We start from the raw sequence: 55,450 nt of genomic DNA on the forward strand, positions 1-55,450 counted from the left end.
AATAGAATAGTAGTACAAAATAATTTTACAAAAAATAATTATCAATACGAAAATCATACATATTTGGTCCAAAATACCCCTCAGCCCTTTAAACACCGTCTTACTAAAAAAGTAAAAAGACTATTTGGGCTCAATTCTATCTAATAGTAATAATATAATAATGATAATGACAAGGAAAGACCATCACCAATGTTTGTTTCATTTCGAAAAGAAAAAAAAATGTTTGTTTCATCTTGCAAAGTTCTTGAAGGAGATGACTAGAGATGGACCAACATACCATCCTGCACAAGTGTTCGAAGTTTCATCCAATGACATTACATAAACAATTGAAATCATTGTTTTGCATAAGTGTGGAAAAAAGACCAGAGAAAGTTATTTAGTATTATTCTGTACAAAATGACTCTTGAGTCCTCACATATCAACCAGAACTTTAATCATTTCACGAAGCTCTAAATAAAACAAAGCAATTGTTGTGCCCCAACTAGCATAAGTTACTCTGCATAATTGCATTTTTGCATATCCAAAAATTAGGGCACACACGGGCTCGGGGCACCTCCAGAACTATTATATAGATGATGAGATATAGATGTACTTCAACATATGTTTCCTACAACATTCAAGCTAAACTACCAAAACAATTATGCTCACAAGAACAACTCAAATTCCTCTATGTTACAGCCGGAATGAAAAGTAGCCCTCAACAGCTAATTTTACCTGCTTATATCTGCCAACGGGACCCAACTCGTAGAATTTCCCAAGATTCTTTTGTGCTTACACAACGTCAAAGCTCCCATTCATCTTCTGCCAACAAGTGGGCTGTGTGCAGCTGATGTTGCTTTACGGTGTGATGTCTGCCAGTGGTGGTTATTGATACATTCATTTCTTTAAACATTTCAATCTTAGAATTGACAAGACTGCAAATTACATCCAAACATGCCCATCACTCGACTTCTTTTGTTTCTTCTTTTTTCTCTTCTCTTCTTTTATTACAGCGCTTGCTTCACGACTTGAATGCCGGGATCTTATTTCTTGTAACTTTCTTTTTGCATCTTGAAATAGTGCATCAGACTTCAATGCCATCAATTGCTGGGTATTCATGAAAAAAAAAAAAAAAAAAGTCAGCTTCAAGTTTCTTCCGACTAACAAACATTTATAATTACAATTCGTGTTGGAATCGACTTCAAATGAGTAGATTAGACACCCTGTCCAACATGTTTTCTTGGACAAGCACTCAACAGGCCTTTCAAGTAATTCAAATTTCTAACAATTATGCAATAGTTATCCAATTGAGTACTTTTCCTTCAAATTGAGTTATGTGATAAGAACTCTTATGTTACGTGAAGAGACAATTTATTAAAAAGAAAAATAAAAATAAAATTAAGGCCTCGGCTATTATCAAAGTGTTTTACAGTACATAGTAGTACCAGATTCTTATGCAATTATACATGATTTGACAACAGCCATTAGCCATTTTAACAGTAGGGACACCCAAAATAAAAGAAAAAAGGTCAAAATATCCTCAGATTTTGGACAGAAAGTAAACACAGTTGACACAATATTCTACATAGAAACATGCACACCTTGAGATGATCCATAGCAGCAAGGTTGAAACCAAGGGTATCCTTGCATTCCTGAAAATTTTCAGGCATCACATTGTCAGCAAAATGGGATTAAGGCAATGACAGATTATAATAAAATTGTCAGCAAAAGCAGCCGTAAATTTCCTTTTTTATTTTTAATTACGAAAAAGAATATTATACAAGTGAAGCTCTACTAATCACTGAGACTTGCGAAGAAGCCAAGCAGGAATTGAAGGCTACTTCAATTCATTTGAACTTAAATGGCATGAATAGACATCTGAACTAGTGTAACAATGATACTTTTTTTTCCCTAGTTGGTAACAATGAGACTTGTGGAGAGAATTGACATAAAAACACAAACAATGTATATCTTCTTGGGACAAAACAAACAATGTTTTCGTGAAGCCCAATCACTTTAAAAAACTAAACTCCAGCTTCTTTTCTACAATGTACCACCGGAAGCCTGTGACATTTGCAAATGATAGGACTACTGTATTTATAAAGTGATACTACAATATTTGAAAATATAAACAACAATATATGTAATAGCGATTCCATATTTGAAACGTTGATATATTAATTACATAAATGTATATCATCTATGGAAACTATTTCACGAATTTCTTCTGACATCATAAAAATTATACAATATTCAACCATATAACTATATATATTTCTATGAATCAAATTTTGCAATACTATTACTTTTTGTATAATATTTGCATCAAGGATTGTTCAGATTGGCAAGACAAACCAACCATTTGATTGTGCTCTTTTTGATTCAAGAGGCCGCCTAAGTTTGAATATCAGGAACCCAATTACATGAGGTGAAATAAGTAACCATTCACATCACTACTCATAAAGAAAAAATAGTAACAATAGCCGACTGTGAGAACCGTTTTCTGCCATTGCCAACAGCCTATAGAACTAAAATTCTCACCTTACACATTTACAACCAAATAATTTAAATTTCTTTACGAAATTTTCATTATATAATTTTGAAGAACTAAGGAGGCTTCCTTGCCCTTTTACACTCTACCCATGAAACTGATCAGAGGATTACCTTGACTCTTGCATGAAGAATGTCTTTGAGAATTGTCAAGACAGGTCTGGCGGCTACTGTAGTAACAAGCTGGTTATGATGTATCTGCAATAAGACTGTAGCTACCCTACAGACAAGCTCAACCTGCAGGTACAAGTAAGCAACAGTTAATGAATCACACGTTAACTTCCAATGCAAGAACAAAAGACGCGAATAAGGAATTACTTAGTATATAGCCATTAACTTGGTTTAAACTATAGACAAAATAGTATACTCCAGATTTATATTGTGATCAATTAAATTTACAGATTGCAATAATTCAAGTAGGTTTCTCATTTGTTGTAATTTTGATAACACCAGCATCGATTTCCATCAAAAGACAAATAGCATGGTAGAAAATTTCAGAGGGGAGGTCCAAAATTATTTGTATCCAGTGCGTACAGTTGCACAAACTGAGACCCGCCAAAAAAAAAAAAAAAAAACTTCTTGTAAAAACTACATTGAAAATCACTTTAATTACCGAAAAAGAAAAATCACTTTTTTTCTGAAAGACTAATGTAGTTCCTCACTGGGGCTAGGAAACTAAATAATGGATAAATGGAACTTTTTATGCCAAAAGGAAATATGACATGAAGGACAAATTGGAGACGTAGGGGGGATTGGTAAATGGAAGAGCCCATCTAATATACTGAAAAATCCACTAAGGTTGAAAGGGGTAGTCTGTAAACAGCTACTAGATAACCATCATAACCATCTTTTATATGGACAGCTACAAAACAACATATGCATAAAGTCATAGGAAAAGTTTTTAAAAGTTCATGATATTTTGAAAAATAAACAATTTTTCTACATTGACTTTCACATGGGACATGAATTTTGGGACCTCTAAAAATGAAAAAATGGACAAGATCTTGGGGATGGAGGGAGTACAATTTTTGGTCGTAGTCGCAAGGCTAGTATTTTGTCACTCTTTTTTTGTACTCATTTTTTTCAATTTTTGTGTGTCTAACAAGAACTCCTACATATGAAGCATGATAAAAAAAAGATCCAATTTGGGACAACGGAAGAATCCTCAAGCCAGTAGGAACTTGCTACATGCATTAGTCAGTATATAATAACCGTACCGTGTTTCTGACATGTATTAGTTGTTATATATGCATTTGGATTAACATCAATTTCATCATGGGTTGTTCTATCCTTGAAGGACTAGCCCATAGCACGAGACTCCTGCCGTTGCGGGATCTAGGGTGGCACAACAGTGGTCAGAGGTTCGAAATGGATACAGCCTCTCTGCACGGAGGTAAGGCTGTGTCTATCTAACCCTCTATAGCTCCTGCAATGGCGGGAATCTCATGCACTGGGCTAACGCTTTAAAAACTTATCCTTCATTGAGTAAGTTTATTTCTTAAATAAGTACAAATGCATGCATATATTTCTTTATTTCTTAATTAAGTACAAATGCATGCATATATTTCTGTGTACACCAACACTTTCGCATATCATCATGTTCACATATTCAAACCTTATCAGGATTTAAGGACCAATCCTTCAAGTAAGACAAAAGCTTCAAAGCATCTGAAAATGGTAAAGCCTGCAAGCAAAACACACTTGTTCAGAAAGCCACCCTTCCAATGAACATAACCCAAAATGTGAAAAAGGGAATTGCTAGCCCTCTTAATCATTACAATAGAATATTATCTAACCATCAAAACGAAGAGGCTCAATATTCAAGCCCAAATAACTAGGTCAATTTACCATGAGCGCCAGAGGTCCCAAGTTACACACCTACTGGCTCTAAGGCAACAAGAAGTGGAATGCAATATTTAATTATAGACTATCAATATCCATTTTGATCGGTCACTTAAAGAAGGGATGAGTTATTTCTGAGTCCCCAACAAGCAGAAGCAATGAATATGTGTAAAATAACATGGGCAATGTTGATCTTTTTGGTAAAGATTCAAAAGAAGATGGAATCAGTGGCAAGGATCAAATGTAATTCTAGTGCAAGGGTACAATTCTTAATCCCTAATACATATACACCAAACTTGTTCAGATGAAACAGGTCAAGATGAAATGATAGTTTAAATTTGATTTGTTGCAATCTTCCAAAGTCAAATTTAGACTGTAAAGAGTCCAAAGCATGACTTGCTGCTTCATGAAGTAAGGACTAAATGACAACCAAACTGACAAGATTTAAAACCTAGGAACCACAGGAACTAAGTAATTAAAAATTTTCAAATCTTGCAAATGAATGGTGGCTTGCTATTAGCAAGTTCTGTTCCAAGGGAATGTAAAAATTTCAGGAAGTCAAATTTAAGAAAGGTGTTGTTTGATGAAATGGAAAACTATGTGATGAAACTTTAGAGCTGAACTGTAAGTGCTGAATTCTAAACATTGAATTTGCAACTTTTGATTCCTTTTATTACTACAGCACCACTCACCAGTAACGTCTGCTCAAGATCATTGGTGTGAACATTTGAAAGTGCACGAAGAACGTAATCAGATGGAGACAGCCCAAGCATGATAATATTTGGCCGAAAGTCTGCTACTCTTCCCCCTGTTTTCTCCTCCTGAAATCACAAAACACAGTCACAATTCTAAAATCAAATCCAGGATCTTAAGAAACTGATTAAACATTAAAGTTCCCATTATTTGCTTCCTATTTCAGAGTTTAAATCATCATAATCCCTACAAGTATGGCCGATGCATTTTTTTATTTTCAAGTACTTCAGTAATCATAAGTTCTTTTTTTTTTTTTCCTTACCCAGCAAGATATAACAAGAATATCTAGATCGTAGATTGTTTCAAGATCCTGAAATCAAAAAAGTCACATTTTTTTTTTTCAAGTACTACCTTGTGATTCTATGTTGTTTCATATCAATTGTACCTTTTCATAGAAGTTAATAAGGTAGAACATTTGAGACAACAAAAATATTAAGGTTGTTATAATCATAGGTACTCTAAACAGAGTAGAAGTATATGAAGATCAAATATTCAATATAACAGGATGGAAATAATTAGCACTGAAACAAAGAGACAAGAAATAGCATATTGCAAATAAACATAGATATCATCAATGTCAAATCTGAAAACAAAATCCAAAAATATATATTTTTGGTATGAATCCCTTAACCCCCAAAAACCAACTAACAATTTTCTCAATTCATTTTACTTGTAGTGTATCGAGTGAATAGGAAAAGCTGTCTACCCATATACAAACAAATGTGACCAAACTCATCACAAATGTTATCAATCAATACTCATAAAAGCTTTTTACTAATAGCTTCACTATTTATGTCATCACCACACCCATTCATATTTGGCTATACTCCCCTCCATCAGTATGCCAAGCTGCATGTATTATAATTCAGTCCTCCTCTCCTCCCCCTCTCAATATCTTTCTCAATGTTCTCTCTGATGGCATATCATAGAGGTGTCAGGAATCGCGAGTAAAACAAGCATAAGCTGACAATAGTGCAAAAGGGGGTGAAATTAGTTATTTACATCATCAGCAATCTACTCTGGCTACATTAACACAAGAACTTTTGCTTCTTATTGCAAAAAACCAATTCTTTCTCTAGAAATATAACAATGTGTAACATTACAACATACACTATGAGCATGAAGACAAGGCCAACCTTAGAAATGATAATTGCAGGAAGATGATAACGAGAAGTTTCATCCATACTCTTGAATGAAGAAGTGAAGGAAAAGTATTCATTTTCTTCACACAAGGAAGGGGGATGCACCTCAAGCCATGAAGTAAAAACGTAAAAGTTTTTGACTCTTAAAAATAATAAACTAATAAATGATACAATAGTAAAAGCATCAGAAAAGGAAGGAAAAAAAAAAAAAAAAAAAAAAAAAAAAAAAAAAAAAAAAAAAAACAAAAAAACATGTCTGTGTGAGTTTAGGAATAAAAAAAATAAAATGATTCTCAGCAATGTTAAACCATGGAAGTTGAAAAAACAAGCCCTTTTGTTCTAGAATGTGCCTTTTAACACAATTTGTCTTTTTGCTTTACTTTTTCGTTATTTTTCCTTCTTGAACAAGCATCAAATAAATTAAGGGAACATTCCCAACAATTTGAGGTCCATGAATAACCTAAACTATGTTCCTTGCACTAGTAAAGTAAAGAGGACCACCTAGATTGGAATTAGTGCCCAATTGTGTAAAGAAATTTTTTGGAGCAAATTTTACAAAATGATGCAAAAGTAAATAATCATCAAACCACAGAAAAACTGCAGCAGCTTTACAACTTATAAATCATGCTAGCTATCCAGTTTGACCTTGCAGATTGTAAGAGTAGGAAACTGTTCGATGAAAAAGAAAATAGACATAAAGCAATACACAATCATTATGAAATACACAGAGAACGATACACAATACGATTCTGCAACCTTCCAGCTAATTGAACAACAAAAAATATATATATATATATCTTTTTGATTGACGAAAACTAAACATTTACATATTTTCATATGTTAAGTGTTATCCCCCCTCTCATGGAATGAGGTCTTCTTCGCCCTCCACCTAAGCTGCGCAGGAAAGGCCCAAAGCCAATCCCAGGGAACAGTAAAGCTTCATATAGGGTACATGAATAAGGGATCTAAGAGCAACGATCCCTACTATGATCGTTACATGTATGATACTCAATATAGTTGGAATAATCACATTAATAGTTGCATTGACAGTTATCTTCACTCTCAAATTTATTCTATAAGAATTCAGCAGCCAGCTTGCACATCCTATGCAAGGACAGGTCGTATCATTAGAATGAGAAGAGGTTTATTGACAACTAGCTAACAGGTCAGTTTTACGCATTTGCAATGATTAAGGAAGAGAACATCTTATAACTGGTGTGTAAATTTGAATAATATAAGACAATGAATGCTGTTTTCCACTTGACATCTTTTCCCAAAAAAATATGTGAATTAAAATGTGGTCAGCTACTTACCAGAGGAACAAATATGTTTCAACTTTTCACCAAATGCCTCAAGATTCAAACTATTTCATTTTAAGAAGAATTGTCTAACAAACAGCATTTAATTATCTTTTATGACTTCACCTCCCGAACAAAATTTGTCCACTGGTTTTTCTGCTCCTAACGTGACCTGGTAACAATAGAGGATCCTGTTACATGAATCCTCATATAGGAAAAGCAGTCAAAAATCAAGCATACACAAAAAATAAAAAATCTTAGAACGTAGATGCATTTAATCAAGAAATTCTATAACATGAGTGTTGGGGCTTGAGGGCATTTAGTCTCTACCATCCTGTTATGACAATCATATATTAAGTAGTACGCGAAGCCTCACTACCAATAATTTTATGAGCATTTTATGGTCACATACACGTAACACATCAAATTAATTAACAAGTAACAAAAACAATTGGGAACATATCTTGTACCTCATGTTCAGCAATACGCTTTAATTCTGCCTCAGCCATGTCTAATGCTTCAATAATTGAGTCAGTTGCTGTGAGGGTTTCTTGAGTTTTCTTCCCTGCTAAAGCCACAGCTCCCTCCTCCGGAAGTTCTTCTTTAGGTGCATACCTGTTTTCAAATGCATTGTCAAGGTCAGACTCAAACATCTCTTCCAACCTTTTCTCTTTCTCTTCCTGCAAATTTAAATAGCACACATTAATTGTTGAAAAGAATAATGGAATAGCTCCAAATCTCAACTAAATCATGGAAACTAATTATCACAAGTTAATTATAACATATTTTTGCCCAAGCGAAACAATAGCATAATAGCAGACACAAGGAAATTAAGGAATCAATACCTCAATGAAAAATGGTTCTTCAGTACGATCCCAACGACGGATTGATCGATCATGAGATCCCGTGACAACAAAATCACCACGGTTGCTGACTGAAAGACACCAAACTTCAGCGTGATGCCCCTCAAGAGTTAAAAGCAACTCAAATTTATCCGCATCCCAGTATTTTACAAGGCGGTCTTTTCCAACACTAAACATGTAATGGGTATTGCGTACAAATTGCACCGCCATAACACTGTGATGGAGAGAGAGAGAGAGAATTATTGCAATTACTTTTCACCAAGAATCCACTATGAAGAATGCAGGTTTATATATATGTGATAATTTTAGTTTTCACAATGAACCACCTGTCAGCATGAGCAAAAATGGATTTATGGCAGTCACCAAAATCTAAACCCCATATCTTCAAGTTTTTGTCTGCCGAGCCACTAACAATCAAATCTCCGTCTGAGGAAATATCCATGCACAGCACAGGTAACTTGTGACCATATAATGAGAGGAAAAATTTGAGTGAATCCATAAAGAAGACCTGAAAGAGTTCATAAAATTGCATACAATAATTAGTGGCAGATGCAAAATAGTATCTTTGGCTTTCAAAAGCATACTTGTACCCATATGCAACAACACCAACTCATATTCATGATTACATTGGACGCAATATTAAAAGGAAATTAATACATTAATGAAAAGAAGAAAAAAATACATTTAAGGAAAAACATAAGAGGGGAAATGAATTATGCTCCATCCCCGATAATTTAATTCACCATTCCTAGAACTGTCTTTATAATAAAAGTCACAAGTTAATGAAGGAATGATGCAGGAAAGAAAGCAGAAGGTGATGAGAAGACAAAGAAATGTGATGTGAAAAAGAGAAAGAGTGGAGAAGGGGATGACAACACATAACGAAAAGGGTTGAGAAAGTCACAAGTTAATGAAGGAGTGATGCAGGAAAGAAAGCAGACGGTGATGAGAAGACAAAGAAATGTGATGTGAAAAGAGAAAGAGTGGAGAAGGGGATGACAACACACAACGAAAAGGGTTGAGAAGAGCAACCACAAAGGAGAGAGCTCTCTGAAACTCACAATAATCCTCAAATGAAGTCTGAAAAAAATTCTGTTACTTTTATAGGCAACAAACTAAAACCCTAAAAAGTTAAGGAAAACAAAATACCAAAACTTTAAAAATGAAAATACCAAAAAAGTCTTTGTAAATATCCATATGCCTATGCCTATTGTAGGCCCATCCTGACTTCCGTTAAGGAGATTTAGGAGCATCCAAGAAATCAGCTAATTCAAGTGCAGACACTTTGAAGATATATCAAACAAATATTTGGAAGTGTCAATGTCCGACACTTGTCAAACGTGGATAAACTGATAAAGCTCCTTATTAGAAGTGTTTGTGCTTCTTAGATGGGGGGATGGTAGAGGTACACCAGGAAAATAGAAGATGCTCTATCTTGTTGTCTGGTTCAGTAAGAAAGAAATGCAAATTAAAAGACTGTACTGAGTTATTTGTATTGTTTAAAAATAAAAATAAAAATAAAAAAGTAAATATAACTTTTTGAGGGGAAAAATACTGTTCACTTTTGGGCAGAAGCAAAATCCATTAGGATGAGATGGAGTCCCTCCCTCCTCCCTTTGTTTCCCTCTCCCCTCCGTTAAACAGCTCTTACTTACTTCCCTTTTCCCTCCCCCTTTCCTATCCTCCATTCTTCCCCTAACCATACACATTGTAGACCAACGTTAAAACAAGATACAGATCCATTAGGCATATAGAACAGGCAAGGAGCCATGGTGTGCCATGTAATCTGCAACGTGGCACAACAGAGGTAAGGTCACGTAGTGACAATTAAAGTACGATGAGGTAGTTCTCATAATAAGAATTGTTCTCTTTTAACCCATAGACAAATGATGAAGGCTCATATCATTAAAATACACATTGTCCGCTCCAATTGGAAGCTTAATCATATCAGACTACTGATCTAACTATATACTTTTTATAACTTAATCTATTGATGCATTATTTACTTTTCCTATTATTCATATCCTAAATGATATCTTTAAAGAAATCTCTGGAGAAGTAATTCTTGATGTTTTTGTCTTTTTTTAGATTAATTTTTTTTTTTATAAGTGTCTTTTTTAGAATTTAAGGAAATAACTAGAAGCAACTTTTGGATCACTCAACTTATTGTTTCGACACCAACAAGGGTTGTAACCCGGTGTTATCTCCTCTACCTCCCAAAGTAGAAGGTTGAGGGTCCAAGTTCCTATAGGGGGTATAGTAGGAGGATGTGTTATTTGCCAGGGGCAAAAAAAAAATTGTTTAGACATAATTGTTCAACTTCGGAACATCTGTTATAAAGCCTCAATTGATAGGGTCTGGGAACTCTGGACCAAACTCAACGTTGCTGCCATCTTGAAATAGATGGGCTACTTTATTTAAATATCTTTATCTATTATTATGTGTCAGGTTGATATTGTAGACCCAATATGAGAAGAAATGAAAGAAATTAGAAATTTCTGCAATCAATAAATTTAACCATACAGCTTAAGCATATCAAAATTTACATCATAAGATTCTTTTTTTTTTTTTGATAAGTAAAATTTACATCATAAGATTCAATCCACAAATCAATATAGTAGAGGAATTTATATACTAAAAATATAATACAATTGATATTAGACAAATAAAAACACTTTATTTCACTCCTTTTTAAGAAGTCCAATTTGACAAATGAAAGAATACCTCATTTTGTTTCTTAGCAATAATTTTGAATCCAAAAATACATTCAATGGATAAAGAGTACAACGAATCTTCCTATTAGATAAGGTTACAAGAAGTCAATCTGACCTTCACTGTGCAATCCAACAGGGCAACAACAATATACTTGGCATCAGGACTAACAGCAATTACTAGTACATCATCATTCATTTTAATATTCCTCACATGAGATACTGTTAGTTGCTTAGAATCCTGGGAAAAAAAAAAAAAGAAAAAAAAAACACAATCAACTTAATATTACTAACAAAACAAAATGAAGGTCTCTGTGTTTAGCAGTTACAGGCACGTGTTTTGGCTTTGAACTGCCAGCACATAGTATATTAATGAAAGCTAATATATACACACACACACACATATATATATATAGAGAGAGAGAAAAGGATTAAGGTTAATATGCAAAGTTAAGGAAGAACCGCATTTGCAACTTCTAGAATGTCATTACGTAAGCAGATCATAAATCAATAATGAGCATTTTACTGGGGGAAAAAAAATCAATAATGAGCACTCTTTGGCTTGAAAAAGTATGCAAACTTCATAAAACAGCAACAAGTAGACAACTGAAGATGCAACATTAAAGTTACATGTATCTACCTACTCTGAAGCTGACTATGAATATACTCCCAACTATGTCGAAATGACACAACCACTAGCAACTAACATGCAAGGAATTATTTTTTAGTTTACGCATTATCAACTTAATAATTTCAGGAAACAGAGGTAGAAGACAACAACGTCCAGATGAACCCGCATCTTCACGATCCAGTATCTTTAACCATATGATGGATAAGAAGAATAAGTGTCATAGTGTCATATGCAAGTAGACGTTGTTCATGAAAAGGATTTTCAAATTGGTAATATTTATCAAGCAATATTTGATGTGGGATAGTACACCAGTACTTAGAAGGATTCCCCATCCACCATGAATTGTACTCTTCATCAACCTATAATACCCTTCACATTTCATCAAAGAAAAATAAATAATGAATGGCAAAATCCTAAAAGTCTTAAAACTCACAACACACACACACACACACAGATGAATCAATGATTAGAGAGTCCACGTGTAATTACAACTCTCTATGAAATGTAGATTCTTCCTCTCCAGAGCCCCGACCAGTCTTAACTGGAAAGCTTTCAGACCCGTGTGAGCAAATTATACCAGCAACTTGCTGTGCCGTGTCAACCTGCTTTTTTTAAAAAAGTTAAAATGGTAGGGGCATTCAAACAAACACAAAGGAGTACAAGTTCTCAAACGAACAGCAAATTCTTCAAAAAAAAAAAAAGAAAGAAGAAGCCATCATCATTCCACATTATGTCGCATGAAAAGAATAGTTTCATAGTATGATATGCTCATAAAATTTATCCATATGACGAGAGAGAGAGAGTTTAAAGAACACACTCGACCAGGTTTCTGCACAGTCTGATACTCCCAGAACTTAACATCATGATCTGTACTCCCAGTGACAAAACCATTTTCATCTGGAGTTGCCACAATAGACTGAACAGCACCACCATGAGCTTCTACTACTTCCATGCAAGTACCACTTTGAACATCAACAATTTCTAGAGACCCACCTTTTGTACCAACGATAGCATACTTGTTCCCAGGAACAAATAAACTACACAATCCATATCCTGAATCAATAGTTCGAAGGCAGGAACCAGTACTTGGATTCCATATTTTTACAGCATTGTGACTAGTTGACATTAGAAGAGTGTTATCTGAGCTAAGTGTAACACTTCTGACATCTGCACGATGTCCCTGGAGCTCAATAGCAACGGTTTTTGTGGTTGAACTGCTTTCAATAGAATAAATTTCCAATAAATTATTGTTCAAAGACAATGCTAAAGTTGCCAGCGAGTTCTTAGGATTGATCGGACAGAAAGAAATAGAGGATATCTTCTTGCTAGCTCTTACAGTCTGAAGAAGCTTAAAAACATCAGGTACTGTAACAACAGGAATATTGGCTTCTTCTCCAGCTCCTTGATTTGCATCTCCATTTTCAGTTACCTCAACTGCTCCTTTAGTGGATTTCTTCTCCTTCTTCCTATTAATTCTCCTTTTTGCTTTACGCTTGGATTCAGCCTCATCCAACATACAGAATATCTCTACCATCTTACCTGCAACTTGACAAGCCAACAGATTTCCAGACTTACTGAACCTCACAGTTGCAACTCTATCCTTGCTCTGTCGCTGAATTTCACCAAACTGCTTCAAGACTTCCCATTTGCTTTGAGTGGATGAATCCCCACCATTCACATTAATAACTTCTGTTCCATTTATATTAGACAGAGACTGTCCATCTACCAAGTCATGCTTTACCATGTAAAACCGAAGCTCCGGATCTGCCGACCCAGTGACCAAATATCTTTCCTCGGGGTCAGCATCTATTGACCAAATTTCACTATGATGACCACCAATAATCTGAACACAATGTTGAGTCTCAAGATCCCAAACCCTCAAAAACTTGTCCTTGGAGGAGCTAACAAGTTTTTTACCAGCATCCAAGAAGACAAGATCTGTAACCTAATACAAGAAAAATGAGAAGAATCACAACATTGCAGATGGAGGTTAAAAATAGCAGCAAGAATAGCCAGTTCTTATTAAGATTCAAAGGTTTTACTGAAATACTCATAAATATAAACCTGGTCACGGTGCCCACGAAGCCGAAAAAGTCCAGTCTCACCGACCACATCCCATAATATAATATCATTATCTTTGCTTCCAGATGCAAGCAAGGATCCAAGCTTGTTGTACCGAAGGGCAACTGTGGCCCCTTTATGTCCATTCAATGTGGTTTCACATGTTCCTTTATCACAATCCCAAATTCTTATACTACCATCAGCATACCCACTTGCTATCTGCAACCAAAACCATTTGTCACCTACTCATCAATTAACAAAATCATAAAAATAAGAAAATAAAAAACAACAGCCTCTGCATCAAACACTCAATTCAAATACAAAACAAAACAAAAAACACACACACACAAATGCACCCGATTCTTATTGCCTGATCTATTTACTTCATTTGGTTGCTGAGAAACTCAGGAAAGTTAAAACTCACCCAAAAAGAAAAAAGCAAAAACAAATTTAGAACTTTCACTAACACCTCCATCTCAACTGATACAAAATCTAAGGGCATTGGGCGCCCAGATTTAGAATGGGCCAAATTCACAAGTTAATTAGCATTCTGATGTAAATTTTCATCAACTTGAGTGGAGTCACTTGAGAATAGGTAACTTCACCATATTTCCTATGGCCGATTGAGAATTTCTTCAAACAAAAGAATCCAATATTTTCATCGTCGTCTTTTAGGAGCATACTATTGCCTAAGATATATGCATTCAAGATTATGAACTTACATATTAACACTATTACTCTTATTTTTAAAAATAAAAAAATAAAAAACAACCGTATTACCTTTTTAGACATATACCCCGTATATGTGTGTCCATCAAAAAATAAAAATAAAATAAAATAAAGGTTGAGTTCATAAAGAACTTTTTCCCTGTAGGTTAATGTGTAAAGAAATGACTCAAAACTAGTCAAAGTCCATTAACAAGGGGGAAAGACGAGGATATTCAAAATTATCTCCATTGGTAAACAATAAGCAAAACCCATTCTAAACTCTAGTTGAGTTTGGGCATAGATGACATACAAAGAAGTAACCACGATCAATGCCATACTTTTACTGTTTCTGTAGTTTCCCAATGTTGAATTGGTTTTTAGGTTACATAACAATTCTGCAATATTCTTCTTTTTTCTGTAGCAGATGATTTCTTTTTAATTCTGGATTTTATTACAATTTTAATCAAAATTATAAAAAACTTAACAGCAGACCAAAATTCAAATTTTGCAATTATATCCCTTGAAATCTGATTTCAATCATTTCTGTTACAGCTACCTCCTGAACATCCATTAATAATGGCCTTCACCACCTAACCAGATCATAATTTTTCAGTGATTATCTACCATTCAACAATCTCTTCATACCCATGATCTAAGTTTTTTCTTTATGAGTTTCTACCTATTTTCCATCTTAAAAATAGTAACTTAGTCCAAGGCCTATCCTCGTATCTGTATTTTCTCCAACAAATACTATGTAAAATGTGAATGAATTCATTGGATTGAAAGGAACATCCAAACATTTCCTCAAATCCTTGTGTTTCTTCTGTATTCTCAGCAATTAAACCGAGTGCCAACTCAGTCCTGAGCCAAAAACTTTGGTTCTTTCCTTTCCTCCAATTTCTAAGATAACAAATGGAAGGTATCCCTAATATCGTGTGTATGTTTAATTAAGTGAGAACACGCGCGCGCATACACACAACACACGTGTATATATATATACATAATGAAAGAATAGAGAGGGAAAGGGGGTGTACCAGAGAGGAAGGAGAGGAAGCAATGGAGGTGACCGCAAGAGATGGACCGCGAGACGAAGGAGAAGGTGCTAGGGTTTTGGTACAAGCGCCTTGCCGGACGTTCCAAAGGCCGACCTTTTCGAGAGCTGGTGCGAGGAGGTGCTTGCCGGAGCTGTCGTAGGTAATGTTTGAATCAACGGAGGCGATAACTCCAAACGCCGCCGCCGGCTCGTATCGGAGGTACGACTTCACCATTGCTACACTCGCTCTTTCCGGCGGAGCTTTTGCCGCGGTTCAAGTATAAGGAATTCGGAATACTAGGGTTTAAGGGTTAAAGTGGGGTTTGACCCTTTCTTATTTTTCTCGCGCAATTTGGGTTTTGCAGGTTTTGCTTCTCTTGTACGTGGTACTACTAAATTTTGTTTATAGTTTTGTGTACAGTATTATTATTCTCTTACTGTTACAATTTGTGCAAGCCAACGTAGACTAGACCGTACTTGGGGTTGAGCTGGGTAGCCTAGTAAGAGTCACATGTGTGGGGTTTTAGGTTCAACTTACCCAACTTTTTTTGGGTCCTCTTTCTCCTCCTCCTCATTAGGTATAAAAAATCAAAAAATAAAATATGCTTGTATTTAAAAAATATATATCTAGTTGTGCTTAGCAAAAAATTATACGTACCTTGATAATAAAAAATGAAATGTTGTAATCAGACGAGAGTATTTAGCAATCACTACTTCAAATATCAAATAATTTTTCGTACTCAAAACATCCGTCATGACTTTCTCTTCTATTAATAAAGAGATGTGATTGGACTATTTTTATTGTTTTATATATATATATTTTTTTCCCAAAAAAACGTGTGGTTTTTAGAGTGAGAAACTAGGGAGAGAGACCAAAAAAATAGTATAAACTATTAGTTCGCCACAATGCTCACCAGCCTCACTCTCTACCTCGAGCTTGCGCCAATCCCTTTGGCTCGTTAAAGAAAGAACTCCTCCAACACAAAAAATATCTCATACCAAATGGCCTTTACCATTTTTGCAATAAAAATTGACTTTGGATTCAAACTTAAAACTTAATTTGTGTTGACATTGAGTTGAGGTGTCTCAACCCAAGTTAAATTTCTACTTTTTATATATTTATACTTTTGAATGTATTACATATATTTTTTAAATCATGATCCAATTTTTTAAAATCTTAATTTAATATATATTAGTAACCATTTGGAAAATTAATATCCTGATTTTTTTAATATTTTTTCAGAAATTCACATTCAATTTTGTAAATTTCTTTTTAAATGAATGTGTGTTATCTAAACGAAACCAACCCAACATCAAGCCGATTTTTGACCCGAGCTTTTTAACTCGGGCTTAATGGCAAGTTAGAAAATGTGAATGTTGGGCTAGAGACTAGAATGGAGAACTTGGCCGGGCCTATGATCGCTTTGTCCGCTGATATGGTCAGGCCTTCATCCTAGTTGAGTCGGTTAAAGTCAACCAAAATGCACTTTTGGACTCAAACTTGGGCTGAACATGTCTGAGTCATTGACGCACTATTAAAGTCTATGAGCTGGACCCATTTAGCCCCCTCTCTTGAAACAAATGCCCATTACGCATGCTAATTGCTAAGAAGTCAACCTCAAGTCACATAATTCTTCTAACCTACTGAGTCCTATCTTCTCGCTTGCTCTCACGAGCTATGCATGCTCTTGCTTTTGATCTCACTATATGTAACTTAGATTTTACCCTTTTTTTCGCTCCCGCTCTCTTGCATTCAACCACACATCACTCTATGTGACTTAGATTAGAACCATACTAGTACATTCTCACCAATCACCAATAGTCAACATTGGACTCAAAATGTTGGTGTAGGGCCCACTACAATGGTCCACATTAGTTGTCCACTCTCCACAAATTTAAAATTTTTCATTCAATTAATATTATCTTAACATAGACACAATAAGTTAGGATTGTGAAAAGCTTCAATCAAAAGGGCATAAACAAATTTATGAAAGTCCACACCATAAATTTTAGTAATCTCATACTCTCAGCTAACTAAATGAGAATATCAACTATATCAAATAAATGAAATAAAAAAGGACTTCAAATAACAAAAGTCCCTGGTGGAAGTATTACCATTTACCAACTTCTCAATTAGCTAAAGAAAAGGCCAAAACAAAATGGACTGCCATATATACAGAGACACATTATTTGAACATTGAAATTGAATATGTTTTAATCATGAACGGCCTGCAACAGCACAAAGCACTGATACCCCCCCCCCCCCCCCCCCAACGTTAGTTACCATTTATGGTTGGTGACAACTGTAAACACCAAATCTTCAAGCATGGGAGATGAGACAGGGCAGATCTATACGTGGCTCCATTTTTCTTCATTCCAATTATTTATATATATATATATATATATATATATCTCTCTGTGTGTGCGCGCGCGTGTGTGACATAACCATTTCAATCGGTTTGTTTGGACTTCTTAAAAAAATTTGGAAATATTACAATAAACTCTTTTATAGGGATGGCTTTTTCTTCCAATTTTGTGGGTTTTCGCCCGTTCTTAATTGGGCGAATTTGATAGCACTTTAAATAGGTTTGTAATGAATATGGTAAAATAATTTAAAACCCGAACCGAGTTTGGAACCCGGGGGTGGGGGGACCAACCTTTAAAATTACACTTCCAATAAAGTAACAAGTGTTTTAAAAATATTAAATATTTATATTATATATATAATATAATTTATTAGCCCAATTTGAGCACATTAAGCTAGTTTTTTTTTTTTTTTTTTTTTTTTTTACATAATAAAATTGGCATAACCCGGTCCACCCCGCAATTAAACGGAATATACGGGACGGAGTTGGCATTTTGTCTAACAGAGTAGGGGTGGAGATGATAGTATCATTTACAAAGCCATCTCAAAATAGGGGCGAAGTTTACATGACTGATTTTTTAACGTGACAGAGTAGGGTGTAGCCAAACCCATTCAACCTTGCCCCATTGTCATCCTTATTCCTATTTGTATTCATAAAATTGGACAGAATATCATCATTTACTAGTTTTAGTGTACAAAGTTTCTAGAATGTACGACTAAAAATGACAAAATGTTTTGTATATAACTTAATAATTTACCATGTTATTTTGATCATTAATCAAATTTTGTCACTTGTTTACAGAACTGAAATTTACATGTAAATATAAAAATAGCTCATGACAAAATATTTTGTATATAATTTAATATTTTATGTCGTTATTGATCATTAATTAATTTTGTTCACTTGTTCACCAAACTAGAGTGTACACGTAAATATAAAAATAGCATATATTGGTGGGATCTTGTCGATGTTGGCCAATGACAAAAAAACCGAAGCTATTAATTAAACTATAGTCTAAATGAGCTTGCTAGACATAAAACTATATTCTAATTTGGGAAAACGACAATTGAGTATGACATCGAAACACATTAATCTTTAAAAGAACCTTGCATGCGTGGGTCATTAAGATAATAAAGTCAGTCATAAAAAAAATAAGCATATAATTATAAATTTAGTTAGTGAGATTAATAGACAGATCACTATTCACTATATTGTTATATAGGGATAGTGTGTGTATATTTTAGAGAGGGAGGGAAACTAATAAAAATGGAGTGGCGGTGGAATGGTCGGCTGCCGGAATGAGACAACATGGCCAAGTTGGGAAGGGATCTGGAAACTTCGATAGGGACAAGATTCCTAGTCCAATGTGTTGGATAGATTAGCTTAAATAAAGAGTCATTTACCGACTTTCGTATCTTTCCAATCGTGCATCTCTCTCAATCACAATTATTAAGTTGAAAATTGGAGTAATGTGTACTGTGAAAAATACAAAATGCCAACAAGCGTCGGTACTTGATTCGTTGAATCGGGTGAATTCCACAGTTCACACAAAAATTACGCAATGTATAATCAACTAGACAAATATCTGTTTCCTGTCGTGACCGCAATGCTATTGAGACCGAAGTCTTTAACAGAATGTACGTGGATCACCGTCTCTTTTGCCAATTTTGACCTAAATTAGGAATGGCAATTTTTTTCAACCCGTGAATATTCGTCTTGCCCTCGTCCCTAATGGGATGGATTTGGTATTCTCTTAAATAAGTTTGTGACGAATATGGTAAAATAATTAAAAATCCGAAACGGGTTTGAGGCGGAGGCGGAGGCGGAGGCGGATTTAGTGATGAACCCGTTCCGACTCTGTCCTGATTATATATCTACCTTTTAATTTTTTTTTTAATATATTTAATAATTTTGAGACTCTTATCACTTTGCTGGAAGTATCCGTTAATATATTAATATTTATTATTTAGTAATTTAAAAGTTTGATTAACTTATTTATCAACCCAATTTGAATACATTGGGCTAACTTTTTTTTTACTACATAATAAAAGTGGCATAACGCGACTCGCCTCCTGCTGCGCCCAGCAATTAAATGACGTGCATGGGGCGGAGTTGGCACTTTGTCTATCGAAATAGGAGTGAAGATGGTATAACAATTATAAACCCATTCCGGAGTAGGGGTGGAGTTGGTCTAACAGATTTTCTAATAGGATGGAGGAGGGTTTAGCCAAACCTGTTTCAACTCTACCCCATTGCCATCCCTAACCTAAATATTTTTATATCCTTTACGAATATATAACTAGATGATGAGTAAAACCAAAACAGAAGCCGGCTTTATTTATGGCCTATGATGTAACACAGTAAAACACAAAAGTTAAGGATGCCTTTATAGTAACGTTTTCATTTTTTATTTTTGCAGTCTTAAGAAAGCAGAAACATAATTTTGTTTTACTGAATGACAAAAAGCAAAAGTGACGTTTATTAACATTTGTTGTTATCATAATTTTAAAAACAAAAAACAATAACAATGTTTAATAATAAATATTTGTTACAACGTACATAACATTTTTTTATTATTTTATTTTATTCTTCATTTTTTTTCATTAGTACCAAAAAACATTAAATATGTATGCAATTCAATTAATTAACACATATTAAAAATACCAAATACAAGATAATAAGATATAATATTCAATTTTTTTTCCCTAATTGCTACTCACACGCACTTGCCTCCATTGAACCCCTGACCTCCCATTGGGAAGTAGGGGCTTGGTACCGCTAGGCCACAAGCCTGTTAATTAAAGTATTCAATTTAAAATCACAAATCCTAATAATATCCAATACATAAGTACAAAATAAGATATATTAGGACAAAAATACTCACACCAATTATGTATATAAGTTCATGCATATACATCATTTATACATTTATTATATAATATATTTAACATATAGTATATTATAATAAATAAATAAAAATATTAAATAATATATCTATAATATAATATAGATATGGTTGTTGCATAATAATTTAATAATATTATATAAAATAAATAATAAATATAAAAAAATAATAAATTTGTCCCCAAAAATAATTTATAGTATTATTTAATATATTATATTTCAAATATATATATTTTTTAATAAAAAAATTACACTATATTATATATTAAAAATATAAATTTTATTAGTATTTAATATATAGCATTAGTATATAACATGAATAACACATATTTTATTTGAAATGAATAATGTATATGTAGTAATTATAGTAAAAATGTTTTTCTTCAATAGTGTCGAAAGCATGAAAAACGTTTTTTTAATATTTCTTCATTTCTTCACGAAAACAAAAAATGTTTTCTCTTATAAAAAAATAAAAATATATTATTAAACAAGATTTTTATTTTTATTTTTATTTTGTCTTTTTATTGGCCGCCAAAAAAAAAAACATTTTTTAATATATATATATATATATATATTCACAGACACAGACACAAAAATATATTATTAAACATGGTTTATATTTTTATTTTTATTTTGTCATTTTATTGGCCGCCAAAAAAAAGAAAATAATAAAAAAAGCGTTTTTTAATATATATATATATATATATATATATATATTCACCGACACAGACACACAGACACAAAACACATTGATGATTCATCACAAAGCTGAATCAAAATCATAAGATGGTGAAAGAAAGTGGGAGAGCTGTGGCATGGTGAAAGAAGGTGGGTGAGGTGCGGTATCCATTCACCTGTCTTGTCATGGGGTACCGACCAAACCAATACTACAACCATGTGCATTTTGAAGTTGGTGGCAGCGTAAGAAAGAACAATACTTGCTGTAATAACAATAATTGACATAATTGATAGTAAAAATAATAAATAATAAATAATAAAAAAATTGATTCAAGAAGACAGTCTGAGCCGTGAATATGAGAGGAGCAAGCAATATTCTGGTTTTTGTAAGATTACAATCAAGGCGGAGTCAGGGCTTTGGTTCTGGAAAGGTATGTTAACACTAATAAAATAAATTTTTTTCAAACATGCGTAAAATATAATAATGTAACAACAGTGGAAGAAAAAATAAATAAGAAGAGAAAAAAGAAAAAGAAGATTAATTGCACATAAATTATGCATGAGTGGAAGAAAAAATAAATTTTTAAGAAGAAAAATGAAAAAAAAATATATATATGAGAGAATTTTAAAGGAAAAAATAGACTTTAATTGTAAAAAGAGAATATAAAATTTTTTGAAGACGATAAAAATAAATTTGAAGAATAATAAGGAAAAGGAACAAAGAATTAAAGACATTTTTAGAAATAGATAATTTTATGGGAGATAAATTTATAAATTTTATGGGGGTGTTTTATAAATATTTATAAATTATACGCAAAACATAAAATAAAATTTAATGAATTCAGGGTCAAAGGAGCTATTTTATTAATTTTAGGGGGACATTTTATCAAATTTTACAAATTTATGTAAAAACAAAAATAAAAAATTCTATTGGGACAGCATGGGCAGAGCCCTCTGGGCACATGCTGCCTCCGCCCATGATTACCATTGAAATATACGTGGAAGTCATGAAGTTTATTTTTATTTTATTATTATTATTTTTACCCTTTTTCGAATGACAAAGCAATTTACACATATTTTTTTGTTCACATTTGAACTCAAACCCATCTCGTTCTCTTTAAAGTTAGGTTGATCGGAAACCGTGAAGTTGATCGGTAAGTTAAACAACATAAGATTAAAAATTTGAAATAGAAAATCTCCCCTGCATGCATTAATAAATTTAATTATGCATTTCTTAAATAGTGTGTCATTTAATACTTAATACGCATCCAAATAAATTAGGAAAGAAAAAAATTCACACCAGAATCAAAATTTTAGTATCATATTTTGGTTAGTCATTTAGTAGAATTGAATTATGTTTTTAATTCTATTGAGTTCACATCATACGCTCTTGTTCATAACTTCTTACTAACTAGTCAAAGCAGTTATGAATTATAACATACATGTCATTTGATGAATAAAATCAAAATGAAAAGATTGGGATCGAATTATAGTCACAAATAAATGTCAGACTTACAAATCTATTTTACTGTAATCTAATTAACTTCAAATTATCAAATTTGGACTCAATTAAGCTACATTCTGACTTTCAAAACAAAATCACCGAAATTGAGTCTAAAGTTTACGTATGATCATTTGCTCACGTTAACCGCTGAATTAAATGAAAAGGGCTATAGCCTAGCTAATACAAGTTTTCATTTTCCAAATGGGAGATCGGGTGTTCGAACCACTGAAGGCATTGTTTGAAAGCTACATATTTACCTTTCTAAAAAAAAAAAAAAAAAAAAAAAAAAAAACTGAATTAAAATGAGTGACTACTATTATTTCATACAAAACTGGATGCCAATTTCTTTAAAGATAAAATGTTTTCACTCCCAAAACTGTAAAACATAAATTAATTTCTTTCTTTAAGAACATAAAAATTTGATTACCTATCTATGTCATACATACATATATATATATATATATATATATATCATTCCTCCTATTATTAATCTTTAATTGATGGAAATAGGAGGAATGATCCGGCCACCTACGAAATGCAAAAATAATCCATTTTGAATACACGAGTTTGTGGTATAGTACTTATTCCTATTCTGAACTTTAAAATTTTGGCTTAACCAAATATATCCTAGCAAAAATATTCTATACAACTTTAGAATATATCCTATTATTGCCACCCAAATGTACATTCAGGTCGTTAGATTACGTAATCAACTGCTCTTTTTTATCGTGTTGGTAGTCGCATCACGTACAACAAGCATTGAGCTGGTGGTTCCAAAATGTTAATTATGTGTGTGGCATAGCATAATGGTGGACCAAAAGATGCTCACAGGTCTCTCCGTGTGTTCAGCGTGTGTGGCCAGAGGCGGCTGAGACCGAGGCGCCTAAGGAAAGTGACACGGGAGGAGGACAGTGGGACATCCTTAAAAACAAATCTCTATAATTTGTTTCAAAACCTGAAATCTGAGGCTCACAGAAGTGCTATCTATGGGTTTATACTGAGATTGTTATCCTCGACTCTCTATCTCATTATCGATATGGACCCTCTGCAGTACACAACACATGCAGAATTCTGTCTTTTCATTATTACTTTTTAGTTTACATGTTTTTTACTTCTAATTTCATAACGGTGATTAGAAGTCATTAAGGTTAAAATTTTGAAACAAATGATAAAAAAAAAAATTTGGCTACTTAATTTAACTCAAACTTTATTATCTTCTCTACATTGAATAGTCCATGCACAGGGATAAGGTAAGGTGGAGATCACTCCTCCATGCCGTCACGGATCTTAAAAAAAAAATGTATAGGAGAGAAAGCAATATTGAACAATAAGAATATATATATTGGGATATTATCTTAAATTGAGTGGAGAAATTTATAAAATTTAAATATATATATGTGTGTGGTGTGTGTGTAATTATATATATATATATATAATTTAAAAATAAGGATAGGTCAGTCAAACATCGAAAGGATCATAAATCATGTGAGCTAAGCTTCGAAAATTAGATGATAAAAACCCAACCTAAAAAAAAATTAAATTAAATCTTACTTTTTGTAAGATCATATTTCTCAATTATCACGTAGTCTCTATTCTTGGTATATTCAGTTCAAGTTCACATACATTTTTGACTTGTAAACTCAGACACTTTATGCACCCAAACTTAAAGAACAATTTTCTCTTTTAATATTGGTGTGAAAACTACTTAACCCATTGGGCAGTTAAGTTAAAATGTACTTAGAAAATGATTATGCTAATAATGTCATCTAATACATTTTAAAAGAATAATTTTGTTATTATCAACTAGTACAAGTAGTAACTACTTACTTTTTTCATCTTTCTTCATAAAATATACGTATAGGTATTTTAAATATTACTTATATATCAACCTGTAAAGAGTTGATTTGGTTTATCAGATTAGGTCTCCATCGTGAACTTCTAAATCTATATCTATATGCATTGTGGGCCCCATTATTTTTCAAATTCAACAGACTACAATATATTTTAGGGCACTTGGATACAGAAAGTCACCTAATTAAAAGTATCAAACCAAAAAGATCACGACCATTAGAAGCTTGTAAGTAGTAACTTTCGTGTAATGGGTGAAAAAAAAAAATAGTACTTTCTTGTAATGGGTCCCACTTGTCACAGTGATAGCTCGTGCTCAAACTCTCCCGCTTGGACACCACCTGCCGTACACAGATGATCCGCAAGCGACGTTTCGTCATCTTCATATTACGGAGTATAAAATATATATATATATATATATTAAGGAGTATAAATTTTTAAGAAAGAAAGTAATATTTTGGCCAACAGGTAAATTACAGTAGTATTTATAGAAGGAAAATAATAATAATAATAATCACATGTCAATCAATTAAATAGCCTAATTATACAAATTGACAACCAAAAATTTATTAGATACATTACATTTATTTGATACTTTAAGTATACACAATGTCATGTTTTTCCTTTTTTATTTTTTTATTTTTTATTCTTCTTTTATTTATTTATTATTATTTTTACATCAACTACACTTTCTACTTAAATTTGCGTTGAGCTATTTAAAGGACTATTAAAAGCTTGTAAAGAGGAATTAGCATGGGATGGTTCCAGAGCAACATAGTTAAGGATGGCAAATATTGACGTGACTTGTCAAACATAATACGGGGTAAGCGGATTTAGATTAACTTTAAACGATTTGGGTCATAAACGGACTTACATGATTAACCCGTTTGTTTAATTGTGTCGTGTTGTGATTGAGGGATTCAACCCGTTTAGTATAACTCATTTAACTCAACGTATTATAATTGTGAATATGACATGTGTAATCTGTTATATACGTAGTCTCAATTATTATGGACAGTTAAATCATTTCAACGTAAATCTTGATTACACCTTATAATTTTAACTTAAACATTTGTATTATATCTACTTGATTATTGGGTGTTTGATATTTTTGCTCTTACTTTGAATATTATTTTAATCAAAACTTATATATTTTTTTATATTTATTATTTAATTGAGTATTAAATGTCTCATTTTGTAACCTGTTTAACAAATATGTTGAATTAGTATTGAGGGTCCGTGATACGATTATTAAACGGGTTGTGTTTGAGTTTGCCTATTTAGTATAATATTCTTATGTCGACACAATTATAATTGGCAAACATAAATTTTGCCAATTATAATAGTCTAGGTACTCCAGATAGAACAAGAATATTGTTGTATTGTACGGCAAATATGTAAATTTTGCTTTTGTTTTTACTTTGAATACAGTAATATATTTTCCCAAATTACTAGAGCCAGTTTCCAATTTTATCGTGCCATTTTGTAATAGTTTAGAGGTTATATATTTTTTTGACCTTTAAACATAAATAAAATTTATAAAATTGAGTACCTTATTATTTGGATAAAAATAATATTTTTCTAGTAATTCAACAAAACTCAGATTTTAACCTAAATTCAAAATAATTCAATATTAACAATAACAGAGCTCTCCAGCTTTTTTATTTTTATTTTTAATTTGAGTTCAACTAAATGAATTTTATATTTTTATTTCACTCTACTAAAAACATTTTGGGTGAATCAAAACATTACTTCATGTGTTTGAACACAAGTAGTTGTGTACTTATTTTCCAAAAAAAAGGTAGTTGTGTACTTGTCATGAGTTTTTATTTAGATTAACACATTTTACTAAAATTAATGGTCAAATTAAATCAAAATAAATAAAATATAAAAGTTTAATTAATTAGTTTGACTATTGCAAATAAATTTTGGATTTTGAATTTTTTGACAGTGATGCAATCATACTATTTGTCACACATTTCTATATGGTTAGGGAAAAAAGGCAGTGACCTTTATAGCAACTGCAATCAGGATCACTCATCATAGCGTTTCCTATATATATATATATATCACTGCTCTTGTTTCTAGATTTTCACGTTATCTCTGGCTAAGCCAACACCGTTTGGGATTCGAGTAGATCGATCAAGCAGCGCTTTGAAGTCTAATTGCTTCCTATTTTGAGCTCTGCAACTTATTTTCTGATTATCTCCTCTCCTTTTCTCGTCATTAGAGGTTCACTTTCTCTCTCTGCATATGCATACATACATCTATACGTATACATGCATGTGCCTATATGTCTTGATCACTGAATTGCTTTGTATGCCTTTAAAGTTTCTATTTCTGGACTGATATTATGTAGTACATGAATTTCTTACTGTAGTTGATCAATATAACTATTGTTTGGGTGCTGAGAATCCGTAAGAAAATAAAAGAGAATTAAATTTAAACATATAATGACCTGACTTTGTTTAGTTATTTTTATTTCAATTTTTGCTTATATATTGTTTTGGGAAAACAGCAGCTATTATCAGACTTCCAATATCAATTTATTTAGCCTTTCTCGACAATTAATTTACTTTATGACCTGAAATAAAGATCCTAGGGAGCTGGTGACTTCGAATCAATTTCTTTGTTACCAAACGGAGGTTAATTTACTTTTTGACCCGAAATGGTGATCCTAACTACTATTATTGGGAGCTGGTGAATTCGAGTATCAATTTATTTTCCTCAATTTTCTCGGTAACCAAACGGAGACCTGAAATGGGATCCTAGAGCTGGTGACTATGAATAACAATTTCTTTTCGTCAATTTTCTTGGTAACCTAACGGAGGTTAATTTACTTTCCTGCCTGATATAGAGATTACAATTACGATTATTGGGAGTTGGTATAACGTTACGCTGAAAAGTCAAATGTAGTTGATTATGTATATAAGTGCGAATTGTCCTGCCTGACATGAGACCAACGAAAATATAGGTTTCAGAAGTCTCAATCATTGAATTTCCTTTGTTCATTTTTCATCTTCTACCAGTCATGTTTCTTTAACATGATTTCTGTACTCAATTTTTTTATTTTTTATTATTTATTTTTATTTACTTTAGTTGCAGAGACAAATATATTCTCTCAACTTCTACCACCATTAATTGAAAATTGTACAAAATGGGCTCTGGTGTGTGTTTACTATTTGTATGCATGCAAACACTCGCACATTCCCTTTTTGTAGGAGATTGCAAAGTTTTTCATGGCAGAAAATTTTGTAGCTCCAGCATATAACATAAAAAATTTGGTTGGTTGAATGAAAGTCCTTCACTGTGCAACCCCTCTTGAAGTTTTCATCCTCTCTCTCTCTCATTCTGTTCTATGGATTTTCTCTACATGCTCAGGTCCATACTACATCTTACCAAAAGATGTTGGATTGTGTTTATCGGCATACCCATACCTGATGCAGATTCCATGAAGGGGAACCAATTGATACTTTGTGAATTTATACTGAAGTTAAATTTATTGGAAGTCTGTTGAGTGGATGGCTTGTTTCAAATGGTAGGAATGAGGGACTTTGAACCAAATAACTACTTTTTATGGAATTTGAATTAAGATAAAAGCTTAATTGAATATTTTGTGAATCGAGGTTAAAACATGTTGAACTTTGAAGTTTAAGAATACAATTTTATAACAATCAGTTGGAGCCTCTCTTTATCTCACCTGCCACAAAAATAAATAAAAACTCGTTGAATTATTGCTGTCCTATATTATGCTTAGGAAGAAACTATAAATAGGAGCAGTAATCTGGAGTAATGGATTTTGGTAAACTAGTATTGGCTAAATGGAAACAGTAACAAATGCTGTTTTTGGTGGCAGTATTGTTTCAAAGAATTGATGCTTGTGAATCTTTTTTTCTGATTGTTGTAAATATCAGCCTTGTTGACACCCTAACGAAATTATAATTAAAATTTTAATGGATGACAGATAGCTTGTATAAACAATTTCAGCATAGCAGTCACATTTTGCAGTTCCTACCTATTAGTTAGCCTTATTGAAATTTAGCTAACTACCAGAAACAAATCCAACTGTGATAATCCTTCCTATTTAGTTACTTCATGGTGCACACTACTGGATGTTAGTCCTTGCTATATTATCATATATAAATAATTAAAGCATGCAGTTGTTTCCTGCATAGTGAAGAGCCAATCTGGATGCAGACATTGAGTTGGACGGGTTTGGAGCTTATATGAAGAGCTGTAAAAGTAGGCTGCAGAGCCCTTCATGTAATTGATTTTAGAAGGGTGGGCCTTGTCATTCGATATGCTATTTTACATGTGGTTTTCACATTGACTCTGTAATTAGCTGTACAAAGAATCCCATTGTTTGCCGGATTGGGTGTCTGGAACTCTGGATACTTGAAGTTTATGAAGTGATTAGATGCTATAGGCACTTGTTCTGCAAAGTAGTTGCTTGAATATGGTAGACCTGAATTCTTAATCTTGAGTGATTAGAGCTTTGGATTTGATCCATGGTAAGGTCCCCTGCAGTATTTGTAAGATTACCTTTGGGTGTTAAGAAAAACATTATTAGGCCTTTTGTGCCTCCACTGCCACAAATGCTTCAAGAAAGAGGTCAGAGATGATACCACATGTTGCACCTAGCTGCAATGATCTTGGCTATGTAACTTAATGAGATATTTTATTTTTTCTTTTTCCCCAAACAATAGCTAGTGAAATTTGATTCCTGGCAAATCTATGTGAAATAACTCCCATGAAAAGAAAAAGAAGGATTAAGAGACCCTCCTTGCCCAATATTGGATACTCTAATATAGAGTGAAAAAAATAGAAAAATAAACACATTCCATTGAACTAATCAAGGGTTGTGATAGTGATTGATGAGCTTAAAATCAAGAAGACAGTTTTTTATACTAAGAATTGCAAGGAGAGAAAATATTCACACACTTACTTTTGGGAAGAGAGGAGTGGCTTTGGAGATTTGGGGTGGAGAGACATAGGCTTTGGAGGAGGGTGATTGCGAGTAGATTTGGGGAGGGGAGAGGAGGTTGGAGTTCCCTTGAGGTGTGTACCCCAGGGGGAGTTGGTGTTTGGAAATTCATTCAGAAAGGATGGGATTTTTTTTCGAAACGCATCAAATTTCGGCTTAGGGATGGTAGGAGGATCAGTTTCTGGGAGGACGTTTAGTGTGGTGACCGCTCGCTTGCTCTTTATTTCCCTTGGCTTTTCAGGATTGCTACGGATAGGCAGGCCATAGTGGTTGACTGTTATCGTCTTGATGGCGGAAGATCGTCTTGGGATGTTCGTTTCATGAGGCACTTTCAAGATTGGGAGATTGAGGACGCTATTGGTCTTTTGGAGTTACTTTATCTCCAGGAGATCATGAGTGGAGATTCTGATGGATGGTTGTGGGTCCCTACTTCTCAGGGTCACTTTTATTGTTCGGTCCTTCTATAGATGTTTCATGAAGGGATTCGGGGGAAGGCTGTTTGGAGCTCCAAAGCCCCCTTAAAGGTGTCCTTCTTTGCTTGGACATCTGTTTTGGGGAAGATTTTGACTTAGGATAATTTGAGGATAAGGAATCAGGTTGTGGTCAATTGTTGCTACATGTGTCATAGAGATGAGGAGATGGTGGATCACCTTTTCTTGCATTGCACCATGGCTAGGGAGTGTTGGGATTTGATGCTTGGTTTGTTTGGTGTTCAGTGGGTTATGCCAAGGTCCTCCAGAGGGTTGATTGAGGCTTGGAGAGGTCGCATAGTGGGGGCCCAAGTCCGGGATGTTTGGAGGGTTACGCCATTGTGTGTCTGGTGGTGTCTTTGGCTTGAAAGAAACAAGAGATCCTTTGAAGGAAAGGAAACTCCTATCTCCATGCTTAAGTTCTCTATTATTTCTACTCTTTGGGTCATGAGGAGAAATTATAGATATTTAGAGGAGATTGAGATTTTGTGGACTCCTTGAAAGTTAAGAGGTCTTTTTGGTCTTTTTGAGCGCTTTTTATACATTTTACTTGCTTATATATATATATATATATATATATATATATATATATATATATTCTAAACAATCTAGAAAAGCAAGCAAGAAAAGCTCTACATTCTAGACAAGCAAAAAGATGTTCACCAATTCACGCACTTACATTGAGTTTTCCTCCAATTCCCTGCATATGCTTTGATTTTCAGTACCCAAAAGCTTTTGAAAGTAATTGAAGACTTCAGCTTTAATTAATTAATTAATTTTTTTTTTTTTTTTTGTAGTTAGGTGTAATTAAGTGGTTGATAAAAGTCATTCCCTGTCATAAGACAAGCCATTTCTTTGATATATTGGATAACAATACATTAGCTTTCCATTAGAATCATTAGCTTATCCCTTTCTTCTTATTTATTTATCTGTTTTGAACCTGTAGTTGGGAGAGTCATATATGTTAAGCGTGATCGTTTCTCTCACTAAATTGACCTTCCTTCAGTTCTTAACGGCCCTTGTTGTTCTCCCCAGTCTTATGGTTTTTGTCAGTTATGGTTTTTGTGCAAAATCCAGGACAAGGAATATGAGAAATGTGTTTTCAGATGTCACTGTTTTGTTTTTTTTGGTTTGGAATGTTCTTCACCTTTGACTGCTGTTGACTGCTCACCTTATCATGACTTGCAGTTTGCAATTTGTGTTAGTTGTATTGAGGAAAGGAGGATGTTTCATCTATTTAATCTATTATTGCATTGTGTGTGTGAGAGAGAGAGAGAGATATTACAAGGAGTTCTCATGGCATTAGAACAGTTTCATTTGGTGTTTTTGTATGGCATGATATCCGTGTTGTCTTATATCTCATTCGAACATCTGGGACAGTCTCTATCTCTTAAATATTTAAACTTTTGGGCATTATTCATGTCTTGCCATGTGCTGTTAATGGTGTGGGAGGAACACTTCCTATGTCAGAAAGGACATAAATCTCATGATGCCGTTATGTTGATGATAAAGACCACCCAACTATACTGACAGATGGAGAAGTTGATCGTACTTTTGAAACTACGGACTTTAGAGTTGGATAGCTCTTACTGTCTAATGGGGATAGTCCCCTTCTCATTATTTAATTTTTCCATTTGGTATATATATATATATATGCATATATATGTGTATATATATTTTATTGAAGCTTTATATAGGAGAACTGTAGATGTTTAAAGTGTTTGCGGTTCACTCTAAAATGGCCTTTCCTGCAATTAATCCTGACTGTCCTTGCTGTTCTTCCCTGTATACAGTTTATCTGTTTATGTCAACTATGTTGGTTGAATTATTTTAGTGACAATTGAAATTTCCATAATTAATTATTTATTTTTTATTTTTTTTCGGGAATCTGTGAACAATCCAGTGTTTGGATTATGAAAGTTGTGGCGTCTGCATTTGTTTTTATTGTGTGGTATGTTCTTAACTTTTTGACTGATGTTCGCTGCTCTCCTATCATGACTTACAACTTGCAATTTTTATTAATTGTATTAGTAAAGGAGGAAGTTTCAATTTTTTACATCTATGACTTGTGGTTTTGACTATGTTCTCTCTAATAATAGGTCAAAGAACAAGGAGTTTCCAGGGTAATAGAACTGTTCCATCTTGTGTATTTGTATGGCATCCCTATTGTCTTATAGCTGATGAAACATTTTGGACAGTCACTATCTTTTATTGAACTGAAACCTTTTCGGCATTATGCATGTCTGGCTCTCTGGCCATTGTTGATGACGTCGGAGGAGCACTTTCTTTCTCAGAAAGGACAAAATCTCTTGATGCCATTTCCTTGAATGACAAAGACCACTTAACCACACTGAGCAATGGGGAAGTTGCTCGTACTTCTTCTGAAACCACTGGCTTTAGAGTTGGAGAGCTTTTACTGTCTAATGGGGAATCTTTTTCTGGGTCATTGCTTGGCAACTTACCTGAGGGTTCAGGGACGTATGTGTGGTCAGATGGTTGCAAATATGAGGGTGAATGGAGACGGGGGATGAGGCATGGATGTGGCAAACTTCAATGGCCTTCTGGAGCAGTTTATGATGGTGAATTTTCAGGTGGTTATATTCAAGGTACAGGGACATATATCAGGCCTGATAATATGACATATAAGGGACGATGGAGGTTGAATCTCAAACATGGGCTAGGATATCAAGTTTATCCTAATGGGGATGTCTTTGAAGGATCTTGGATTCAGGGAACCCCAGAAGGGCCTGGTAAGTATACCTGGGCTAATGGAAATGTTTATTTGGGAAATATGAAAGGAGGAAAAATGTCAGGGAAAGGAACTCTTACTTGGACCACCGGGGACTCATATGAAGGAAGTTGGTTAAATGGCATGATGCATGGATTTGGAATATATACATGGAATGATGGTGGCTGCTATGTTGGAACTTGGACACGGGGTTTGAAGGATGGAAAAGGTGCATTTTATCCAAATGGAAGCAGGATCCCAGCTGTACAAGAAGTGTACCTTAATGCCCTCAGAAAACGAGGGCTGCTGCCAGATTTAAGAAGGCATAATCAAGTTTCACATATTCATCGTGCTTCTTCAGTTGATATGGGAAATGTCAAGGTTGGTGGGAACCCACGTTCTCATCGTAATTCAACTGATAAGCTCTCCAACGGGAACCTGTTGAATCTGGAGCGGTCTCGCACCACAAATGTTTCCCTAGAAAGACGCTGGAGTCTTGAGGTATCTATTGAAAAAGTAATTGGACATGATGTATCAATGGGTTCATCTGAGACTTTTTTTAAAGGCGAAGAAAATGAGGCCAAAGCAAATGCTCCAATTCTGGAACGAGAATATATGCAAGGTGTTTTAATTAGTGAGCTTGTGTTAGATAATAGTTTTTCGTCTAAAAGAGCAAAAAGGCTGCAAAAGAAACTTGCAAAGGAGGTAAATAGGCCTGGTGAAGCTATCATTAAAGGTCACAGGAGTTATGATTTAATGCTCAGTTTGCAGCTTGGAATCAGGTAAACTTTCTCGACTACATTTATGTTATCCTGCTATAACTGCAAGTCTGCATCAGTTATTTCCTTAATAAATCACAGGATCTTTTATGTTATCTCCATGTTATGTAAGCATTATTGCGCATATTTTGTGATAATTCTATACTCGTATTGTTAATGTTGTTATCATCATCATTGTGACTACTGATGTTGTTATTGTCGATGTTATTCATCTTGAAGGAATCACCATAAAATCATTGAGTGCGAGAATCTCTTCTTGTTTTCTAAATTATTTTATAATTATTTGAGGCTCGAGTCTCGACTTCTTATTTGAATTTTTGCTTAACAAGCAATTTCTCTAGTTGTGCTTGTGAGTTTGTCTGCCTTAACAATTATTTTAAGGACCAAAGAAGCATGGTTACGGACACGGGACACAGACATGATACGACACATATATGCCGCCGCATCAAATTGTAAAAAAGTAAGACACGGACACGGCGTGGACACGACTAATATAAATAAAAAAATTCATTTATGTGTCTGAATGAGACAATCATAGAACTTCAATTAATTTATAATTTTCTATTCTAAAGCGATATGAGTTAAAAGATGACATTATTCTAATATAAAAAGAATATGTTATATTATACATGATACTGCTATCCTATCTTGTCATTGTAATGATATTTTGTTCTTTTAGAGGTTGGACACTTTGATTTATATTCATAATGTATAGTTTTCAGGATTGTCGGGTGTTTGTTTTACATAACACAAAGAGTGTAGGATGTGTTGGTTGAGTGTTCGAAATGTGTTCACCAAGTGTCCGAGATGTGTCGACCAAGGGTTCAAGATGTGTCGGTCAAGTGTCCAAAATAATAATTTTTTTTTTTATAAATAATGGACAGAGTAACGACGTGGTGCCGGACAGGGCTCCTTCATAGAAGTGTTTGTGCTTCGTAGATAAGGACTTTACCTTGTAGACAATGAGACAAGATGTTTTTTCTGATCGTGAAACCTGATGGTGTCAAAAGAGGTTACAAATATATTCAGGTTTTGAAATTTGACATTCGAATAAGAATAATCAACTAGGAACCGGAATCAAGTAATAAATTATAATGGCAAAGCATAGAAGTTCATGCAATGTTTTGCTCTTCTAATGGAGCCGAACATTGGGGACCACTATGAGATTAAATCCTTCTGGTTTATGGAAGTATAAAAGCCAAATCACACTTGGACGAAAAAGAAAAATAGAATGGAATAGTTTATTGCATTCATTACAGAAATATTCCTTGCAAAGAGAATCTTGTTTTATGATCATGTCACAATTATATGTCAAGTTGTCAGCCATTATATATTCAATCTATGGACTCAAGGTCAATATAAATTATGTCTACCTCCCCAGAAACCATATTGCAACCAATTAATAACTTTTGGAGATACCAATCGGGTGAAGAAGAAGCAAGGGAAGGGGAAGAGACAGAGGAAGACGAGAAATGTTACAGACTTGGAGTCAAACAATGAATTTCTCTCCTCTTTCTATCTCTCTAACATTGTTTTTAATTATGGCCATGGAGAAAACTATGAGGGAATTATGTGAAGAGGTTTTCTACCACCTACTAGCATGTACCATGCCTGTCCCTTTTCTATTTTGGTCCAAGACCAACAACAACAAAAAAATTCATTTCTACCCTATACTTACTGAATTTTTGCGTATATTGTTTCATATTTGATTGTGGACAATTTAGATGCCATGGTTTTCTATGTATAGTTCCTGTGAAGATTGCTCGAAGTTACTTATTTCATTTGTTGCAGCAGAAATGTTAACATTGTCCGGATTGTTATCTCATACTTGGCATATCTTTTGGATAGAGAAATACTGAAAATGCATTAGAATGTGATCAGATATACTGTGGGGAAAATTACACCCATACAAAGGCGGGAAGTACGAGCTTCAGATTTTGGCCCGCGAGCCAGCTTTTGGATGAATTTTCCTAAAGAAGGGTCTCAATTGACTCCGCCTCATCAGTCAGAGGATTTTAAGTGGAAAGATTACTGTCCAATGGTTTTCAGGTTCGTAGCTGACTTTTACTCTTTGACAGCTCTATAATTTGTGCATGCAGTCAGTTTTACTGTCCAATTGCTTGGTATACTTGTGAATCATATTCCAGTTTGCTACTTGTACAGTCAGTTTTACTTGCAAACCATGACAGCCGAAGTTTTGAGGGAATAACTAGTTCATTGTAGCAGTTCTCCTCCTACTGGTTTCTCATTCAATGAGAACTCGCATTGCATGTCTCCTGTAAATATGACTGTAGGTAGACATGCTGGATATTTGTTGGACTTATGGTTGACATCTATATCTAACGATCTTCGCAAAATTTCATGCTCTCTTCTAAGGAGTAATGTTTATGCTACTGTGAAAGTATGCATACATGTGCAAAACTTGCTAGTTACTATGAGCTCAATATTATGAAACTCATTAAGTCTTTCATTTTGCATATAGAATGCTGGTTTGTATTGTTAATGCTCTATTTTTTTTTGGGTATATAGTCTACCATATTATTTAACACCACATAGTCGATGAGCCTATGTTTTGAATCTTCAAAATTTTAAACTCTAACAAATCATGGCAAATTCCAATTCCTGCACCAGTTTCAATGCAACAGAGGTAAGAACAATGATGAGACTTTTTGTTATTAAGCCTCTTTTCTAGATTCATCGATATTGAATCAATCGAACACACTTCTAACACCGGTCCAGGTTGTCAACAAGAAGGAAGATGTGCTAGTCTGCTAGCTTGAACCCTGACGAAGTACTGATGATCGAAGTCGAGGTGCGAGGTCCATTGATATAGACTTATAAGAAAGAGGAGGGAGGGAGGGGGGGCGGGGCTGAGTGGGGTTGAATAGGTCTCGTAGAACTGACTAGCTGTTTTCACTTTTTTAAAAATGCAGAACATAATTATTGATAATTTTAAAACTGAAATTTAACAAATAGTAAAATCATATGCAATCCACAACAATTTAAAGCAATAAAGCAATAAATAGTAGGCAGCCCATTTTTATGTGAAAAACACTAGAAAAGAAAAAATCAAGGGACCTAATTCAAGCAAGACCAAATCCACTATCCAGAATGAAGGTTTACAAGCTAGGTTTGAATGACTCTACCCCAAGAATCGCCTAGTTACCTCCTTGACACAGATGACCCACATTTTTTCTCTGAAAAGTCTCCAAACAGTTCTTCCACTCGCCAACAAATCTGCTCCTCACGAACCTGCTGCTCTATTGAATCCAGTCTCAGCCACCAGTCATCTAGGTGTTGATCTGGTTGTGGACTGAACTGATCTTTTGAGTACACAACAGTGGATGTAAATACATATGAATACACTCACCAAACTGAGTAGGATGAATGTAAAAGAGAGATATGCACTCACAAAATAAACTGCTCTCATTCATGTGTTGAATATGTATGCGTGTATAGGTCTGCCCTAGCTATTTTTTTTTTTTTTTTGTTTGTTTTCCCTAGGTAAGTGGAAAAATATATTGATATGAACAATAAGATACAGAGCATAAGCAAGGGCATACCTTTGCAGAAAACAAAAACAACATCAAGTGAGCTAAACAGACTTAGCAACTCAAGACATCAGCAAAAACAAATTGAAAACAGAACAAAGCAGCCAAAACAGCAGCAACATCAGAAGATACTCCAGTAGCTTAACTTGGCAGAATAGGGAAATATCATTCATGGACAGACCAGAGATTGTAAACGCTTACAACCAGATCAGCTGGGCAACCTCATGCGAGCTTCTAGACACTCCTTGATGGTATCTCATGTTCCTTTCATTCCAAATGAACCAAAGAGCAGTAGAAAATGGTCTTCTATGCGTCTTATGTCTTAAGGATGTAGAACTGAATGTAACAGAAAACCAATCACAACTGATGAAATTGATTAAAAACTGGCATATTCCAATTAAATAACTCAGTAAACCACCTTCAAAGATCCTTTGCAAACTGACAACACACAAATAAGTGATTTAGAAAGTCTTCAGCAGAAAAGCAGAGATGACAGATGGAAGTGAGCATCGAGCCTCTAAGCCTCAGATTGCACAAAGATAAATGGTTATCATGAAAAATAATGCAGCAAGTGGTAGAGACCCTAGGTCTACTACCAGTCCAACTGAGAGAATACCAGTTCACCTTAGGTCTATTAGTTCTCCATACATCCCAAACTGATTTAAAATCAAACTGGCCATCCTTCCATAAAATCTGATCATCACCATTATAAATTCTGATGGATAAGATGAACTTAGTAACCTGTTGAATAGTAGAGGATGAGGGTACAGGCAAGTTCCAAGCACCGTTTCTAATCAGAGAAGAAATTAATGCAGTTCTAGGGAGATTAGACTCGCTTTTGATTCTGTGGGAGAACCTTTGCAGAAAGGTTTGTCCTTGGCACCAAGGATCAATAAACAATCTGGTTCTAGTTCCATTTCCAAATTTTAAAAGTGATTGGAGCCATGAACTACCTAACTTGCAGCATATTTTTCCAGAAAGCTGAATGAGAGCTTGCAGCAGTTGCAGACCAGTAGTCTGCAGAATATCTCCTTTTAAACCATGCCACCCACAAAGGTCTGCCCTAGCTTTAGGTATATATATATATAGGGAACCAAGTAGTAGTGGGAGAGTAGGTTTTTGTAGATTTCAAAACCAAGAAGAGAGTTTAGGGAATCAAGATCAATTTAAATTATGATCATTTAGAAACCCTAATTATGAAATGCATGAACTCTAAATGGTGAGTATATCATTGTGTCAATTTACCCTTTTTACCCTTGTTGATGAAGATTACCAAAATACCCGTGGTTGTAGTGTGAATTCCATATTCGATCATGGGAGTCAACTACACTAACCTTTGCACAATTTCTAAACTATGCTAGAAATGAAAACAAAAGAACGGACTCAAGTTTTGATCTACGAAATTTTCCAACATAGTCCTATTGATCTAACAAATCCTTAAGAATATCCTCTAATATGTTTAAAATCATAAGTGGTGAATGGATTGGCTCGAGTTTGTGTCTTTTTTGTGCATTATGGGGAACAACTTGCTTTTAGCTTCTGGCCTTTTGAAGTTGATTATGTTTCGTATCGATGGGAGCTATCTCCAGATTTATTAAGTAAAAAAATGGTAAAATCAAGGGAAGTGAGGGAGATATCTAGAAAACATTATTTTGTAGCTATTTCCCAAAAATTGAACTAGTGGTAAAGAGCTAGGATGGACAAGCTATAGAAATTTAGGGAACAAAGCCATGCATTTTCATGGTATATGTTTTTGAAAAATGGAGAAAGATTAAAGTGTAAATGTTTTCTTTGAAGTTGTTGTTGAAGTTTGCATCATGGGTTATAGCTTGCATTTAGCTTCTGGCTTATAAAGTTGATAGTGTGTCACATCAATGGGAGTGATATCCAGACCTATTGAGTAAAAAATGGTAATATTGAGGAAAATTAGGGAGATATCTAAAAATATATATTTTGTTGCTATTGCACACAAAAATTGAATAAGTGGTAATTGTTAGAGGAAATAAATAATTAAGTTACACCCTTTAACACCTTACACTTTTAGAGTAGATGATGGATAGCATGTTATCAAGGTAAGAAAGGTCTCTAGTTCACATCTCTATCGCCACCCACATAATTATAATTGATAATGTGCTGGGGCGAAATTTGGACACATGATGGAGCGTGTTAGAGGTTATAAATAATTAAGTTATACTCTCCCTAACCGCTTAAGGTTTTTGGGCAGATGGTGGCTAACCTAAAAAGCCAGTTTAGAGCAAGCAATAGAAGTTCAGGGAACGAAGCACAGATTTTCATGGAATTACTTTTAGAATGGTGAAAGACTAACTACTGCTATATAACATGTTCTATGCAAATCAACATATTTAAAGTCAAAGGTGGAGGTTCAAAGTAAATTTTGAAAAGTTGTTATTGACTATTAAGAAGTTTTGAAGACTTCTTCACCCCCTCTCCCTCTAGGTCTATTTTAGAATGTGTGTAATGTGATGTATCAGAGCCTAAGGTGGGTGATGGTCCATCTTTGGTATAGTGGCAAAAGTTCGAACTTTGAGTAAGGGCCATTACTTGGTATACTGGTAAAAGCTTGGACTGCTGAGTGTGATAATGTGAGTTCAAGTATGTGGCAGTCATTTTATGCAAATAATGTCAAAGATTAAGTCTATATCCTGTTCAACCACACCCCACCACCCCCACCCCAACACACACACCCTCTATTAGTGTGGAACAAAGTAGTTAATACCTTTTATGATAGTAGCAGGAATTCTAATTGTTCAGATTATTGATTGAATGATTCCCTATTTGCTTGCCAGTTGTTCTTCTTTCCCTCTGAGCAAAATATTGGCTTTGCCGCTGCTTCTACATCTTTGCTGTGTGATTGCATTAGTACGTGAGGCTTGGCTTGCTTCCTTGTTGCACTAATAACTATAAGTGGTCCACAACTGCAAGTAGAGGCTAAAGGCTAGATGTGCCTCCACGTGCTCTGTTATGCTATAAGATTTAGAATTTTAAACTTGGTTGAACTACTGTTTCTGTTTAATTTTAATATTCGCATTTTTATGAGGGTGCCTGTGGTTTAGTAGCTAGTCGTACTTTCTGGCGGTTCCTCTTCCTATCTTGAGTGTGTCAATATCCTTTTTTTTTTTTTTTTTTTGATAAGTAAAATTGTATAAAAAGCGCTCAAAAGGGGAGCGAAACCCAAGAGAAATACACAAGGCCAAAAAGAGCCTCTAAGCCTTCAAAGAGGCCTAAAAATCAACAATCTCCTCTAAAGATCCTTACTAGTCAGTAGTCAATTTCAATTTCAATTTCATACTAGTCAGTAGTCAATATCCTTACTAGTCAGTAGTCAATTTCATATGTTACTGAGATCCAGTAGCCACTTTTTTTCAAGTTCCATGGTGGGATCATTGTTTTATTTGCATTGTGCACAGGGCACATGTTGAGAATTTGAAATTAGGCAATTAAATATTTATTTAGACTTCCTGATGTTAATTGATTCCATTTTCCTTTCCAGTCCTCCTATATTAAAATAAGTTCTTTGCATGCTCAACAGGTACTTTTTTGTTGCAACTATAGTATTTATATAAAGAAATTCTTCAAAATATTTAATCATAGCATAATTGGTGCTCCTACTTGGAACAAAATTTTCTGTTGTCATCCCTTTGGATATGTCACAGAGGTCAAATATATGCTTCTCCCTTTTACAGGAGATTTTTATGTCTGGACATTAAGGTTCTTTACAAAAAAATGTTCATGGACGCTGTAAATGCCTCTACCTTTTTTTTTTTGGTTCAGATTTTAGTATTGATTTATTTTATCTGAAGTTATGTTCTGTCAAAGCTGAAAAATCTCATTTGCTCTTGTTTTAGGAATTTGAGGGAGATGTTTAAGATTGATGCTGCTGATTACATGATGTCCATTTGTGGAAATGATGCTCTTAGGGAACTTTCTTCCCCTGGGAAAAGTGGTAGTGTGTTTTTTCTATCTCAAGATGATCGTTTCATGATTAAGACACTTAAAAAATCTGAAGTAAAGGTGAGAAATCTCAATTTGTACGTTGCTTTTTAACATGTGTTTGAATTCGTTCTTTTTTTGTTCCCCCCGTCTCTCTATTTGAGAGGTTTTGAGGGTTGAAAAGTTAAGGATGTTGCTATCAAATTCTTGTACGACAACAGATACTTATTTCATATCACGTTCATATAGTAGAATAGTCATGCTTGATTTTTAAGTTCTTAGCTACGAGAGAGAGAACTCCGATGGGGTTCTTCAGCATAGAAAACCAGACACAGATAGAAGGTGAATGAGTGAAGAAATACAGGAGGAAGGGTGCAAAATGTCTTCCAGACCTCAAAAGGCGTGTGCCATAAATCCAGTTGTCCATGTTAGAAAAAGGGTTGGTGATAATTATGCTTTTGAGAAAGTTGGATTAGTGATAATTGTCCTTGACTTATGGCACACCCCTTGATATTTAGATTAGTGTGGCGATGTCAGAAATGACCCTTTGAACCAGTCATTTCACGATGCCTTTTTTTTGTCTCGACTTGTTATTTTTAGACATTTATTTTAATCTGTTTACACCTACTTTAAGAATTTTTATTCTTACACGCCCAGTAACTTTTTTCCGGGACTCATTTATCAGATTAACTGTTCTTTCACCCATCGTGCTTACCAAATTTCATGTCAATCAGATATAATGTGCATTTAATCCAAGTGGACTCAAATTTTTATTTTTTCCTGAAGTCAATTTTATTCCAACAATCCATACACTCAATTTTCATTATACATTATAGTTATAATTTTCAGCACCATATGGATGGGTTCTCTCTTAGTCACCTATTGACCCAAATTGGGCAAGCACAACAGCAATGGGGGGAGCATTTAATCTAACGGCGGGTTTGAAAAAATATATCTCACTACCTTATCAAGAGTGTAAGACTAATAAACCTTATACCACATATAAACAGATCCCTCTCTTACATATATAATGTAGTCTGTAGAGATCTGCCGACCATGAGGCAAATTGGAGGTAAGCCTGATATCCATTTTTTTTGAAGGATGGCATGTACTTCTCACTTTTCATTCTATGTGGGAAAAACCTAGTCACAACCTTTTCTTTAAGGCTATTTCTTTGGGCAGTTGCTAGTGTGGTTACAAGGAATACTGGTCTACTAATGCCCAAGAGGACATGAACTATGCAAATTGGCATACTGAATCTAGGAACTGCTTAACGTTGTTTTTGCATCCTCTGGTTGCTACTGTGGCATATGCCCTTTAGCAAAATGATTGAATAAATGAAGAGGAATAAGTATATAAATCTTCTTTGTAATTGACACGTGCCAGTTGAAAGGATGCTGGCTGCATTTAGATGGGATTCATAGAATCTTAAATTGAAGTGGTCGTATTAGTTTTCAGTTTTAGGTATAAGAGTCATGTGTTGAATTTTCTACCGAAAACATGGATTGTAATTTGTATCAAAGCTTGAGTTGTTGGTCTACAACATCAAAACATGATAGAGATGAAGCTTAATGAAGAACACATCGCAAGTCTCTTTAGGCTCAATCACATAGCTAGGTTAAGGTAAGTTAAGACCATAAAGACCAATTATGACCTAGGCATGATCTTTAGAAGGCTCAAAATATTGTTTTAATCCTTTTTATCAAAATTGGGGTTTTTGATAAATGATTTTAAAATGATTTTCAAAACATGATTTTTTACAAAACAGTGAGCATTGACCTCTCTCTCGAGATAAGCTTGTCCAGTGGTGCTCGATCAATCGAATCCTGCAAAAATATATTTTTGGAGACTCTCTCAAGTCATATTTCTAAAAGGATTTTACTTACCATACTACATGGGTCTCCTACATTACTTATAAATAATAAGGTTATAGTCAGTAGGGCTGTTAATGAATCTAGCTGAGCCGAGCTTTGGTATGTTCGGGCTTGGGTTGTCAAACTTAAAGTAATGTTTAGGCTTGGCTCGAGCTCGAGTTCTTCTATGTATATATTTTTTCTTTCTCTAAATCAATATTTTTGTAAACAAAGTTTAGTTGTATAATGTGGCCAAAAACGTGGAGATTTATTTGAGTAATGTGGATTGATTGAGGCCATGGCCTTAACTAGAGTGGAATTGAAACATAAGATTCGTGTAGCTGACCCCAAGTAGTTGGGAAAAGGCTTGGTTGATGATGTTGTTGTTTGTAGAGAAGAACGAGGGCTCAATAGTCACTGGTGATTGCGCTCGCGCGATCTTTCGCCAGAGGAGATGGTGTGGCAGTGAAGGGCGTTCGTCTTGTTTTGCTGTTGATTTATATTGGACAAAGTTGCCAGCGGTGGTGGTTGAAGCGTGGTGTCGAGTCTCTTTACTTGTTTTGCTGGTGATCATCCAAATATACAAGAGGATTCTTTTGGGCTTAAGTTTGCTTTAGAACTTCAGTTTGTGCTCTCCCCAATTCAATCTACTTGTCAACCCTGTGACACATAATATGTTCAACGTGCATTTTAGTTATATAGTTCTGTTACATCTATCAGTCAAGTTCTGTAGTGTCAGAACACAACTTCTATTCATAAAGTTTCTACTTTTCCTCCTTTTTTTTTTTTTTTGGTTAACATTCAAGTGATTAAAGTTCTTATGTGTAGGTTCTTTTGCGGATGCTTCCAGACTATCACCTTCACGTTCGGACATACGAGAACACACTCATTACTAAATTTTTTGGTCTTCACAGGATCAAACCTTCTAGTGGCCAAAAGGTAATGAATGCTGGTAAATTACAACCTTATTGTCACACAGAACCCTTTCCATGTAACCGGTCATAGTTAATTGTTACAAGTCAGTAATCTCTTAGCAAAGGGCTGAATGTATTATAAACATATCTCCTGGCTGATGAAAAGTCTTCTTCTCTTTCACATTGATCGGGGCACTATATTTATGTTTGCCTTTTCTTTTACATTGTTATTGTTTTCATTGAAGTCTTTCAATAAGTGGAATTCCTTAGTCCAATACATTTTAATATTTGTAAATTGATTCCTTGGTTGCAGTTTCGCTTTGTAGTAATGGGAAATATGTTCTGCACGGAATTAAGGATCCATCGCAGATTTGATTTGAAAGGTTCCTCCCTAGGGCGTTCTGCCGACAAGGTTAAAATTGACGAGAACACAATACTTAAAGATCTGGATCTAAACTATTGCTTTTATCTAGAACCGTCTTGGCGAGAGGCTCTATTAAAGTAAGTGGTTCTTTAACTGTGATTTCCTTGCAAATGACACACTTTTTGGAGTTCGCATAATCTGTAGTCCACTGATTTGGTATGAAGTTTGTGATATTTTGATTGAGCTGAATGGAGACACATGCAAATATTATAATTTTTGTCGTATGAAGTCTCTGATTTTATTTCAAGATGGAAAAAATCTGGGTTTAGAGATACTTCCAGATTAGAAGCGATTTATTAGGATGAAAGGACCCGAGTATCCTTCAAACATAGGGCAGTGCTGTATGCTACATCAGATTCCGTGAGCTTTACTTGAATGAGAAGAAAGTCAAATGAATTACCATTCAGCAAAATTGTGCATTTTACTCTTTGTTATCATTATTCATTTCTTTAGCATTCGACTGTTGGAAGAACTTTGAAATTGCATGAATGATATTTTGATACCACTCTCATGTCAACTTTCGATCAATAATGGAAAACTTCATCCATGCATGTTTTCATGGACATGTCGGTCATTTCTGAACTGTTTTGAGTTTCATAGGTAGCTATTTTTGGGCATTAGGGATGCCATGGAGATGATACTATAATTTGGTTTAAAATCTCAATTTCTTCATGTTTAATTTGGTTTTCCAAATTCCAGAAAACCATAACAATTTAAAGCTGTATTTAGTAGTCCTTATTGATATTATTTCATATGGGTGCAAAGAAGAACAAATAAGCATATCGGTGCTTTGAGAAGTATAAATAAATTTATCCGATTTCTGGGGAATTTTTTTTTTTGAAATTGTTCCATTTCCATGTGGTTTCCATAAGCCCCAAAGTGTAATTAACATACTCTAGTTTGACCTTATAGTCCATTTATATGTTTTCTGCTTATTAATCTACCCAATCTTTCTTTGTGCAGGCAGATTGAAATTGATAGCAAGTTCTTGGAAGCACAGAACATTATGGATTACAGCCTTTTGCTTGGTGTTCATTATCGAGCCCCCAAACACCTTCGACCTCTCATTTCTTACGGTGGAAGTTTCAGAGCAGATGGATTGGGAATTGTTGCAGAAGAAGGTGGGTTTCATATTGAACAACTGATTTGTTGTTAGTGATTTATAATGAGCTTGCCTTGATTTCCAGAGTATCAAATTGGAAGATGCATGTATAACTTGAGCTGCCAGTCACATGGAATAAAGGAACTGTAAATGTAGAAATAGCCAGGATATTTAAAGACTAAGTTCTAACTTGTTTCAGCAGTTTATGATACTATTATTATACAGTGACGTAATGGAAAATTGATGACAACCAATTTCCATATGTTTCCATATGGCTAGTCTATTTAGTAGCTGTAATCTTCTTGTCCAACAATATTGTTGTGCCTTTTAGAAATTCAACTATTCTTGTTTCGGGTAGTTTTCTTGAGTATTTTTATTTTTTCTGTTCTTTTATGGGAACATGTGCAAGGACGGGGCCACCTTGGGCACTTCAAAAAAAAAAAAAAAAAATCAAATTTTAATTTATATATATGTATTTAATATTTATGAAGTTCTTCCCATGAACGTTTTATATTATTTCATTTTGTACCCTCAAAATTTCATTCCAATCTTCTAGTAAAAGAAGTGACATTATTACCCCTCAAAAGCATGACTTTTAAGTGTTTTCCAGTCATACATTCAGTACTGATGCAATGTGCCGGTTATACATTCGGCTCCCTAGAGTAAACTCATGGCTTCATGACTGAACATGTGTGAAGTATGAAGCACGTTGCTTCATGCTCATAACTACCTCTCCATCCTAAAATAAAATGGTTGACTTGAACTCCTGTCCTTTCAACAAGTCGTCACGAAGAGATGGCTGGCTAGCATTAGACCAACTGTTTGTTGTTTGTTATTAGCGGTTTGGAAGGGCTTACCTTGAGCTTTAAGAGCCTAGTAAATGAGTCTAGACCTTGATCAGCTGTTTCTGCTAAAATGTTTTGGACCTTCAATTATGCTGGTCAAGTTTGGTCCATTGCTAAATATGTAAGGCCATGTTTACATTTTCTTTGCTGAGTTTTCTGAGCTATATGAACTCACCACTTCTGTCTATCTACTACATGTCTGGCTGCATTTTCTATTGCGACATGTTTGGTTTCTAAAATTCTGTTGCACGATGATTCAATCAGAGACTGTGGAGGATGAAATCTCAAATTACCCAGAAGGCCTTGTTTTGGTCCCCCGTGGAGCTGATGATAATAGTGTTGTTGTGGGTCCTCATATCAGAGGTAGTCGGTTGAGAGCATCATCTGCTACTGGTGATGAGGAAGTGGATCTCCTTCTTCCTGGTACAGCAAGGTATGATCTGTTAAACTAGATGAGGATTATTTTTTAAATTTGCACCAAACCTCCAATGGAAGCATGTATATTTCTTGCCATGTCAAGTCCATTTAAAAAACATTATTTGACCTTACACAAGTTAGTCACCCTAGCAGATGCAGGATATGGAACTGACCCCTACCAGTATAAATCAATGACATAAAAGAACTGGCAGCATGAAAGTATTTCCCTTGAGAAAATGATGAACAGCTGAAAGGATAAAAAAGCTAGCATCAAACACACAGATTGACATGATTGATTCACATTGAACATGACAACAAAATGACATTCTATCTAGAAAGGAAACTGCCTTAGCTCATTTTCCCCCTAGAAGCAATGAGATCTGAACCCCAACATCCACCCCATGGCGGCCCTAAGTTAACCACAGCAGTTTCAAAAGAAAACGACCTTACTACGGAGAGAGATGTTCAAGAACTCACCATAGAAAAGGCATTCCGGTGCACCAATTTTTTAAGACATTTAGATTTCTGTTCCATTATTTGAAATTTGATTCTCTTTTTTATTATGGTTAAGCACAGATTCCAAATTCAGCTCGGAGTGAACATGCCAGCAAGAGCAGAGCATATTCCAGTGGAAGAGGAAACAGAGATGTTTCATCAGGTATATGACGTTGTATTATACCTGGGTATAATTGACATATTGCAGGAGTACAACATGACTAAGAAGATTGAGCATGCATACAAATCTATTCAATTTGATTCACTGTCCATCTCTGCCGTGGACCCTATATTTTACTCCAAGCGCTTCTTAGAATTTATTCGGAAAGTGTTCCCTCCAAATGTTATAGCAGGTTAGAAGGATGCCATATTCAAATTCTCTTTTCCTTCCGGTGAGAGTTTCCCTTTTGCCAAGGCTGCAATTTTCTTGGTTTTGGAACAGGCAACTGAGTTTCTTATACCATGTTTACTAAGTGAGAGGAGACATCTCACGTTGTATGTATTATGAAGTACACAGTTAGCTTTAGCTATTGGGGCCAATGAAAAAAATGCTCAGGCTAATAATATTTTTTCCCCGAGTTATTGTTTAGCTTTATGGCAATATGTTCATGCAGTTTGATTTTAAGTTCTTTTACCCCCTTGTTTTCCTCCCATTGAAATTGTTTTCTCATATATATCAACTTTAAAGCAAATAGTCGACAAAAATATTAAGGTGTTTTGATGAGATGCACTCTAGAATTTGTGGCAGTGCTTGGTAGACTTTTGTGTGGGGCATGTGGCATTTGCTGACGTGTTGGATAGTGATCTGGTCAGGACCATGGGTCCCGGGATTATGTAATAATTTCTTGAGGGTAACCAATTTATTGGGACCATCTATGCATTTCTCTTTCCCGAAAGGAAACTGTCGTTTTAATGGAAAAGGAAATGGTAAAGAGATAAAAGTTAAAATGACACTGAGCTTCTCTCTACCAAAGAAGTCATGTTGTATGTAGAATAACTCAAGACTTGAAATGTGTTTGGAGACCGTTAAGCCATAATGGAGGTGGGAGTGTCACACAAATAGTGCCAATTGTCCTTGAATTATCGGGAGGTAACATAACAATTGTCGAACTACAAATCTCCAAGTGCATGGATTTGTTTACTTAGGTCCGACGCATACCCAGAAAAAGACTGTCAAATAGCTGGTGCGGATGAAAACGCATCCTGCAAATTAAAATTGTTCTTGTGCTGCTTCACGTTCTAAGAATTGGCTACTCACTGCACAATTAGCAATTAATCCTTTCCATGAAAAGGGAAATGGAACCCCAGCTCCTTACCATTATCAGGTGCAGAACAATAAATAGTTGGGTAATCCATGAACACATTTTAATGCTTTTATTTGGTTAAATTGTAGCTATAAATGGATTAAATGGAATGTCAAAATTATATAGATATATATAACACAGATTCGACAGCATACCAACAGTTCTCTTTCGGCATCTGTGATTTTAGCACCTTACCATATTCATATCTGGTAGATTCATGGACCAAAAAGTTAAAAAAACCATACAGGAATCATAACTGGAGATGCAAATCTCCATATGAGTAAGTGTAACCACTGCTTAAATCACCACTGAGGCCTCTTTCCCAATTTAAACAACATGATGAGCTGGTTTGTGGATTATGTCAAATTGTGTCTAGATACAATTCATATCTACTGATGTGCTAAGACACTGCATAGAACCTCTTATCCCATGCTCGGAGGTGGTGGGGGTGGGCGTGCTCCCTGGCCCTGCACTTGTGGTCCTGGAAAACCTAGTGGAGGTGGCATTGGAGGTCTTCCCATCTGAGTGCCAGGAGTGAAGTTTGCCATTGAGCCACTACCAACTGTGGGTGGTGGAGGGGCAGGTAGATTCCCACCTGGAGGCATAGGCCTTGGTCCATTCGCCATTGGAGGAGGTGGCGGGGCTCTAGGAGGATTTCCCATTGGAGCTCCTGGTGGGAGTCCTTGTGGTGGTGGGGGTGGCGGCGGTGGAGCTTGAGGCGGAGGTGGCAAAGGAGCTGCTGAGCCATTGGCTGAAGGGGTGGGCTGCGGTTTGTTTGCCTCTGGTGGCTTGATTTTGAAGTACAACTGCAACTGTAAATTGATTCATCCCACATAACCCCCCGTCAGATAAAATTCACAAACAAGATCATTAATTATTAGAAACAAACCAGCGGCTACCCCTCCCTACCAGAGAGGTAAGGTGGACCAATCCAAACCAGCAGATAGGCCTAGGGGTCCAATGTCTTATTTTGATCTGCTGGGAGTGCAGGCCAAAAGAGGACTGCTAGTTAATTAGCTGATTTGGTTTTCATGAATGAAACCAAGTATTCTTGTCCACAGTCCAAAGAGAGTCGTTGAACAACTCAGGACAGTGTTGAACCCCATACAATGGAGAACATGGCTCAAAATTAAACCTCTTGGTTCCCAAGTACAATCAAAATCAGAACTTAAAAAAAGCAGCAGTAGTATAAGTCGGGTGCATAGACTAACCGTGAACATTTTCGAGTCTGGATCCCAATGGGAGAAAAACTTGGGAGTGGATTTGTCGATCTCTGTGCTAGGAACCTGAAATGTATATGCACAGCCAAAAACCTATTGATTACCCAACAATAGCCAAATATATATAATCTGCTTGTAAGCATTTATGTAATTGTATGATTGATTTACCTTGAAAGAAATGATCTCATACGGTTCAGCTGCAAACAGAAGATACTGGTATCTTTTATCAAACGTATGGACCCTCTGCCCAGGAAAATGTCAAAGATGATGAAAGATTACGATTTTGATGTGGTTGGCAAAAAAGTAAAGTTGCAATTTTAACTTAATCCATCCTTTCCAGGTGCGAAAAAAAATAAAAGACCATTCGGAGGAAAAAGCTCACTGTGCACCATCAGAACTACAGTTTTAAGGATTAAATTGGAAATTAGCCCACCTGCTCATAGGATGACATAAAGCGGTGCCTCGGCTTTGTATTATCTTCGATCTCAGGATATTCAATCTGCCAAAAATCGAAGTCACAATTTGTTAATGCCAAGTATGTGCAAAAAATCCTACGGTGATTTGTATCTACTAACTGGAACTGAAAAGACCTTTGCCAGCGAACAGAAAATTATATACGGAGTATATTTTTTGATAAGTAAGATTGTATTAGATAGCGTTCAAATGGGGAACACATCCCATAAAGAGCTACACAAGGCCAAACAGGGCCTCTTAACTCTCAAGGAGTCCAAAAAAATCAACAATCTCCACCATGGATTTATAATTTCTCCCAAAAACCCAACAAAATAGAAGCAAATAATAGTGAACAGAAAATTATATAACATGCTTCTACTTTTGCATTAAAAAACAGTGTCTATGATGATTTTTATTTACAACCAGGAACCGAAAAGGAATTTTGCCTCGGAATAATAAATCATAGAGAGGGAGTGCAGTGCTATTTACACAATGATCATAGAAAGACTCTATCTCTGGACCATATAGCAGTGCAAGCAAGTGATTTTGAATTTTAAAATTTGGTCTTCCAAGAAGCAGTTCAACAAATAGCTTGATGTTTAATATTACTTTCTTTTCCCAATGTTTGATAGTGGAAAAATTATCAATATATGTGTATATATATTGTAATGTATAATGTATGTATACTAAATTTAAATTTAATTTCCACTTTACTTTGCTTACATTAGTAGTGAGATAAGTAATATCTTTATTAAAATTGAGGTCATGTTTTGTCTTTTATAATAGACGTTAACAGTACTAACTTTGACATAGGGTGTTACCGTGTTAGTGATTTTGTTAAAAGTTCATGCTGTTGATGTTTTGGGAGCGAGTTGGGTCTTCAGTGGAATGGTAGTTGATACTCAATGGCTGAAAGTTGGAAAGAGAAGATGCATAATAGTTGAAGCGGCTCATTTTTTGCCTCTTGTGGTTTGAGAAGAATCATAATGTTTTGAACAGGTGAATGGTTTACACAAAAGGTGAAACAATTTTTTTTTTTTTAAGTTCACCATGAAGAGTGAACAACTCCCTATTTTCTTAGATTTCATAGATAGGTTGGATTGTAATGTTTAGTCTTTCTTTAGTATGCTTCCAGTGTAATCGGGTTGCAACCTCTTTGACTTTGCTATTGAACTTTTGTTCATCAAAGAAATTGTATAAATGTTACTTTGTTCTGTTAACTTACCTTATGAAGACACGGTCTCATAAAAAACAAGCTCAGCATAATCTATAACTGGAATCTTCATGAAGCAGAGCATGTTGACAAGAAAGGAGGCAAATTTGGGAACTTCATGGGGCACGCGCCTTGGGGTTTCCATAATGAAATAGTCTCTTAGTTTATGTTATTCTTACAAGTATGCTATTAGTTTGCTTTTATTCATACTCTAATAAGCTGCTGCTTCTTTTTTTTGACAAGTAAAGATGTAATGGAAAGCGTTCAAACGGGAACGCATCCCACAAAAGCTACACAAGGCCTAATAGGGCTCCTAAACTCTCAAAGAGTTCAAAAAATCAACATCTTCCCCATAGATTTACAATTTTTCCCAAGACCCCAACAAGAAAGAGAGATAGCTACCCAATAGAAGATTCTGCTCCCTCAAAAGATCTTCTATTACGTCCAAGCCATAAGCACCACCAAACACACAAGGGCGCTGCCCTCCAAAAATCATGAGCTTGGGCACCCACTATACACCGTTTCCAAGCCTCAATCAGTCCTCGTGAAGAGCGAGGCATAACCCACAGCACCCTGAACAAGCCCAGCAATAAACTCCGGCAACCCCAAGCCACTGGGCAATGCAACAAAAAGTGATCAACAGCAATGGCCTACTGGTCTGATTCAGCTCATTTGGGTCATGCTATTAGGTCATTACGTGGAGTCCTTAGTAAGTCAACTATAGTTTGGGTAGTCAAAGTACCAAATTTCCTATTTTCAAGTTTCAGTCCTAGTATAAGTGCAAGAACTACGAGTACAAATAATTATTGTAATATACCTAATTCAACAGACCTGGGATCTAAAAAATCAAAGATATAGTTTGACGTGTGATGCTACCTTACCTTCTGGGGTGGCTCCCAAGGAATTCTACGTGGATTTTTCCCCCTTCTCATGCTCTTCTTTTATATAATTAGTTATTTGTGTTCACAACTATAGGAAAGTCCATATTTTATTGTCAGAACCTATCTTACCTAGTCCAAATCTAAGCAACCTAGTCCAAGACAACATGTATATGGTAAAATTAAAATTATCAAGTTCGTTTAGTTTTATCTCATCTCATTTGGAACATAAAAATCCCCATTTTAGTTTGTTTGAGGATATGTTTGACAACTGTCCAATATGCAACTCTTCTGAAATAAACCAGCTATCGAGTACATGTGAACTCTTTTTTTTAGGTGCACTATGTCATAAAACTTGAAAGTCATGAAATAAATTCGCACCTGGAATAAAAGCGACCTCTGTTTTGTCTCTGGATCAAATTGTTTCGTCACCCGATAACCAGGCCTACCAATTTTGACTGCAATGACACCAGGAAAAAAAATTAGAAATGTCAAAACACGAAGTAAAAAGCAGAGTGCTGACCTTATAGCTAGACAATTTCTCAGTGAATGGGAAGAAAGCTACATCATCAGTATTATTAAACATAAGAAGTACGAGAGTCAAAAGTACTGTCATTAAAAATAGTTGGACCAACAAAACAGATTAGCTACCACAAAACTAGCATCTAGCTCATTATAAACAATACTAAGTTTAGGTTCTTTATAGAAGTTTGAAGACAAAAATACACTGAACAATATGATAAATTTGTACTAAAGCCTCTGCAGTCTGCTCTCCACTGTTACTGCAAAAAGAAAAACTATTTTACAAGTACTTACAAACCAAAAAATAAATAGAACTACTTCCAATTTTAACAATTTTTATTTTTTTTTAAAAAATACACCAGAATTATTAAATAAAAATCCAGAATAATATGTATACCAAACTATAAAAAAGCTCTCATCATTTTACTGAAGAAAACATGGCAAGACCTAAAATCAATAAGAACCAAGATGACCACTGACAAATTTTATTTTATTTTTTGGTATGTAAGTTACACACATGCACCCAGTGTCATCCCTTCCCTCAATCTTCCATTTGGAAGGGGGAGATAAATCTTGAGCTAAAGGTGGTATAGACAACTAACTCTGCAAGAGCATAATCATGAATGCCATGTCTTTTGGATATAATGTGAAGAAAACATGAACGAGTGACTGCAATATTCGTTGCAAGTCCTTTGATTTATTTATTTTGCCTTACTATTTATGCATGCTTGGATATGTACAATAATGAAAAAATTGAGACAATAAATTTGCATTACCTAAGGGCTTGGCCACTTAATCGTTGATATATATATTTTTTGATAATAAGATCATATTCAAATTTCAAATAATTTTATACCTCCTCTCCATTCATATTCCATTTATCCGTTGAGATGGTGTTTTAGTAATCAGTTATCATTCATATGAGCGCATGACACTATAGTTGAATCATGGTGAACTATTACAGGAGGAGAATCCCATTCACAATAACCAGTTGCCATCCAATCACTATGAATTGTTAACTATAAATGCAAATTCATAGCTACTTAGCAAACTGAATTTTAATTGTTCTTGTTTGATGTTGATATCTTTTCATGCGTTGAGACTGAATTTTAATTGTTCTTGTTTGATGTTGATATCTTTTCATGTGTTGAGAAGTCCAGTGAATTTATATGACGATGGATCATGAGAAAAACAACAATTAGGTAAAATAAGGCAACAATCAAAATCACTGAAAGATTTAAATTACCCATGTGTGCTCCCAAAGTTGGACATTTACTTGACCCTCAAATAAAGTATTTATTCCCACCTCTAATCAAAATTTTCAAATTACACACACTAATGCTCCACGGAGTAACAACAAGAGTAGCATATTGTGCCCATTACGGACCACATGTGCACTATCACCAGCCGTATTAGTTATATTTCAACTCATGACACGGTGGGTTAACAAGCCTACTTGAAATTATGGTATATTGTAGCAAAATATAAACACTTGAACTCATCAAACCATGCCTAGGAAGCCTACTATAAATTATGGTATAAGATAAATTTATAATCTATATTTACAAAAAGATGAAGATTTTACCTGACTTCTTCAGATAGACCTTTCGCTTGTGAGGTTGAGGCTGAATAGGGGCGTCCTTCGCCTCGCGAGCCGCTCTTTTAGCCAAATTGGTCTGGTGTCGCTTTCCTTGTGTATGCGCCAAATAATTCCCCTCGTTGTTGTGCAATGTCAGACAAAGCTTGCATTCATAACTACAGACCAAACAACAAAAAAATTTAATTAAATCCACTAAAAAACACACACATAGAGAGAGATAGAGAAATAAAGGACCTTCCGAGATGATTTCGCATGAAATAGGGATCTTTGGCGAGATCGATGGTTTCTAGGGCGAGTCTCCGCAGCCGCTCACGGCGGTCGATGGCTTCGTTCTGGGCGGAGGCGGCGCCTCCGCTGCCAGGCTTGGAGCCCCACTCTCTGTCCATCGGTATCTCTCTCTAAAAACTCCGGTGCCTGTCTCTCGCTTGATAAGAAGAACGACCTAGTGACCTCAAGAGAATTTCAACTCTGCAAGTGATGATAATGTCACTTCTACACGCAGAAAATAGGCTGGGTTGGGTGTGGGAACTCTGAGTGAATGGGTTGGGTTGAATTCTGGGGGCCCAGAGAAGAATTGTCCAATAAGGACTGATTTTGAACTGTGCTACACCGGCCCGATTCTCGCCCAAGTCTTTGGTTGAAGAATTGGACCCGAAGATAATTACATTTTTGTCAAGGGTTCCACAATTTTCTTTTGGAGAGAATTTTTTTTTGTGTGTTTTGGGTCAGTCTTGGTCGATTGCTGTAGAGTAACTTTAAATGTGAAAAGTAAATAATGATCTTATTTATTTTTTTAAAAAAAATTTGACATAATTTTTCTACAAGGAGAAGACAAAATTATTATTTTATAAATTTAATCAACGGCCGAAAAGAAAA

At 34.9% G+C, this 55,450-nt stretch overlaps 3 protein-coding genes across 5 annotated transcripts; 1 reads left to right on the forward strand and 2 right to left on the reverse strand.

The window, feature by feature from the left end:
* Positions 1-351: 351 nt before the first annotated feature.
* LOC132312981 (uncharacterized) lies at positions 352-16,041 on the reverse strand. 2 transcript variants are annotated; one of them, XM_059811573.1, is made up of 12 exons: positions 15,573-16,011; positions 13,834-14,049; positions 12,587-13,714; positions 11,257-11,379; positions 8,754-8,935; positions 8,410-8,641; positions 8,035-8,244; positions 5,064-5,192; positions 4,145-4,213; positions 2,644-2,766; positions 1,581-1,631; positions 352-1,086 (listed from the first exon to the last, which is right to left on the reverse strand). In XM_059811573.1, exons 1-12 carry the CDS (start codon positions 15,804-15,806, stop codon positions 922-924), a joined length of 2,862 nt encoding a protein of 953 aa, XP_059667556.1. In that variant the 5' UTR covers positions 15,807-16,011; the 3' UTR covers positions 352-921. The 2 variants fall into 2 exon arrangements, with proteins under 2 accessions (XP_059667556.1, XP_059667557.1); XM_059811574.1 differs by lacking the exons at positions 352-1,086; positions 1,581-1,631; positions 2,644-2,766; positions 4,145-4,213; positions 5,064-5,192 and adding an exon at positions 5,199-7,736 and having other exon boundaries at positions 15,573-16,041.
* A 10,848-nt stretch (positions 16,042-26,889) lies between these two features.
* Positions 26,890-48,018, forward strand: LOC132312983 (phosphatidylinositol 4-phosphate 5-kinase 9). 2 transcript variants are annotated; one of them, XM_059811576.1, is made up of 10 exons: positions 26,890-27,103; positions 32,229-32,276; positions 32,425-33,835; positions 35,714-35,881; positions 41,250-41,415; positions 44,016-44,126; positions 44,415-44,602; positions 45,489-45,646; positions 46,737-46,905; positions 47,466-48,018. In XM_059811576.1, exons 3-10 carry the CDS (start codon positions 32,565-32,567, stop codon positions 47,740-47,742), a joined length of 2,508 nt encoding a protein of 835 aa, XP_059667559.1. In that variant the 5' UTR covers positions 26,890-27,103; positions 32,229-32,276; positions 32,425-32,564; the 3' UTR covers positions 47,743-48,018. The 2 variants fall into 2 exon arrangements, with proteins under 2 accessions (XP_059667559.1, XP_059667558.1); XM_059811575.1 differs by lacking the exon at positions 32,229-32,276.
* Positions 48,019-48,788: 770 nt separating this feature from the next.
* On the reverse strand, positions 48,789-55,073 carry LOC132312984 (uncharacterized). Its single transcript, XM_059811577.1, has 7 exons — positions 54,809-55,073; positions 54,560-54,729; positions 52,834-52,910; positions 50,342-50,407; positions 50,077-50,151; positions 49,900-49,974; positions 48,789-49,500 (listed from the first exon to the last, which is right to left on the reverse strand). Exons 1-7 carry the CDS (start codon positions 54,958-54,960, stop codon positions 49,111-49,113), a joined length of 1,005 nt encoding a protein of 334 aa, XP_059667560.1. The 5' UTR covers positions 54,961-55,073; the 3' UTR covers positions 48,789-49,110.
* Between the last annotated feature and the right edge of the window lie 377 nt (positions 55,074-55,450).

This window comes from Cornus florida, unplaced genomic scaffold, assembly GCF_030987335.1.
Source record: "Cornus florida cultivar Cherokee Brave unplaced genomic scaffold, ASM3098733v1 CherokeeBrave_3.0.0_Hap2_Chr06, whole genome shotgun sequence".
Lineage (NCBI taxonomy): Eukaryota > Viridiplantae > Streptophyta > Magnoliopsida > Cornales > Cornaceae > Cornus > Cornus florida.

Bases quoted from the DNA above. Each gene is read 5' to 3' on its own strand.
- LOC132312981 (XM_059811573.1), bottom strand. From the start codon at position 15,806: ATGGTGAAGTCGTACCTCCGATACGAGCCGGCGGCGGCGTTTGGAGTT. The intron at 14,050-15,572 runs GTACACCCCCTT...TTTTGGTTGCAG, and splicing joins CTTCCTCTCCTTCCTCTCTG to ATAGCAAGTGGGTATGCTGA. The intron at 1,632-2,643 runs GTAATCCTCTGA...GAAAATTTTCAG, and splicing joins TTCTTCATGCAAGAGTCAAG to GAATGCAAGGATACCCTTGG.
- LOC132312983 (XM_059811576.1), top strand. From the start codon at position 32,565: ATGTCTGGCTCTCTGGCCATTGTTGATGACGTCGGAGGAGCACTTTCT. The intron at 33,836-35,713 runs GTAAACTTTCTC...GAATGTGATCAG, and splicing joins AGTTTGCAGCTTGGAATCAG to ATATACTGTGGGGAAAATTA. The intron at 44,127-44,414 runs GTAATGAATGCT...CCTTGGTTGCAG, and splicing joins AACCTTCTAGTGGCCAAAAG to TTTCGCTTTGTAGTAATGGG.
- LOC132312984 (XM_059811577.1), bottom strand. From the start codon at position 54,960: ATGGACAGAGAGTGGGGCTCCAAGCCTGGCAGCGGAGGCGCCGCCTCC. The intron at 54,730-54,808 runs GTCCTTTATTTC...TTTGGTCTGTAG, and splicing joins ATGCGAAATCATCTCGGAAG to TTATGAATGCAAGCTTTGTC. The intron at 49,975-50,076 runs GTAAATCAATCA...TATACATTTCAG, and splicing joins ATGAGATCATTTCTTTCAAG to GTTCCTAGCACAGAGATCGA.